The sequence below is a fragment of the Lepidothrix coronata genome, unplaced genomic scaffold (assembly GCF_001604755.1).
Source record: "Lepidothrix coronata isolate B3197 unplaced genomic scaffold, Lepidothrix_coronata-1.0 Scaffold154, whole genome shotgun sequence".
NCBI lineage: Eukaryota > Metazoa > Chordata > Aves > Passeriformes > Pipridae > Lepidothrix > Lepidothrix coronata.
The window spans coordinates 1,534,517-1,602,973 of record NW_016690334.1 but is presented as its reverse complement, the minus strand read 5'-3'; the positions used below and the strand labels follow the sequence as shown (position 1 = coordinate 1,602,973).

The following is a 68,457-nucleotide window of genomic DNA, read 5'->3' as shown; positions in this document are numbered from 1 at the left end:
CCTGAGGGCACAAGCCTGAGTTCCTTTAACAAACAGAAATCCTGTCTCTAATGATCAGTAAAAAAAAAGGCTTCTTGATATAAATGAAGTGTGAATAAATGAGGCAAATAAACCCAGGAAGCAAGGTCCCTTCTCCTTCACTTGCCATCTCAGAGGCCTTACCAGCCAGTCAGAAAGGCTGAGAATTCAGCTGGCTGCAAAGCTGAGTCTGACTGTGGTGTCATTTTGGGGAGAAACCCAGCACTGTTCCCCAAACTTTCTGACATATAATCAGCACCATGGTATGAAGCACGGGAAAAGCCACATTCCAGAAATCCACTGCTTCAAGCACCTCCCCATCACTCTGTTACCCAGATTACTGCAGCTGATACTCCTCAGATAAACCTTTGAGTTTCTCTCTAAAAATAATTATTTTAGCACAAGACAAACCAAAAGAAATAACTTTAAAGAGTACATGTGAAACTCAAACCCTTTACATCAGGAACAAAAACAACAAAGGCACCAGCCAGAAACTGGCCAGCTGAGTCACTCAGATTGACCAGCTCTGGAACACTGAAATTCCACTACATTAAACATTTGGAAAGACACATATTTGCAATGACCTCTGTTAAGGATCTGAGCAACAAAACTGTTTTTAGTGGTTTCTAAGTGTTTCAGAGTTTATTCTCCCTCTCTGCAATGTTTGAGGTACTAACATAATTGGATTTAGAGGAGACAGAAAGTGATGGAGGTAGAGGAAAATGGAAGGGAAATAACACCAAAAATACTTAAAAAACCCTCTATAATCCAGGCCAGAAGATTCTCTTGTTCACATTAAGCAATTGGTAACAAAGATGGAAGTGCTCTGGGGGTAGGGATGATATCTGGGGGTTAGGAAATCAGGATCCAGTTTCACAGAATGAAAGTGGCACCAAACATTCAATAAAAAAGGCAAAAACACGTGACAACTGTCAATAACCTCTCTAGTGGATACAGTGCCACCAGTGCTCTCTGATCCTGCACTGGGAATGCCATCTCAGTTCTGTGCTCTGGAACTGCCTCTCTCTTTTTTTTTTAATAAAAATGCTTAGGGAAAAAAAAAAAGGCAAAAGAAAAAAAAAAAAGTATCGCCCAAGCTGAATTCAGCTGGAATTTTCCATGGGCCTGCCTGCACTTACTTCAGCGTCTCGATCTTCCGGAGCCTCGTAGATCTTGGAACTGCTCTTTCCAAAAGAAGTTCTGTAGTGATTTTTGACATTTTTAACCTCCACCCCTCTCCCGGAATGAGTAATGAGTCAGCTGGAGGATCTCTTCTTGTAACCTTCCAGGAAAAATAAACAGGAATAAGAGGAAATGCTTTCAACTGACTCCAAAAGGGGACAAAAATAAACATTATGAGGTTATGTACTGATTTTGCTGCTGTGTTGGAAGTCGCCTTTTTTACTTATTAGGTTGGGCACAGGCTCCCAACACGCTGACCCAATCCATCTCCAAAACAACAGGGATACCTCCTGTGGCTGTTAGAGTGACAGACTTGCTGCAGGGGATGACCCTCAGGACCTTGACAGCCTCACAGTTACCTGTTTGTGCCTCTCCTGGGCTCTGCGCTCCAGGAATTCCAACAGGCTTTCAAACAAACAGCAACAGAAAGAATAAATATACCTGCTGTGAACCCCTTCCTCCCAAGAAAATGACAGTGCACTCACTGGCCTGGCCAGCTGGACAGACTGTTTGGCTGGCAACTCCAAAATCCCCTAAAATTTTGGAAAACTGAAGTAATTAGCAGAAACGTAAATACCCACCCATTAATAACATTATTTCCTCAGCAAGGAAGAAAAATATCAACAGCATTCTGTGTGTTGTTGGTAATTAACAGATGTTTCCATGCATTGCTGTGGATGGGATAGGACATGCACACACAGGGATACGCTGATATTTAGAATAACAACACTGACAAGTCCAAAGGAGCTTCATGAAATTACTGGTTCAGGGTTTACCACTCTTCCTGACACAGATTCCAAGGGAGGGAAATAAAAGCTAACAAAGCTCCAAGGCCAGGCTTGCTCCTGTCTTTCTGTGTTAAATCAGAGCTGCCTAAATGCCATTCCAGCACATCCTGGGGAACACAGGGGGCACTGAGCTGTCACAGGGGGCACTGAGCAGTCCTTGGGCTTCATTTCAGCACCACCACACACCTACAGCACCTGGAATGTTGTGTGATGGGCAACAAGGCACTGCTTTGTTAACACCTGTACGTAAGGACAGTCCTTCAGGTATGGAACATTTTATACCAGCACAAAAAGGCCGAACGGAAAAACAGTTTTGAACAGCAGATGTTTGGGATTTGATCCTTCAAGCGACAGAGCTGTCACCGAGAGCCAAACCACGGGGTGAGGCTGAACCTACCAAACCTCCCTAAGAGCTAAGGAAAATGTGACACCAGTGGCTGTGGTTGTCCCCATCGCCCTCTCTGTGACCACACCAACACCTCAGACACAGCTGTGACACCGCTGAGCCGCAGGGAAGGCCGGGCATGGCATGTCCCCATCCCCGCAGCACCACGGGGGATGCTGCGGAGGGGATGCTCGGCCACTCCGGGGGCTGACGGGGAACTGCCCCTCTTCCTGCCCCACAGCAGCGCTGGGGCCGGAGCCGCACGGCGGGGCATCCCCCTGAGCTCCATGTGCTTGGCTGTGCCCGCCCTGCCCGGCCCCGCGCCCCCGGGCGGGCCCGGCGCGGCCCCCGGGACACGATGCGTGCGATGCCCCGGGGACGGCGGGGCCGCGGGCGCCGGGCTGTGCGCCCTCCTTGGGGCGGCCTCCCGGCCGCGGGGCACCGGCTGCGAGCGCAGGCCGCGGCTCCGCCCGCGGGCAGGGCCGGGCCGGTGCGGCTCCAGCCCCGGGCCCACGGCCATACCCGCGGCCTGCGGTCACTGAGGGCCGCCCTGGGGCCGGCGCCGGCCGCGGCCTGAGGCGCCCCCGCGGGGCGTGCACCGCACGCTGTGACTACAATTCCCAGCGTCCCCCGCGGCGCGCCCGGGCCCCGCGCCGCTGCTGGGGGCCGCGGGGGCTGCTGGGAGCGCGAGTCCGCCCCGCGCCCCCCCCTCCCCACCGCCCACCACATCCATCCCGGCCGCGCGGCCTTCGCCCAACCCCCGCTGCCCTCACCTGGAAGCGGCCGGGCGGGAGGAAGAGGAGCCGGGGGAGGGAGGGAGGAAGGAAGGAAGGAAGGGCGGGAGGAGGAGGAGGAGGAGGAGCGGGGAGCGGGGCTGTGTGCTCGGCGCGGGCAGCGGGATGCGGGCGGCGGGCGGAGGGCCGGGCTGCGGCTGCAAGGGGATCCGCTCCTGCCTGCTCTGCGAGGGGCCCGCGCCGGCCGCTCCGCCCCCGCAGGTACCGGGGAGGGGGCGGGCGGCGGGGCGGGGCGGCGGGAGGAGCCGGGGGGCGGTGGGGGGCGCGGGCCGGGGCCCCTCGGGGCGGGGGGGGGGGGGGGGACCGCGACCCCCGTGCCCGGGGAGGGGCCGCGTCCCGGGGGCTGCGGGGCAGGTGGGGACAAGGCACAGCCCCCGTTCCCCCCAGGGGTACTGTGGATTCTTCACCCTCATAACGCCCCGGCTGCGCTCAGGAGCAGAGAGGGAGCTCACCTGAGCTCCACACATCACACTCATTTCCTACAGCTTAGCCTTGCGGCCCGGGCGATTTTTATCAACTTTCCTCATTCAACATTTATTGCTTATGACAAACCATATCTCTCCAGCCGGCCTGAGCGATGCCCACCATTAATCTCCTTGCACCTGTGGCCCCGAGGATCAACGGTTCTTCCTCTGTCTTTGTAGGATAAAGACATCACTAGTAAAGCAAAGTGGCTTCAAGCAAGCACCTCATGAAAACAAAACAAAACAGGGAATAGTTGTTCCCCAAAAGCAGCTGTAACATTTCTCATGTCTGCAAGAATCCCGTACGGTTTTCATGCTGCAATATCAAGGTTGCAGTGGTAAAAAAATAGAAATGCCTTTATTGCTTTTTTTCTTTTCCGTTGTTATTTCCACAGGGAGAAGATAATTTCACTTACTGTCCAGCAACAGGCCTAGCTAAAGGAAATGAGCACTCGGAATTTGCTGGCTGGGCATTCCCCTTTCCAGGGGTGTTCCTGGTGGAGGAGTTCATTAGTGAAGATGAAGAGTGTGAGATAGTGGAACTGATGGATCGAGATGACTGGAAACCATCACAGTCTGGCCGAAAGAAGCAGGTTGGATTTTAGAAGCACATTTGATCTTGGATGCCTCTGGAAAAGGAAAGATGTTTTCAGTCAACCCCCCAGATATTTAGATGTTTCGTTAAATGTCTTCCTTTGAAAGCTTTTCCTGAAATCAATGTCGAGAATTACCTGTCGTTAAAATCAACTTCTTGGAAAAACACATGATAGTCAAAACAAACAGTATTTGATGGTGCATGTCCAGGCATTAAAGTTCACACAATCTCCAAGGGAAAGAAGTGGGTGTGTGGGTTTGGTTTTACTTTACAAATCCAACTCCAGAGAGATTAACGTACATTCACCGAGTCCTTTTGGAACCTGGTGACCAGGAAGAGATGAGAACAGAATCCTGGTAGGGACCACAGCCTCTCCAAAAAGGCTTGTCCTAGATTTTCCCTTTACACTAGCTTTTTTCCCCTCCTTCTTCTTTTCCAACAGGACTATGGACCCAAAGTGAACTTCAAGAAGCAGAGGCTGAAAGCTGACGGCTTTACCGGTTTGCCAAGTTTCAGCAGGAAGATCGTGGCACAAATGAAGGCCTGCTCTGTGCTCAGTGGTTTCTTACCTGTTGAACAGTGTAACCTGGACTACACACCAGAGAGGGGTTCTGCCATAGACCCCCACTTTGATGACTGGTGGCTGTGGGGGGAGCGTCTGGTCAGCTTAAACTTGCTCTCCAAAACCGTGCTCTCCATGTCCTGTGACTCAGAGGACACCATCCAACTGTCCCCCACTTTCAGCAAAGGGGAATTAAGCCCCCCCGGGTCTCTCACACAAACATCAGCGTGCAGAAATTCGGGCGAGGAGGGAGTCGAGGGCGTTGTGCCGCCGAGGCTGGTTCCCAGTAAGGAGGTGACTGTTGCTGTTCACTTGCCCCGGAGGGCGCTGGTGGTGCTGCAGGGGGACGCGCGGTACAAGTGGAAGCACGGGATCCACCGCAAGCACATCGAGAACCGCCGGGTCTGTGTCACGTTCAGGGAGCTCTCTGCAGAGTTCAGCGCCGGGGGAAGGCACGAGGAACTGGGCAAAGAACTGCTGGAAATAGCTCTTTCATTCCAAGGGAGGCCGGTGTGATCAAGGGGAAGGCCGAGTTGCACTTTGTTAGGAAATTTGTAAAACGAGGTGCGGAATTTGTATGACCCGGTTTATTTGTGTGTGTGAGGAACCGGGTGTGTGCAGAGAGAAGCTCAATAAAGTGGAAATTTGACAAACAGAAATAAGGGACTGCAAGGAAGGAGTGGGCTTCAAAGGCTATGCTGGGCAATGGGAGCTTTTAGGCCAAAGTCAGAAATGAGCTGTTGTATCCATTAGCTGCGTTTTAACAAAAAAGCAAACAGCCAGTTTCTAAACACTGAAGTGCTTAGAGGAAAGTAAGTTAGAATCATTAAACTGAGCTGAAAATCAAACAGCCCTTGACACAGTTTTAGCCCAAGCCCTGCCACATATTTTAACCTTTCCTGGCCCACACTTGATACTGTCAGACGGTTTTGAGTGTTCCACCTCGCCCTGGGGGCACAACTATCTTTTCACCCTCCTCAGAACCTTCAGAGACCAGCTCCCAGGGGAGGAAGGTAAGCAAGTATCTCTCCACAGCTAGTACAACACACTGAGAACTAATTAAAGTAATTATCCTTTGCTGAAGATTCAGGCTCTTAACAATGAGGATTAATCATAAATTCCGTGTGTGACCTGTATCTTCTGGGATCTAAGAGCAGCATTTGCAGAGGGCTGATGCCACTCTTCAAGCTTGGACAGGGATCAGACCAAAGGCCTGCACAGGCTGTGTTATTTTCTGATCATTTGTCATCTCTGAACCCCGCTGTCAGCTCTCAGTAGCAAGAGTCTGATTTTGGGAATAAGCTGGGCAACAGACTGCAACACTGGCAGCTATCATTTATTTTCCTGGCACCTCCAGCAGTCAGGTTTGAATCATGCCTCGTACCTAAGATTCAAGTAGTCATTTGCAGCAGAAGCTGATTTGAGGCCATCTGTCTGCTCTGAACAAACTTCTGTGCTCTTGAAAATGAAGTTGTGCCACGGAAGAAGTGTGATCCTTTAATAAACACAGTTGTGCCATGAAAACCATTCAGCACAGTCACACCTACAGCACTAAAACACCACGTTACAGTGCTGCCTGGCTTTGGTTGGTAAGGAAAGGGGACAGACATATTTACAAACAGGATCTCAGCATCCCTGCACTGCTGTGTTCTGCCCTAGAAGTACTTCCCTGGCACAATGCACAGGATTTACTGTACAGTAATGCACTAATGCCACAGGCACTGCCCTCTGCTTTAGGGACTGCAGGGGAGGGAGCTCTTTACCCAAAACCCTTACTAGAAATCAGTTGGGTCAATCAGGATATTTCTTATCAGTTAAGCCAGCAGATACAGCTACAGCCCTTTGTGCAGTGAACCAGGTTCAGTTTAGCCCTGTATTTAAACAGCTGTGGACATTGGCTACGTGTTAATTCCTGCAGAGATCCACAAGTAGGGCTGCCATGAGCAGTCCCAAACCCCAAACCTCCATCCAGGCGGGCTGAGGAGTGTCACTGAGGTGCTCCAGGAGTGATTCCAGCAGTCACAGCACGGCCTCTCTGATGGAAACCTGTCACTGCAAACATGAACAGGCACAGAGAGCTCTATCCCAGGAAATTCCTCATAGGCTGCAACTGGAAGAGGGTAGATCTACATTAGGTATTAGGAAGAAATTCTTCCCTGTGAGGGTGGTGAGGCACTGGCACAGAGAAGCTGTGGCTGCCCCTTCCCTGGAAGTGTCCAAGGCCAGGTTGGAGGGGGCTTGGAGCAACCTGGGATAGGGGAAGGTTCCCTGCCCATGGCAGGGGGTGGAACTGGATGATCAGTAAGGACCCTTCCAACCCAGCCCATTCTGTGATTCTCCAGCTCACTCCCAAAAGCAGGGGGTACTCTCAAAACAGCAGTTCCTCACCTTTTCAGCAGTTCCTCACCTTTTCTGCAGCCTGGTGTGATCAGCACTGTGTGGGTGGAATCCACAGGCCTTTGGGAGCATGATGTTCCCAGGACAGCACATGGAGCTGCCTTTGGAGCAGAGGAGCTTCGTCCACACAGGAGGAGGAGGCTGTCGGCCTGGGGGAGCCCAGCACAGACACACAGAGGAAACCCAGGGCAGGTTCTCACAGAGCAGTCACTGCACTCATATCCTCATCACTCTTCCAGTTCTGAGCCTCTCCATCGATCCACTCCAACTGCAGCAATCAAGTATTGCCATTAATGTTTGGCCCTAACTTCCAACACTCCCTTTTAGATTTATATTGCACTCTCAGCCTGCTAAAACACTTTCCTTGTGTGTACCTGCTGTTCCATTCTCTCTGCACTGGAAGCAGATGATGGCTCCTGATGAATCAGATTGCCACAATAACACATACACAGTGTTAGTTCATTTTGTGCCCTGCATTTGTTAGCTGAGTTTTTCTGCCTCAATCAAACTATGCAGGAGCTGCTGCTCTTGCCAGAAAATTCCTGCTCTTCCTGGTTGGTATCTTAAATGTGAAAAAATGCAAATAATTAAATACTGAGCCAAAAACTGAGGGATTTGTCTCAATGGTTTTGAAGTCCAAAACTTAATCTAGTCACTACAGTAATTGCTGGGTCAGTCTTTTGACATTTTAAACAGCCTCTTGGGCATCATCCTTAGATCAAAATGCAATTACACCCATCTGTTCAGTATTACTTTACAAAACTTTATGTACATTCTCTCCTAAAAAGCCAGAAAACAAAACAAAGAAACAAAAAAAGAGCCAGAAAACCCTGTTTTGCAGAGTTACAAAGCATTAACAAATTGACTGTCAAGTACCATAGAAATCTGAGAAAAGTACAAAGAGGTTTTAGTCTTAATTAATGAGCTCTTAAAAGTAATTTTGTCCACTAAGCTGGTATTATTAACATAAGACAAATTTTAATGGTCTTCCTGATATAGAAGTTCCTGTCACAGCTGTTCATCTCCTTAACCATCTCCTTAACCTCCTTGTAAAGCACATGCCAAGACCCAGACCCTCATTAAAAGGAAGCACGTCTAGTTGTTATCTACTTGTGTATGTTAAAAGGAGAAGGATAATATCTGAGCAAGATTTTTTAAAAAAAACAAGGCAGAACCCAAGTTAACCCATAGAGGATGCTGGAGGACTTGAGCTGCCTTTCAAAAAATCAGTCTGAAATCAGTAGGAAGCGCAAAACTGAACAAATTTATCCAGTTTCTCTCACACAGCTGGACAATAACTGAGATACATTCGTTGCTCTACATTAAATATTGTTCGTGCAGAGATAAAACAAGAACAGGCAAAGCTAAAATACAGATTTTTTTTTTTTTTTTCCTCTTAGCACTCATCGCTGTCACAACCCTGGACAGAAGGCAAGCTCCCAGCTGGACACACAGGGATTCAAGGGAATGCTCTCCAAATCCAGACAGTCAAATTACTGAAACTGCTTTGAGTCGGGTGCAGAGAAAAGAGCCTGAGAGTTAATCAGAAAATAACCCCCCTGGCCCAGCCTCACCGGGAGCTGAATTTGAGATTGCAGCCTGGAGGGGGTGCTGAGGCAGCTATCTTAAAAGTAGATGCAATGAGATTTAGAAGATTAAGAAGCTGCAGCAGTGGGGAAAATCCAAAAAGCCTTTTGTTGTTTGTTTGAAGGCAGGGACAGGAGAGAAAGCACATTATGAAAGGCCAGAGGAGCACCTCCACCCCTCAGCCCAGCTCAGGTGTCCTCGAGGCAAGCTGGGCTTGCCCATCCCCACATCCCAGAGCCAGGGAAGAGGAAGGATGTTCTCTCTCTGCAGCTGAACCCACGCCGGAGCTCTCTATAAACACTCCCACATATCTGAGCGCTTACGGCAGCGCTCGCCCCACCCGGGGCTCTCGCACAGGATCGCTTTCATCCGTCACGTGGAAACCCAACACTGCTCCATCTCTCCTGGTCATAAAGTCCCTCTGAGAGTCACATACCCACTGAGACAACGGGAGCCAGGCCTGCCCTGGGGTGATGTTAAAAATAGGGAGCTCACAGAGTGAGAGCGGCCACTAAACACGGCGAAGGGAGAACCCGACACTGCTCGGGCTCCCGCAGCTCCCTCCGGCTCCCAGTCGTGCACTGCCTTTACTCCTGCTAACCAGGGAAGGAGGGAGAGGAGTTGCCTCCTAAATTACCAGGGCAGGTGCCTGGGAATGACACAAATTGGGCTGTACCCTTGTCTTTGACAGCTCCTTCCCTGCTGTAGGGTGGGCAGGCAAGGTCCCTGCAGCGCTGCAGTCTGCAGAGGCGTTTTTCTGCTGGGCAAAAGCTGTCCAAAAAAAATCTAGAGGAAGACTGAGGACTCTGGAGTGAGATCATGGCTGTCCCCTTGCTAAGCCGCAGAGCAAAAATTGGAGAAATGGCCCAAATAAGGTAATAACTGGTCCAGTGAGTCACAGCCCAAGGGGGCTGAGAATCAGGGCAACAGCCACCCCAGGGTGCAGCAGCCCAGGGCCCAAGGCTGGTACAGAAAGCCAACACACACGTCAGGGAGATCCTCAACACATGTCCCCAGCTGAGGGTGGAACCCTTGGGAGAAGCATCTCTGGGCAGGAGTTGCAGGAACGGAGCCACACAAAACCTGGGACACTCCAGGAATGACAAATGGACACCCCAGAAACGACAGAGAGGTGACAGCATGGGACAGACAAATCCAGACATGACACAGGCCTGCTGGGACAGCAGTGACAGTGTGGAAAAGCTGGAATCTTCATGCTTGACTGATGGGAACCCTGCTGACAGCCATGGGCAGCAGCAGGAGCAAGGATTTTCTAGTGCTGTAGCACAGAAACACCCACCTGGACAACTACAACATCCCTACTCCTTCCTTTATGGATGAACTGCTACGGCTGGTACCACAGGTAACCTGTCTGCAACACAAGTCTGGACCTGACAGAGGTGAAAATGTAAACAAGTTGAAGGAAGAGAGGCAGGAGCAAGAAAAGCAGATGCTGTTGCTGGGAAAGGAGAGGAGTTACAGCACGAAGGTGATCCCAGAGAGATCCCAGATGCCACAGTCACTGAGCAAAAATACTCTCAAGGGCTTCTCATGGAAGGGAGAACTCGGTGCCCAGAGAGACACAAGACACAGAGCTGCAAGCAAAGATGGGAAAGCATGTTATTATTCTGCTTTAAGTACATTTACCCCCGGGGACACCATCCCAAACCATACCTCAGACTCCCCCTGGAGTAAGGCGATCCCACTCCAGTCACAGATGCTCTGCCTTGAGACTGATCTTGAATCCAATCCCACCAAAGCCTCAACGAGTTATTCTACAAAAATCAAAGCACAGTTTCTGCTGCATTTCTCCATTTGCTGAAGTTCATTATACTTGCAAAAAATTAAATTAACAAATTGGCTGTTTCCAAACGAGCTGCATTGCTTTCACAGCACTGTGTGCACACGGGGAAGCTTTTCCTTTTAAATTGCAAAAATGGCTCAATGCTTTCCTCGACAACTTCCCGAGCTCTTCAGTACACAAGGGTATTATTAAAGGAGAGTGCAAAGTACAGATGAGAGACTTGTCCCATCTGGTCTGGCTCTGGCCTCACAACAGAAATTCTCCTGGGGGGAAGAGCCCACACGTGTAATACTAGGCAGAAAACTGAACTGATTTTGTTGTATAAACCTTTAATTTTTATTATGGTAAAAAGAGGAAGGGAGAGAGGGCGGATTCCTGGGGAGTTTGTATGAATTTCAGGACCACCCACTTCCTGGAGGACACACTCCTCATTTTTTTGCATATGCACATGAGTACAGATTAGTCATTTAGCACACAAAGCCTATTTTTCTTTGCTGCACATCAGCCAATATGGTACATGCCAACTGCAGCAAGAACAGCAGATGAAAGCCACAGACACAGTGCTAAGCAACTTGTTCAGCAACGCTCACATTCGCATGTAAACCAGAGAGATGAGAGTTGGTTTCCCAAGGCCCTCACCAGAGAGGAATATTGGGATAGTCTCACCCTGCTGCCCTGGGGTTTGCGTGTACTCTCCGTTCTGGGAAGCTGACATGTAATAATACACTGCCATTAAGTTTCTCAAATCCCAGTGGAATAAGGGACCAGGGTTAAACAGAACATTACAAACATCCTTAATCATTTCAGAAACCTATAAGGCCTCGGAGACTCTGAAACTGCAGTTTTTGAGTGCAGAGGAGGAAATCAGCACAGGATCAGGGCCAAGAAAATGTGCTTATGCTTCTTGCAGCCCTGTGTGGCAGAAAGCCTTACTTTCCCTTCAAAGAGCTCATGATTGCAAAACACTCTTTTCCCTCCACAAAGTTACCAAAAATCATAAAATTGGGTTTTTTTTCAGAAGTTTTTCACCCACAAGGATGCTACAGAATTTACAGGCTTCCCTTGCTAAGCACAACACAGACATGCAAGTGTCACTGTCTCAGCTGCTGAAAAAAGAAATGAGCTCAAGGGAAATGGATAGCTCTTTAATGGCACACAGCATTCCTGCCGGATCCAGCTCCATCGGGCTCGCCAGCACAAGCTCCAGGTTCCACCAGAGGAGCTGCCTGCTTTGGTGGAGGGAGAAGGAAGCATTCATTTCTGACAGAAAAATGCTACAGCCAATTGAAAAAAGCTAAATGATGGGATACACGGGACTGGGCTTGTTCTCTCCAGCAAAACAGGCAAAAGGCATCGCAGCAACATGTGAATGAAGAAGACACAGCAACAGATTCGTCCGATATCTGCTGTCACTCCTTACCTCCTTGAAACTCGCTTTGCTAGTCCTTCAAAGTTTTGTCTCATTAAATTCCCCGGCACTGTTCTGTTTTAAGAATGTCCTTGTTAAAACTAAAACACCTGTAAGCCTTCCCTGGGCACTCTTGCCTCTTCTTGGGAAAAAACACATGATCTTGGCACTCATTCGATCTAAAGTGACAGACGCTGCTGAAGAAAGTACGAGAGAACTTCCCAGCCTCCTGCAATTCAAAGTTCTACATCCCCAGCCGTAAAAACATAGTAAAGAATAGCAAGAAAAGAACAAAAAAAGCTAAGGCTGATTTCTTTCTGGTTATGTATTTATGGAATACTTGCTTTGGAACAATGGTGATCAACACTTTCAGTTTCTGTTGTGCTTTCCTGGATGTCCTTGAGTCAGCTGCAGGTACCCACGTTAACCAGCTCTGCTCTAGAAATGAGCAGCCAGTTAATCGTGGCTGCACTGACAGCCAGGGAGTTCTGACATGTAAGACAGGTCCTACACACACACACACACACTGGCTGTTTGGAAGCTGATGCAGTTTTACTTTTGGCAACAGAATATTGCATTTGTAAAAAATACAGATTTTTGGCTATCTGAACCAATGTTAAGGTAAAGTTTTGACCTTGAACTCCACGGCAGTGTCAACTCAAGTACCAAGTGTGTAGGACCAGAATCAGGCCAGAGACCCCAGCATGTGAAACAGCATTAGAACCCACAGCTAGAAATGGCAGGCAATTAGCATTTACATATTGAAGCCTCAAGACAATCCATCACTGGTGCGTCCCACCAAGTAGCAAACCGGGTGTTTTGCCCTCAGCCCCAGCTGAGGCGGCGTGCAGGCTCTGTCACACCACCTGCATGCCTCTGTCATGCCCATCTAACTGCACTTTGAGTTTGTGGAGCTCCTCGATCTCCCGGTTGTGCCGCTCCGTTTTGTGCCGCACCAAGGAGCGGTAGAAGTGAATGGTGAAGACGACAAAAATCAGACCCACGGGGACCATGATGATGGTGGAGACCAGTGCTGATTGCCACCCCGCGTGGCTGCTGGGCTTCTCCACGTTGGTGGTCTCGTTCTTCAGGATGGAGCCCACAGGCAGGAATTTTATCCAGCACAGCAGCACGACCTCCGCGAGGAACAGGAGGATTCCCAGGACGGTGGAGAAGCCCCAGGCCAGCTCGATGTAGGGGTGCATGCGCTCGTGGGGGGACTCGCTGATGGAGTTCAGGTTGTGGATGTTGCTCACTGCCTCCACGTTGGGCAGAATGCAGGTGCTGATGAGCAGGGCGAAGAGATGAACCGCCACGAGCACCGTCGTGCAGGCACTGAAGGCGATCAGCAGCATCTGGGGGTACTTGTACTGCACCTCCAGCTGCACCTCCACCATGGCAACCTGGAACCAAGGAACAGAGAGCTCGTCAACAGCTGCTGGCTTTCCCTCTTTTCAAGGCTTCCATCCAGGAAAGCATCTTTATTCAGGAAGAACACCTAAGGTCAAGTACACGCTCAAGCGCTTTCTGGAATGGCAGCCGGGATGGATCACTGCCGTTCCTCACACAGCCTGTGCCTTGGCCTTTGTGAGCCTCGGGAACACGTTTCTGCGCCGTCGGTTTCTAACATAACACGTCTCTCCTCGCAGCCACGAGCCATACGAGCTGCATCAACCCCAACACACAACAGAAGGAACTCATTAGACGGCACGTGGGGCGGGGAGGCAGCCGACAGCCTGCCAGCCCCCCCGCCCCTCACACCTTCTCCTTCCGCCCCTCACTGGCGGCGGCAGCGCAGGAAGTTTCGACTCCGGGTGTGTAAAGAAAAGCAAAACCAAGCAGCTCCTCTGGCCAGTGGCCAGCCAGGTTTCACTGTCCCCCCTCCATGGGAAGCACGCAAGCTACTTTATAGGTTAAGTCAGCCCGTAGTTAAAATAGCTGCCTTCTATTCTCAGAACAGTTTACGTTTGGTTTTATTACAAATATGCCCAGATACAAGTTATTTATATCCTCAAATTTCTCCCTTGAGGGCTAATAACTTACTGATACACTCAGCAGAAGTGGACAGCTACTGGCTTATGGGTGTGCTCAGCAACTCAGAGAGGAGTCTCCTTCCCAAAACAAGAGTAGGTCTCTAAGGCTATTTTTTCTTTAATCAAATAAAGCTTAAGAAGCAGAATATGTGCAACAGAGCAGGAGGCTCTTCTGAGATCAGAACTAGAGTCTAGTACAGGCCTGTTAACTGGTTTAGCATAAGAATTTGTACAATTACTTAACCTACCTGTGAAGTAAACCAGTACTTCTCTGTGACAGCATCCCTGAAAGGACTGCACAAACCTTTTTCACTAAGAGAAGCCACAAAAGCAGTGAACAAGACTATCAAACAGTCCTCTCTAGCAGCTGGCTTGGATCTGCAGCTGCACTTCATGATTTGCAGAGATATTAACTCTCCTGGCAGCAGGCAAAACGTCTGGTGATCCCAGGGGACCTGCTGCTCCAGCACGGCACAGCTACATGGAAAGAAGCCACGCTTGGGTTCCTGACTCAGGGCAGCGCCTCTCAAGACCATCATGACAAGGCAAAGTCTGAACAAGCAGCTCAATTCTTGGACACTGAAGCATTTTGCAGAACTGACTCATGATTACTTTATCCAGACTTCACATGAGACACCCCCCGAGCAGCCATTTCGGGCTCTGTATAATCACCTGCACCGCTCACTCTGGCATTACTTGTTAATAATATTATTTAGGCACTGGAAGATTAGGGGTCTGCTCATGTTCTCCCTGTGGGAAGCCCTGAAAAGGATTAAAGGGGATGGAAGCCAGTTGGCATTACTGCTGCCTTACCTGCATTTACTCTGAAATCATCAGCAGCCTGAATGAGGGGATCACAGTCAAGTCTGAACACATTTAGAGTCATAGAATCAGCCAGGTTGGAAGGAACCTCTGAGATCATCAAGTCCAACCCTTAGTAGCAACCAAGATATAATATGTGGCAAATGGTCTACAAGCCCAGATTTATACTTTCAGAAACTATTTAGGATTTTGGAGACATGAAAAATATTGTGGTGGTTCTTGGATATTCCCAGCCCCTTGTCCTGATTATGAACATGTGGAGAGTTTACTTTGTTTGTTTGTTTGTTTTATAGGTTCCTGTTTGCAGTTTACAGTAGTTCCTGTTGTACAGCAAAGAAAATATTAACACAGGATTGGCCTTCTATCTATTGCAAGGTCAATTTAACTAAAACACATTTCGCATGGCCTTGTGCATGTTCTCTTTGCAATTCCCCTTATATTGATTTGAGAGGGAGGAGATCAGACTTATTCTCTACGTACAATGAATTTGTACAGCGCTGTGGTTGCCAGTCACACCCCATCAGCCAGGAAAAGCTGCAGGTATATTGTTCATTAGTGGGTGCTGCAATAACCAGGGACGTGGTATTCAGCCAGCTGAATGGGAATTGTACCTGCATGTTCAATTTATAGCTTTATATTAAAGCTGAAAGCCTGGCTGATGTCAACATATCAATTTCTGCTTGTTATCCTTCACATGAGCAGCACTTTTCAGCTAATTGGATGTTTCCTCCCAGACTAACCTATTCCCTAGGGCTGGCTTCAGCTGTGCGATGTGATGAATTTTTAACACTGACTGATGGCTCAGTAAGAGGTATTTCAGGGGAAAACATCAACAATCCAGATAGTGCAGCAAGGCAGAAAACCAGTTCATTTAACCCAGACAAGTGCTGAAAAGGTGAGTGAGCTCTGATTGCTTTACCCTGCACAGACTGTCATGTCATTTCCTGACCGGGATAAGAGAAAGAGGACAAGCTGACATAACCCATTTAAAAATTATTAAATATGCTGCCTAGCCTGTAAAACTATTAATATGTCATGTTTGATACAATTATACTCTTTCATGCAACAGCCCCCTTATTTTAACCTCTTCTCAGAAGCCACTTTGCAAGGCTGAGCACTGTGCCAAGCCATGGAATATTTCAGCATAGGCTTAATTTTAAGCTTGAGAATCATCCTGTTGGACTCCAGGCTCCCAGGACCGAGCGCTCAGAACATTTTAGAATTAAACTGCAATTAAATTACATGCAATGATGGTGGGTTTTAGACCAGTACAGCCCCGATTATCCACAACAAAAATGATACTCATCTTGAGAAATTTAGACCAGGACAGATAATAACAGGCAAAAGGATGACAAATGGCTTAACATAAACCATGACACATTCACACAGATGGTTTGGCAGGCTGTAAAAATCACTCCAGTAGATCTGTTAGGGTTTTTGTTTTGTCTTTTTTTTTAATCAAATACATATCCTGTAGCGATTGGACAAGTATTGAGAAGATGGATTAGCAGTAACAGCTCTTATTTCCATCAGGAAAATTATTAAGGAAGTCTCCTAAGCTCCCTCTTAATTTCCTTTATCTGCAGCCTCCTCGGGGCGAATGCAGTCGCCCTACAACCCATCTCCAAGCAGACGTGGCACTGGAATGACCCACATCCTCCTGATCTGCCCAACTCTCTGCCAGAAATACCAGAGATGGTAACGAGGAAGGTTTGCATTATTCTACAGCCTGTCCAGAAGGAGCTGGATCAGAGCCATCGCCTGTTGATTAAATATCCATCAGCTCGCAATAATTTTCAGCCAATATGGAACTGGCTTGAATCAAACACACCGACAGGGAAGTAAATAAAGCAATAGCCAAGCCCTGAATGACATTTGTTTACATAGTTAAATGCACTCAAGGCTTCAGGGAAACTATTTCATAGAATCACAGAATCAGTTAGCTTGGAAAAGATGGTTAAGATCATCGAGTCCAACCTTTCCCCCAGCACTGCCAAGTCCACCACTAAACCATGTCCCTGAGTGCCACGTCTACACACATTTATCTCAAAATAACTTCTTTCATCAATAGCCAAATAGTTGCTCTCAATAGAGTAAACATCCGTGTACTAAATACCTACATGTCAAATTACCAGAGGAGAACCAACCCAATAGGAACAAATACCTCAGCTTTCAAAGGAAGGTCCAATTAGCTGGGAAAAAGCTTGCTAATAAAGAGAGATTTTGCAAGAGATTTTATGTCTTGCTGTTACTGATTTCAGGAGTACCTCTTATATGTTAGGCTGGTGGTCATAATTAACAGTATTTAGACCTGTGTGTTTATTGGACTTGCATTTTAAACAGTTTAGAGAGAAAACAAAACCAATGGTTAACTTTGTGTGTTTGCCAAGGGCTTCCAGCAACTTTGTGTTGTGTGAGCTGAGAAGGCATGCTTTGTTTTCAATGCCCTGCAGTGTGGGTGGGCTGCAAGCCCCCCGAGGCCCAGTGATGCCAGTGACAGCACAGCCCAGCACGGACACCTCGTGTGACCATGCTCGTAGATCAGTCCACAGGAACACAAAATGCTAATGTAATAACCATGTTAAAGAGAATGGTCACAAATGACTAACGTGGAACTCCAGAGGCCCACAGGGCAAGCACATGAGAGGCTTTCCAGAGTAAGGAAACTGAGTGAAAGGAGTCTACAGGAGAGCATCCAGCTTTCTCAAAAGAAGGGACCTTCTGCCCTTGCAGCACACAAGTTTGGTCATAAACCAACAAAGACTTTGTGAAAAGCTTTTATGAGCATCTCTTGCATACAGACAGAGAGCGGAGAGGACACAAAACCCCCCCAAGCACCCTCTCCCCCTCCAGTCTGCTCCCACTGAACCCCCCACCTGCAGCTTGACAGCTTCCCTTTGGGTGACCAACTTTGTCATCCCAGACTGCTGAAATGTTATGGATGATTCATGGTCTGGGGGACTGGGGGAGGAAAAAGCAGCGGAAAAAGCTAAAATAAAACAAGAAAGGCTATCTGGAAAGATCTGTCTTCCCCTCACAACTTCTGAGCTGCAGGATGCAACATCCTCACATCGTGTCCCACGCACCAGGCACTGCCCTCTGCCCCCCTGCTGACAGACCTCAGGAACAACCAGACCTGCCTATTTCCTGAGCAGAAAACCTCCCCCAAACTGGTTTCAATTCTCACTCCCAGTAAGTAAGAAGCAGAGGGGAGGTGAAGGGGCTCACACTGACACAGCAGAGCCGTGTTTTGTTAACACCACAGCTCGAACAAGCCTGAGCACTGGACCAGACTGTCTCTGTCTTGTTTATTTGCTTACTCCTGACACGGTTTTGACCTATGCAAATAGCTTCCAGATAACACCCGAATGCAGCACAGCAGAAAGCAAGCACCAGGGATTACTTCTAATAGGCAGCACTGACAAAAATATACCAGGTTTGGCTCCCTTCAGGCTACAGAGCCCTCTGACAAGAGGCTCAGGGCCTTTTCTCACACCTCAGTGTATAACACGATCTCCCTGATCACGCTACGCAAACTTCACTTTGGCAGACTGCGACCCAACCTCCACCTTATTTTAGACACCATGACCTGAGAAAACACACACAGAAATTAAAATAACGTTCAGGACCACAGCAACCACAGGGGCCTGGAGGAACTCCACGCCCATGAGCAACCTCACCCATGGGCAACCTCACATGTAAAGGCAGCAAGGGATGACCAGCCTCAAGGCTAAAAGAGAGCTCAGGTGCTGGATTGTTTAGCACTGCTGGTGGAACACTTGCAGGTAGGGGATTAGTATTTTTAAAGAGCTGACTTGGGAGTGTGTGGGTTGTCTTAGCTCATGTATCAGTGCTGCCTTGAGAGAGCCAGCCTCAAACTTTCCAGCAGCAGCTGAGACAGATGCCTCCTGCCTCTTCAGGAAACAACAGTATGTCCTGATTCTTCCCAGGAGGAAAACGCAGATTAATAGATGATTTTAGAGAGCCAAAACCTTCACGATTCAGAAAGCTATAAAACACACATACCATGGCAAATCCAGAGAGCAGAGCAGAGGTTCTGCTGGAAGCTTTCAGTTTGGCTCGGCTCAGGTACAATTTTCTCCAGGAAAGGGCTTGAACAGAGTGGTGGTTTGACGTGACCAATTCCAGGTAGCTGCGCCGGACCCAGTCCCGGTAATCCATGCCCTTCGTGCCAGGCTCAGAGCAGCAAGCAGGGGTGGAGGGATCCACTGGGACGTTTAATTCAGAACTCATGGTGAGACAAACGCTGAGGGAATAAAACAGTCACGTTCAGGCAGACAGGACGAGCATCAACTACTGGAAAAGCTAGGGTGGAACAAAGTTCCCCTTGGTCGGTGGGAAATGATGGACCAAATGCCATCACACTTGCAAGGTACAGAACTGAAAAAGGACAGTCCCTAATTGCCAAAAATGACCATAGGAACTAGGAAAGATTACACAGGTAAACCACTCCATCAGGAATTCAGGAAGGCTGTGCAGCATCAGGCTTTTCATTTCAGAGCTGGCACCTCGACTTTGCCCTCTAATTCCTCCTTGCTAATAAAAGAATTGTTTTACAGATGACACTTTGGCAATAGGACCCCATCTTATCATTTTGTTTTGAGATGACAGTTCTCTTCCTAGTGCATCATGGACTGGCTCCAAATGCACCTCCTAAGAGAACCAAAGTAACACCGATTCAGGGAGTCACTTCTTGCTCGTTCTTTGGAAACAGTTTTTTTCAGTTAAACCATTGCTCTTCATGGTTCATTTTAGATGGGCACAATTGTTCTTCCCCAAACTCCTCCAAAAGGCACACAGCTGATCGCTGTGTAGGATTAACAAGTGAACTTCCCAAGCTTTTGCAGTGGGAAGTTCAATTTCCTGGACTGCTCACACTCCATTTATCAGCCACGTCTGACTAAGAATCCTGTTCCCTTAATTCTACCAGTGGCTCTGAGCACGGGGAAAGGAAAAGACAATTCCAAGGGGAAAATGGAGCTGCTTCCAGGAAATTTCATCATCTTCAGATTCAGGAGATTACACTGAGAGATGTATGAAAGCAGCAACACTATTTCAGGTGGTGATTGCCACAGAGCCAAGTGCGGGGTCCAAACCACCCTCCTTACACCACCACATCACCAGGCTGCTGCCAAATGGCTCTGGTGATCTCTGTGCCATCCATAGACACAAGATCCAAGGAATGTTTTGAGCAAAAAATTCTCAGCTCTGGCAAACATCTGAAACTAGATGTTTAACTCAGCCTTCCAAAGAATGGAAACTACGATTTTCCAGTTAATCCCCTCACTCACAACTCCGCCATTGACACTAGAACTGCATGTTCTGGCCATAAAATACTCACCAGGTCCTAGCAGGAGGAGATGCCTGCCCAGAATCACACCTGGTGTGGTACTAATTAGTCCCAGCACCACACCTCAAGGTCACAGGCACCTTGCTACTCAAACCCACACCCCCCCCCCAGGTCTCCACATGCAGGGGACACATGGGGACAGCTAATAAAGCCATGGCTGCTGTGAGATTTGAAGAAGTGGCAAAGATCAACTGCCCAAAACTCTGAATGCTGTCACTAAAAGGGAACAAAGCTGCTTCAGGCACAATAACAAAGATTACACTGCAGCAGCAAACGAAGCATTGCAGGTCGCAAGACTGTCCCCCCTGAACACGGGGGGCTTTCAGGTACCAGCCCCCTCAGACATAATAAGGCTGGCAGCAAGAGCACAAGATCATTCCTGGGCAGTTTTTTACAAGGCCACCATTACATGGAGAACTCCAGGATGGCTCCTGACCTGCTCAGGAGTTTTCGAAATATTAAAAGAAAAAAAGGAAAGGCATGAAATAATATTCACACAACAATATAAGCAAAAGAGATTAAGAGGGACAAACCTTCCTGCTTGCTCTGTGTTTTCAGAAAAGGCAAGAATCACCTATTTTACAGAAAAAGAAAAAAGCCTCCTGGGAGGACTGGAGGCAGAAAACAGTCTGTGAGCAGCAAAATCATGAAGCTGTTTCCTGTGACAACATCCTGTGTGGATTCTGCAATGTGTAGCGTGGAGGGAATTAAGAGACTTTGTCCCCAGCTGATACAGTGATGGCCTCTAGTCTGCCATTTATTTTCACAAAATACGTAGGAACTTTTTATGTAGGAAGCTTTGACCCCTGGGACAAATTCCATTGAAAAGACAAATAAATGCAGAGGTTACAGAGAGAGGGCAAGAGTACCCAATCACATTTGCTTCTTTCATTAGAAAAATAAGCTAAAAATACCACAAGGATGAATTTTCACTCTGGAGCAGCTCAAGAGATGTTCTCAAATAAGTAAACAACTTCAGAATAAAATCCATAAACACAAACGTAGCCCAAACAAGCAGTACCAGGATGGCAAACTCACCTTGCTAGCTGTGGACATGGAGGGAGTGGGTGGAGGGCTCCAGGGGCTGAAACAGAACAAAAGAAGCATTTTGCATGCACTCTATCTGAAGCAGTTTTACTCTGGAAATACTTCTCAGATAGTTATCTGCATCCGGGGAGGGTTATTCTGAAGATTTCACACTCCTGCCTTGCAAAGTTAAAGGTTCAGCACACTTGCTCTTACAGAAATAACTGTCCTACAGGGTTTTACTGCACATGGAGTTTTGGATGGAGAATGAGGACTTCCCCAGGAGACCTCTTCCTCTGCCAGCTCTGGCAAAGTCCATCCCAGCTGCGTCTTCACTCGCTTCCATTGCACCATCAACGCATCTGACCCCACTTCATCTCACACTGGTAAGACAGAAACCTCTCTCTAATTGCCCCCTCACACTGATCTTGTTACCCTGCCCCAGGGAAAGCTTCTGCCATGCCTCACATCTCCGTGCCCTGCTGCAAGCACACAAGCAGGGATTTCTCCACAGCAGGGAATGAAGACAATGCCACAGGGTGAGATATGTAGATCTGTCTTTGCAGCACTGGCAGCTTCCCTGCCTGGTTTTGGGATGCTGGTCCCCTCCTCAGACCCAGATTTCTACCTCACACCCCCAGACTGGTCAGTGGGTTTGTACCAGTGCCTTTCTTCCTGGTATAACATCATCCAACCCCCTGCAGGCCGTGGCTAAGCCAAACCCCAGGTCCTGCTACTGCTCTTCCATGAGCTCAGGCCCCCTTTGCTATGGGGAACCCCTTTCTATGTCCCCTTCTGGCTCGGGGCCCCCCAGAAGCACCCCTGGGGTGTCACAGCACCCAGGCAGGGTGTGAACACCCCACAGCTGTGACCTCCCTTAAGGCAGCAGGGGATGTGATCCCTCACCCCCATCACCACAGCTGGGATCCTACTCACAGGGCACTGCCCGAGCAGAGGATTTCTCATTCTCCTTCCCAGCTACCCTTAGCACACCCTGGGCAGGATGTACGGGAGGATCTCCCCTCCAACAGCACCCTCGGACAGGGGATCCCCCAGGCCAGGATAAGACCCACTCACAGGCAGAACCTTCCCCTCCAACGGCAACCTGGACACATCCTCCCTAGGCAGGATGAGACCTCCTACCACTGGATCCCTACCCGGCATCCCAAGGCTCCCCCACATCTCCTCATGCAGGACGGGACCCAGTTGCTCGATCCCCTTTTCCAACAGCACCCTGGGTCATCGGCTTCCCCAGGCTTCTCCCCAGGCTGGACGTGTCTCCCCACAGCACCCCCGGCGAGAGGATCCCTGTCCGGACACATCCCCCGGGAGCCGGCCTGCCCTCTGCATCCCAAGGGACCCCCAAAGCACCGCCGGGCAGGACGGGACTCCCCTCCCTCTCAGCCCCACCGCCCTGGGCAGGGGACAGCCCCCAGCGAGGCAGGGTGAGGCGCGTACCCCCCCACCATCCCGGACGCGGGATTCTCCCTGCGCGGGCAGGATGAGGGCGTACCCCCCCCACCATCCCGGGCAAGGGAATCCCCATCCAGGCAGGATCAGACCAAGTCCCCCGGGCAAGATGAGACCTCCTCCTCCCGGTGGGCAGGAGACGCTCCCACCTCCGCACCCCAAACACGGAGGGGATGCCCCCGCTACCCCAGAGCGCGGGGCCCGCTGGGGGAGAGCCCCTACCCCGGGGCGGGATGCGGGGCCGCGGGGGCGGGCCGTGGCTCACCGCGCTGCTGTCCGGGGGCCGGGCCGGGAGCCCCGGGATTGCGGGCGGGAGCGGGAGAGCCGGAGCTGGAGCCGGAGCCGGGATCGGGAGCCGGAGCTGGAGCCGGAGCCGCCTCCGCCGCTGCCACGGCAACGCCGGGCACGGGCCACGTGACCCGCAGGAAACGGGGGGTGCGCCGCCACGCCCCCGCACGTGACCGCGCTCTGATTGGGCCGCGGGGCAGCCAGGTCACGCCCCCTCGGCGGCGGGGGCGGGGCCTGGGGAGGAGACCCCCGCCCGCCCCCCCTTCCCCTGCGGAGCCGGGGCCGCGTTCACCCCCCGCACCCCGGGGGTTTTGGGGGTCCTCGACACTGGGGATGTGCTCAGCGGTCACAGAGGAGGGGCAGCCCCCAGTACCCGCAGCCGGGTGGGATGCCGGGGGTCGCAGCTCGTCAACGCGCATCTGGCAGGGCAAAAAAAAAAAAATCAGCTCTGCGGATCCCTGAAGTCACGGTCGGGCTGAAAAACCCCCACTGGAGAAGGTGTTGGTGGGTCTGGGGCTGGCGTTATCTCTAAGTCTTGGCACAGAGAAGGTATTGGTGCAATGGGATGCAAATGTGCTTTTATTACAGTTGTTAATTACACAGCAAAAAGTCTCCACTTACATAAGTCAAAAGGCAGCGCTGCTCTGCCTCCGCCGGGCTGCAACCTCCTCTGGCTCCCTGGAATCCCGGCTGCTATCTCCCTGCACTCCTCCTCTATTGACTCAGCAGGAAATCCTGTATAAACCCATCAAAAGGACAGGGACAGCCTTATGGGAAAGAGAGGGAGTTCCTTCCCTGGAAATGAGATAAAGAAAATGCTGAAAGGCAGCACAATGGGTCAGCTTTATCACAGGGTAATCCCATCATCCTGAATTCCTTTCTGCCCGGGGGGGAAGGAAGAGACAGGAAGACACTCCCCAAAAACCTAATAAAGAGAAAGATACATTTTTTTATCCCGAGTGTGTTTTTCACCTCTGAGATCAGGAACACCTCTGCTCCGTTTCAGCACTAACACTGCTGTCTCTCAGGGTCCCATGTTTAGAAATGGAACGGAGCAAACTTTAATCCCTGAAGATTAGTCTCCATCAGGGAAAAGAGAGGGACTCCTCTAGAAAAGCATCCAGAAAAAGAATTTAACATAAGCAGGTCAAACTCCCGGGCAGTTTTAAGCCTTTAAATTATTAGTGCTTTGTCAGGGCCTATAGGAAGCAGTTGTAGAGTTATTCCTCATTTTACTACACACGGGAGCACTTCCTTTTTTCTACTCCATGGATGACGTTTTCCCAGTTTTGAGGTCACAGAGTACCTGCATTTTGTCTTAACAAAGAAACATCCCTCTGAACCCCCCTTTGAAGTGCTTTGTATTCTCAACCAGCTCGTACTGCCGGGAACAACCACAACACACGGCAGAGTATTTTTTGGAATTCACAGCAACACCTACCAAATACAGCTCCTACTGCTACACTGAGCCACCCCAGCGAGACAGACCGTGAGGCAGATCCCACCTTCACCAACATGTTCTCTTAGCTGTTTGTGGATTTCACCTACAAACTCGGCATTCCTGCAAAATGGAGAGCATGAATAATTCAGCACGGGTGAGGATGGCATCTTAAGGAGGCAGGATGAGGCCACACAACCTGAATTTGTTCAATCACCAACATCTGCTCTACTTAATGCAGAACAGGACTTAGCTCAAAGGCCTGACAAGCTCAGAGGCAGAACATCTTTATTTGTGAGGCTCTCAGTTCTTCTCTGTCCATAAAAACCACCCTATTTTTATGGCTCATCGCACAGTATCCACAGGGTTTGCCTGTCCTAAGGGGGCTTCACGTGAAGCAATGCTCATAACTCATCTCTCCACAGGGAAAATGCCAGGTGCAGAACATCCATCCTGCATCTGAAGTGCTCAGGAATGAAACACTGCCACAACCTGCCTCTGTGGAGACTGAGCAGAAAACAGTTCCATGCAGATCTCTAACCTGGGAGGGGGAACAGCTGGGATATGGACCTTGCAGGTTAGAAGTTATCCAGCTCTAAAGTCTTTGGGTATGTACAGGGGAACTAAACACAAACATTACTTGCACTTGATCACATCTGCTTCTCAGCCGCCACGGTAACACCACTGAGAAGCCATTACATAAAGCCAGCTCAGACAAAATGCAGGATTTCTGGCAGCACTGCTCAACAAAGGATAAATCTAAAAAGAGATTCTCCCTTTTTTACTGTTTTTGCTTAAAATAATTTGGCATTAACCAAGGCTTGAGAAGAAGTAGCACCACATTCTGGATGCAAGGCTCTGGGATGAGCATGTCTGAAAGCCAGCAGGCACTTCTAATTAAAGATACACTGAAAAGACAACAATCAAAGTTACAAGTAAAACCACCACTGCATATGCTTTTCATTTAAGCACCGGTAAGTAAATGCATATATAGATGTTATCATTCCTCCTGGGGAATCCAAAGTGCAAAGCAGAGAGCTCAAGCAGAGAGAAAGGCAGGTGTCATTACATGAAGCTGTAACACAAGCAGAATGATTCCATTCCAAGCCTTTCTGCCACAGCATTTGGAGGCTTTACAGACATAATCTTTGGGAAAATACATTGTTCCAATCCAAAAGCAAAAAGTAAGTGACATGCAGCTAACACCTTTTCCATATTTTCATGTGTGCCAAATCACTTGATCTTTTTGTCCTTTCCTGCAGCCCTGCAAGCATCTCTTTATTCTACTGAAATCCTCTTAAAAAATAAAATAGAAGACAGAACAATCCAACACATCCCTTTTATTAATTTAAAAAACATGGAAGAAAAGCAATAGGGAAAAGTTTTAGCAATAAAAAAGGGATCCCGATTAAAAATCTATAGAACTTGTCTAGCAACATAAACTGATTTCTTTGGGTTAGAGATGACCCCATACAAAACCCCAAATTCAGAACACTCACAGTGCAGGAGAGTCTGGCTACAGACCACTTTTCTACTTCAGGTTGAACTCTTCCCTTAGATTCATGTATCCCACTGCTACCAGCTCCGCCATAAGTAGAATACGTAGCCTTCACAGTAATATTTCCCTTAAATGGTAATGGATATGTTTTAGCTTTCAGACAGAAAAACACTCTGGGCCATGTTAGAAAGAACTCCAGGGTCACAGAGACTTATGGCTGACTCTTTAGAGCAAACTTAGAGCAGACTGCACAGCAGTTATACAGGCAATTAAGAAAAAAATCTCTTATTTGGCATTTCTCTATCATTATCTCTCGGGCCTGCGACGTGAAGGCCATGCCCCGTTAAGCAGATGTAACGTACGGCCAATGGGTTCTGCTTGGCTGAGATGAAAGGCTTTCATGCTCCTGGATATAAAGCAATGAACAGTGCTTCCAGCTGTCCCTGAAAGGCCTCATCCTCTTCCCATCACAAAACTTGGCTCTTCAGCGTCATCTTCCTTCTCTTCCTCCTCCCTGCTGTCCTCTTCGTCATCCTCGCTGCTGCCTCGCTCTTGGGATTGATCTGGCTCTACAAACACAAACAGGGTGAATCCATAAGGTGTTCCCACCTGTCTTCCTTCCTTTTGTTTCACAACAAAACAGTCCCAGGTGCAAAGGAAACACGTATTATTAGGTCATGCTAATTAGCACGGGTGGATAACATATTCCCCTGTGTCCTCCTTGTTAAGTATCTCACAACTAAGTAGTCCCAGATAGTCAGGAAACATGTATCAGATTATATTCATTCTACCGAGAGACAGGGAGCTCAGAATATCAAATTCCCCCTTGGAGAAGTATTCCCTTACCTCCAATGTTACCAAGTCCACCTCCTATAGAACATTATTTCTTCAAACAGAGGTAGTCAAACACCAGGGATGATGGATTATCTCATTCCCAACCTCTGCAGGTTGGCATTAACTTTCAAGGATCACAGAGTACTGTTACAGAGCGCTGGGAAACCATGGACAAGACTGAGTATATTCCTACACCTATCCTAAGTCACAGAAACTCCACGGGGTGCCATAAACTTTTACAGACTGTTTGCTATACTGCAAGCACAGGAACCCATTAAGATACGCCTAAGGTTAACAAGGGTCGCAGAAAACTCGTGAGGCCTGCTGAAAGACCAGAAAACACTTACTAGAAATTAAATAACCAATCATGAAAATGATCAAGTGGGACCTGAATCTGACTTTTTCTGCTCTTTACTGTTGCTCAGGCCCAGTCAAGCTCATGTCCTGACCAGTTACACGTAGGATTTAGGCTCAGTGGTCTGATGCCACCGCGTGGTGAAGTTCTGAACTTTCATTTTGTCTTAGGGGTTTGTACAATAACGTAACTTTAACAGCTGACCTGATTCGCTGCCAACCCTTATTGTGAATGTATTTACTACAACAAAGGTGAAAGGTGGCAATTCGGAGGTTTTATTCATTCATTCAAAACGGAAGATAAATGCTTGCCTACTACATACAACAAATGCACTTCAATTAATTTGGGAAAATTCAGATCTCAACCAGGGCACACAAAACTAGAAAAAGAAAAGACTGTTCTCAGTAGACTAGAGATGGCTATCAGGGGCTTCTGTCTCTACTGGTATTATTATCATTGTTATTACTACTACTATTATTATTATTTTACATAGAGAACCACAAACTGTAAAGAGTTAAAAATGTAATGAAGACAGGGGAGTTTGGATTCTTTCAGGAACTTGTGCCAAACAAAACCACTCCAGCCCCACAACTGGTACACGGCAGTGCCAGTCCCTGATCCAGCTCTCCTCTCTCCCAGCCACTCCCTAAAGGGATGGGTATTCTGTTTTGTTCACTCAAAATGAACAAAAGTATGTTGACTCACACTTAAATCCTCCTCCTAGTTACAAGTCATAAATGACTAGCTTAAAAAAAAAAAAAAAAAAACCAGAACAAAACCAAAACACCCAAAAAACCTACTCTGCTACATCCACTTGCTGTCACAAGTAAAATTAACCTAACAAGTAATTTGTCCTCCCGTGTTTACATGGGAGGCTGGCAATGGTTCAGCTGAAACAGATCCAATTCTGAAAAGCAAAGCAGAATTAAGGTAGAACTGTCAGACAAGTCACTGTTCCAGCAGAATTACCAGCAACTGCTGTAACTTTAAGAATGACTGCAGTTAGTGAGCTAATTCACAAAGGACAACTATTTGAAGGAGTAAGCTAAAATAAACTCACTGAAAAGAAGCAACAATGTGCAAAAGTTTGAGCAAACAGTTACACTGATGTTTGCTGAACATTAATTTCAACACTGCAGGAGGACAGAGGCAGTCAGGTTTTCCATGTTTATTTCTATGCAAATAAAATAGTCATGTGGAACAGATGGCACCAAGGTGGCTCGATTTCTTACGCACACAATCATAACTCAGTTTCTTGCTGCCCAAGCTGTGCATTTTTTTCCACCTGTTTTCTCCATAAGCGTTCAAAATATACATAAGAGAAAAGCACAGCCTTGAACAATACTGCCTTTCTGAGCAGATGATGTTCTAAATCTGCAGTTTGTCGGAATAGCTGGGGCAAAACATCCACAAACAACCAAATCGGATTCCAATGTTTGCTGTCCAAAATTTCCCCTAATAAAGGGAAAATATTCACAAACGGCCAAGTTATTTGTAAGATTAAATCTCAACATAGATGGCTTTCAAAGAGGATTTTGAAACATTAGCTAAAATAACAAGCTTAAGGCTCAAGCTTCAATCCATGTATTGAGAATGCTTGAGGTGGGGGGGTGGAAAAAACCCTTCTAGGCTTCAATTAGGGAACAGAATTGAGTCTTGAGGAAAGAAAACTAAATTTCACTGACCTTTTTCCTGCTTCTTTTGTTCAAGTTTATTTTTCTTAGCTTGCAGCTTCTTCTCTTTTAACTTCTGGCTATAAAGCAAAGGAAAAAAAAAACCTGTGACAAATCCTACATTTGTAAAGCTTCTGAACATTCATACACTGATAAACGACATATTGGAAAACCTGATTTCAGAAGAGAAGTTCAATTTAAATTTGGCCTTAACTGAAAATTCAGCAAGAGCAAACTTATCACACGATCAACAGAAACTTTTCTATGTTGTTTTTAGTCTAATGGATCTTTTAAAAGTCTTCCATGATGCCACTGCAACCCAAACTATATGATACACAATAATCTCCAAGAACACAGAAGGAACAAAAATGAAACTGCTCCTATATTTTAGCTACCTAGGCTAATGAACAAAAAGAGAAAATGGTGTCAAAACCTAGACTGCTGGTATTGAACACTGGGGAAAAAATATCACCAGTAACATATACTTTAATTGAAAAAAAAATTTTTAAAAAAATAGTGCAGTATGCTTTGACCTTCCTCTTTGGCTGTACTTCCTCGGGATATTGGGTCCTTGGAACAACACTAGGAGTAAGAGGGAAAGTCTGTTCATAGAACCCAGTTTTGTTTGCCCAGAAAAGGCAATCAGGCAAGTTAATGACAGACACAGGCAGAGCAGCCTGGGATTCATGTTCCTCTCTCACCACCATAAGTGAATTCTCTTGAAACAGAGAGCCAGGACAGAAGAGAAGGGTGGTGAGGGAAATTCAGAGGGGCTCCTACAGGGCAAAGCCACTTGGGTCCTGCACCATTAGACCGTAGAAGGGGGACAAGGAGGTGTTAGTGTTTAGGCAGCATCTGCTGTTGGAACAGTTGTTCTCCCTCTCAGCCAGGGAAGAGGCAGCAGGCCAGATCTGACTTGGTGGCCATCTGTTGGACCACATTAAATTAAACTAAGATGGCAACAGTGTTTGTGTTGAGCACTTTTGTGCTAATATGGCAGTGAGTCACTTTGCACAGGCCTTTCCACAGCAGCTCTCAGCCACAGGATGCAAAGCAGCAAGGGAGAGGCTGCTCAGGGTCAGACAGTGTGAAAGAGCCGGGCCATGATACCCTGCTGTTTCTGAAATGTGTGGTGGATAAAGACAGTGGGATTTAAATTCCTGTATCAATGCACTACGATGTTCAGGCTACTTCTTGAGAGCATCAATCTTGTAACTGTTTCACTGTGTCTAGAATTTAAGAGCAAGATGGATTTAATATTTTTTAATATTTTCATTTAACCTACTAGACTTGACCTGCAGGCAGAAGTGGCCTATCCACTAAGCAGCACACAGCTTTGCACTGAAGCTGCTTGGTATCAAGTGATTCAGATGTTCATTTAAGCCAGATATAAACACAAACCTTTCCTGACACTGTTACAACAAATATGCAGTAAGGCACGTTGCAGTCAAGACCACAGAGTCAGCAAAAGCTGCTCAACCAGTCCCGAGTTATCCTGCCAGTGATGACATGGAGAAGAAACCACGCCAGCAAAGCCTGTCAGGTTTACAGCTACCTTTAAAAACCAAACAATGACACTGACAAATTTAATTTCCACAGCCAGACTTCCCAGCTGATAGATGCAGACACAGAATGACAGTGTTTATCCAAAGCATGCAGCTACAGATGAGGCACAGGGTGTGAGGGTTTCCATGTCAAGCCTCCTGGGAAAAATCTGCCCTTACCGCTTCCTTCTGCGTTTTGCTGTTTGCTCTTCTGCAACCATCTTATTCCTCTCCAGTTTCTTCTGGAATTCCTCATCTAGTCTTTGCTGTAATTGATCACATGTCATACTTTGGTCACAATCTAAATTAAAATACTTCTTTTAAAAGTCATGTCCTTTTAGGGAGAAATCTTTTAGCAAAATACAGAAGGGAGCTCTGCCAGATTTTGCCTGGCTTCTTTATACAAAGCCATGTCCTAGGGATGACTGCTTTACAGACAGCACTTTTAACCTGTACCTTGAGCCAAACATTGAAACCTTCTGAGGGAGGAATCCTCACCAGAACAGGTGAGGAAGGTTGGGCTTTTGCCCTAATGAATGTTTCAGTAAAAACAAGTGAATAATTGGAGACATAAACATTAACATATGGATCAAAGGACTCGGCCAAGAGACAGTATAACAATAATGTTGTCTGAAAGAGAGGCCATTCTACTTGATCAAGCCTTAAAAGAAACATCTGAACTCTGTTCACAGGCACTTGCCTTGATTCTCTCTAGGCAAGACAGTGATAATATAAGGGATTTCTAGTTTTAAAGCATTTTCAAGCCAACCTGAGAAAACACACACTCTCACGTGTCTTACTGTGTGCTAGGACCCCAGGGAACACAGGAGATGGAGCATGTCTGACACAAAGCACCAAATGTTTCAGTACCGACACAGACGCCACGTATCACACACTCCTACAGACTCCTCTGACAAGGGGTGGCTCAGAATGGGATTATTTGTACATGACTTTCAAAGAAAACACAGATTTGCAGCGAACATGGAATATTCGGGGGTGAGGGAACTATAAAGAGTTGTGCTGACCTTCTCAGCCATGGCATCCATGAAATCTTGCCTCTGGTACTCTCGCCGCCGGAGATGCCGGTACACGTGGAACTCCCCGCTCCCGGCTCCAGCACTGGAACCTGCAGCAAAGAAGAGGTAAATCTGCTAGGAAAGAATGTGTATAGATTCTCACAAATAACCACAGCTAGAGACGAGCTAAAACATCCTATTGAAGCTGCTTCTGACTGACTTTCAGCATATCTCACACAAAAAACAAAGGTCAACAGAAAGGAGATAAACCCCATCGTATTGTACTCTCCCACACAAGACAGATACCACTGACAGTTTCTGACTGTTTCTTCACAAATGAAATGCCCACAGCTCTCTCTTCCTGGCATCAGCCTGCATGTTGAAGCCTCACAGGAGCTTTCAACATCACTCTCCATTCTCTCCCTCTGTCTGCTGAGCCATTTCTCGAGGCAAAGCACAGGAATACAAGCCTCAAAGAAGACACCTAATTAAAACACAGCAGCTGGGGCTGCAACACGGGTGCTCTTGATACCAGCAGAATCCCAGCATGTCAGGTGCTCCCAGAAAAACAAGACAGTTTGACTCAAGCACACGGAAAAGCTATTTGAAAAAGCCATGAGGGAATTCCAATAGGCAGAAGAGTTTATCCCAAAGCATATAAAAACTTCAGTCCAAGATCAATTATTCTGAGATAAGAACAAGTCAACCTCTAGGAAGGATGAAGGTCCCAAAGAAAGACAGAACTTCTACATGCAGACACAGTTTATACCACAACTACTATATTCAATCCCTGCAGGCAAAAGTAAAGTATAAGCAGAGTATTTAGGTCAGGTTCCTTGCACAGCTGCCAGCTCCCTGCCTGACCACACAAAACCATACCTGCTGCACGTGCCTGAGATCCAGGCTCAAAGCAGCCACAAGAAGGGCTTCATAACTGTAAGCTTCCAGAGCACTCTCAGATCAGTGGGAAAGACAGATTTACTTATCATCATTTACTTGTCATCACCGGAGCAGCAGCTTATTAAACTGCAGGCAGCCCACGTGCTGCAGTGCCACGGGCTTTGTTCACTTTGCATCCTGACTACCGGCAGAAAAGCGGGACCCAAGAACCAAATAAAACTCGAAAAAGCAACTCTCGAAGCACATTTCACACCTCTTTCCTCCAGCAAAACGAGCAAACTGAAAAACCATCTCTGTCCTCCCCTGTTAAACACTTTTCTGAGTTAAATGTGGCTGACCCCGGAGATAGCTGAAGAACAGAATCTTTACCCATCACGTCTCTAACGAACTCCGGGGGAGGTCGCGGTGCCCATTCGTTCAGTTTTTCAGGGATTGGTACAGTCTTTTCCTGCAAGAACAAACCAACCAGCCATCAGTATCTTCTAGGAGCAAAGTCTGCAATTTTAACACATTGTTGAAAGGCGGGACATGTCTGACAACAGCCTCTTCCATCAGCTGACAGATCTCAGAAGGAGCACAGCTGCAGCCATTTCTTCATGCACAGGGACCAGGAGCAGGCAGAAGAGGAGAATCAGAAGGGATCCTCTCTGTCCCTCACATTCAGGCCTGCAGGTCAACAAACCCCGGGAGGATTAGGAATGTCTGTGCTTCTTTTCAGTATGGAAACCAGGTGGAAGCATGTCAGCACCTCCAAGCACTCGCAGGAGCTGAGTCTACTCCCACTACCAGTAGTCTGGGAAGTGATGAAAGGCATTTGTGCACCTTCCATGCCAGATCTAGAGGACAGGAAAGAGCAGGGGAGGGAGAACACATGGTGCAAGGTCAGAGGAAGAACACGGTGCAGGGACATCTCAGCTGCTCCAGCACACACAGGGCACGGGTGAGAGTCTCCTCCTGGCAAACACCTCCTCGGGAAAGGATCGAAACACCCAGTTAGAGGAACTGGGGTCATTAAAAGCAGTGGGCAGAGGAAAGGCCAGCGGGCAGAGCACTGAGGGGCCAGTCCTCCCCCTGGGTCCCCAGAGAAGGGTCTCTCCCCTCGCAGCACCCCAGAAAAGTCCCTCTCCCATCATGGCAAGCCGTTGTGTGGGGCAAGTGTCGGTCCCTCTCCCCTCGAGGACCAACGGAGGAGAAAGGGGCGGGGGGTGTCACTCTGTCTCCTCTCATGGAACCGGGAAGAAGGAAGGGGAGGTCGGCCTCTCTCTCCTCACAGACCCCGGGGCGGCCGTGCCGGCCCCTCTCCCCTCACGGACCCTGCAGGTGCAATGGGGGGGGTCTCGGTGTCCCTCTCCCCTCACGGACCCTGGGTGTGGGGGGGTCTCGTTGTCCCTCCTCCCCCCTCCCGGCCCCGCCGCCCTCACCGGGTTCCTCATGAGGCGCTCGAGGCGGAGGCGCTGCTCCTCGGCCGCGCTCCGGGGGATGACGAGCGGCTGCGGCTCCTTGCGGGGCCGGGGCGGCCGCGGGGCCGAGGGCGCCGCCATGTTCCGGACCTGGCCGCGCCCCGCCCCCCGTGACGTCACGGCGCGCGACGCTCCCCCGCCCGTCATGGCGGGTCTGGCCGAGGGCCCGTGAGGGGACCCTGGGGGGGACGGGAAGGGCCTCGCGGGGCCCTCACCGCGAACAGTCGTAGAGTCACAGAATCACTGAATGAATTAAGTTGTAAAATACATGGAGTCCCACCTGTGACCGAACACCACCCTGCCAACAACACCAGAGCACCGAGTGCCACGTCCAGTCCTTTCCTTAAACACCACCAGGGCCGGTGACTCCGCCACCTCCCTGAGCAGCCCCATTCCAATGCCTGACAAACCCCTCTGTGAAGAAATTCCTCCTGATGTCCATGCCCTGCAGCCTGGGTGGGGGCCGAAGGCGCAGAATCACAGAACGATAATTCACAGAATCAAGGAATTGTATGGTTGGAAGGGGCCTCTGGAGATCATCCAGTTCAACCCCCTGCCAAGGCAGGGTCACCCAGAGCAGGTGACACAGGAACGTGTCCACGTGGGTTTGGGATGTCTCTGGAGAGGGAGACTCTACACCCTCCCTGGGCACCTGTTCCAGTGCTCTGCCACCCTCAACGTGGTTCTGTGAGGGCACAGAGTCACAGAAAGACGGTTTGGCTCAGAAGGGACCACTGGGGTCACCCATTCCAACCCCTGGCTCCAGCACCATCCCCTGAGCTTGGCACTCAGGGCTGTGTCCAGATGGCTTTTGAGGGAGACCCCACACCCTCGCTATGCAGTCTTTGCCAGTGCTCCATCACCCACACAGTGAAGAAGTTCTTCCTCATAGAATTGCACAGTGGTTTGGGTTGGAAGGAACGTTAAAGCTCATCTCGTTCCACCCCTCTGCCATGGGCAGGGACACCTTCCACTAGCCCAGGTTGCTCCAAGCCCCATTCAACCTGGTCTTGACTACTTCCAGGGATGGGGCAGCCATAGCTTGTCTGGGCAGCCTGTGCCAGTGCCTCACTACCTTCACAGGGAATAATTTCTTCTCAATATCCCATCTAACCCTGCCCTCTCAGTGTGAAGCCATTCCCCCTTGTCCTGTCACTACATGTCCTTGTGAAAAGTCCCTCTCTATCTTTCTTGTTGGCTCCCTTCAGGTACTGCAAGGCCACAGCTGAGTCACCCTGAAGCCTCTTTTCCAGGCTGAATAACTCCAATTCTCTCAGCCTTTCCTCACAGGAGAGGTGCTCCATCCCTCTACACATCTTGGTGGCCTCCCCTGGACTCACTCCAGCAGGTCCACATCTCATGTTCAGGTGGAACTGCTTGTGGTCCAGTCTCTGCTTGTGCTCTCATCCTACTGCTCCCCACCACTGAGAAATACGCTCGGAGATACGTTGTTCCCTGCGTCACTTCTCCCGTGTCCCAGCTGTAGCTGTGCTTCCCGCTCCCTGCAAAGCTGCCTTTGCTGAGCTCTGATTTCCTCTGTCCCCCCAAGCACGTTCTCCAGGCTGCAGCGAGTGCAGTCTGTCCCCAACAGGACCCATTAGCGAGGCAGCTCTGGCATCTGCCATGCTCCATCCAGGCTCCGGGCTCAGCTGAGCCCTGAGGAGGGTGAAAATTCAGTGTGTTTTTCACCGGCACCCTCAGCCCTGCCAAATCCTTTCCCCGTGACGGCGTAAGCGATATGGGACTTCCCAGTGCCTCGGTGGCAGGCTGCCTGCACCATCTGTTCGTGTCACTTTGGTAATTAACCAGCGCTGCCCGTGGGCTTTGTCTGCTGACAGTGATGAACGGCAGTGCCATTCCCCACGGCACGGCACGGCCTTGCTGGGCACTGGGAGATGCTGAGATGTGGGCAGGTAGAAGGCGGGGGATGCTGCACTGTCTGCATCCGTATTCACATCTGGGCTTTGCGGGAGCGGTGCTTGGACGAGCTGAGGGATTGTACACTCAAATCCATGCATGACTGACGGGGCTGCAGGAAGCCATGAGTGGGGAAGAGGAGCCGGAGCTGGCTGCGATCAGGTTCCTCTGCAAGCCAAATTTCTTTTCAAGTCGCTGTGGCCCTACAGAAATGGCATGGCATGTGCTCGGGCTGTGCGTGCGTCAGAGAATTAGCTACTAAAGGTCAGCTGCAATGGAAGAGGGGCATAAACCTTTGTGTAGTTTATGGAGATAAGCTGGAGCCGAGAAGTTGGGCTCTGGGTTTCAGACAGCTTCGTGCTGTGCATGTGGAGAGGGTGACAGAAAGGGGAATGGAGAGGTTGGGAATGGCTCCTTCTGAGATTTATAGTTCATTTATATGACCTGAATTTATTAAGCCCCCATTCTCTTCCCCCTTCAGTGGAGAAAACCGGAGCTGATCCTCAGGTTCAGCCCTATGTTTACAAAAGACTTTTCAACCCTCACTGAGGTTGCTATGGAAATCACACTAGTTTGTGCCTCGTGTTTGTCTTACCAACCTGATTTGTAAAAGAATGGTGTGAATTTAGTGCTGGCTGAGTTCCCAGCTGGCCGCTGGTCCTGGAAGGCATCCTTGCAGTCTCAGCCCTGGCTGGAGCAATGCAAACAGCTTCCCCCATGCTGTCTGCCAGCTCCTCAGCTCCTGTGCCTACGGCTCTCCCAGCCTTGGGTCCTCTTCAGCACACCAGGACAGAAACCTTACAGTGCCAGGCTGGACTCAGCCTCGCCAAGGAAACACCAGTGCCGTTGCAGAGGCGGGGGCAGGTACGTGCCCCTGGTCCCTGCTCAGTCACTGCAGAATGTTTTTTAGAAGCAGAAATGTAGATTGATTGAGTTTCCTCTCTGTTTAGTCCTGAGCAGAGCACAGGAAGGTTTAGCTTCCTAACCCCTAAATTGTCATGGGTGTGAGTAATGAGCTGCCTTCTACTCCCCACGGGCTGCAAGGGAGCAGCTGGGCAGCTGGATTCACTTGCCCAAAGCCTGGCTTGTGCCAGTGACAGCTCATAGCCCTGGGAAACAAACAGGCAGCTGCCTGTCATCCAACAGAGCCCACGCAAACCATGGGGAAAGAGACCTGGGAGCATCTCACTCTGAACCTACGTGTCTAGGGAATTGGTGCAGACTCTTGATGTGTTAACGCATGTATTACTTTTAAAATATATCTATCCAAGGAGGGGGCCCAAGCCTGTTACTGGGTCATTCAAAAATAGAAAGTATTTCATCAAAATACAAAGCCCGCGAAATCAGAGTGCTGGGCTGGAATCTGGGCAGAACTGGGCTTACTGGGGTCACGGGATTTGCATTAGAACAGGGAAGTGTTTTCATAGGTCAGTGCAAACCAAACAACAAAACCCAGCTCCCTGATCTGTATCAAAGCTCGACTGTGTTTCTGAGGAGTTTTCCTACCAAAGGGATCTTTCTGGAAGCACTGCAAGCCTTTGCTGAGACAGACCCTGCACGTCAGGCAGGAGCAGCTGTGGAGCTCCAACACCCACGTGAAACGTGGGCGGCTGCGCTGCTGAAATCCCTTTGCATTTTTGTCCTGTTCACAGTCTCTGCCGGGCACAGCTCAGAGCCAGCATCCCACAGATCACTTCAACATCCCTGCAGACTAGTCCAGCGTCCCTGCAGACCAGTCCTGTTCCAGCCCTGGGCAGAGGGCACTGCTGGCATGGAATCCAGCCCAGCCCACACACTGAGGTTGCCTTCCCCTCGTTTCACTACCAGATCTCTGTCTTGGATGCAAAAGGCTGTTGCATCCTGCCCCTGCCTCCCAGGAATCCTATGAAAGGAAAGGAAGGGATGTTTTCCAGCAAGACTGATGCTGTAGTTAGTCAATTTGCTAATAAGCTGAGGTGTGAATGGTTTAGGTTTAGGCAGGAAGAGCAGCTGTCCCACCGGCACATCTCTCAGTGCCAGCCTTGAGGGCAAGAGTCATCCATAAGGAGAGGCTGTCACCTCCCCAGCTGCCCAGCTCCTGATGGATGAGCTCTCCAGGAGCAGTGAACAGGCTCTGGAGCCTTTCGGGGGAGGGAATATTTTTGTGAATGGATCATGACACAACCGAGGCCTGATTCCTGAGCTGAGCAGCTCCCTCCACCCCCCCAAAAGCCATGTGTTAGCTGCGTCTGTCACGCTGCTTAGCTGTGACAGAACAGTCTGGGACAATGCCCCAGTTTTCCCAGGGGATTCTCAGCAGAAAAGAGCACACTAGAAAGACATACAACGTCAGAACACGAGGCACTGCCTCCCAGGAGAGACGAAGGCATGGGAGGGGGAAAGACAGGCTGTGGGGAATGGCTGCTGGGAGATACTCTCACAGGCCTTTGGCAAGGGAGGTCCATCTTCACACCCCAGGGCTGCTCATTCCCTATTATCCACACTGCTCTGGGGAGGGAGGAATTTCAACCTGCACCAGTGACAAACCAGACAAAGAAAAAAAGAGACTGGAAGGAGATAAAACCCTGTCCCGTGCAGCCTGGACCCATCCTCCTCCTCCTCCTCCTCCCTCTGCTCAGCAGTGAGAAAAATACCCCTCTCTCCCTCCTCAGTGCACTCCATCAGGCAGAGACAGACCGAGCCCAGCCCCAACTGCCTCGAGATAGCAACGAGGTCTACACACATGTGACATGACAGCACCCTCCCTCCCTTTTTTCCTTTCTTCATGTAGCAAATGCAGCAAAACTCCAAGCTCATGCTCACGTGCCATCCTTTTTGCAAGTGATTTTATTTTAAAACCGAAACTCGAGTTCTCCATTTGTTTATGAAGTCCCCCTCCCCCTTTTTTTTTTAAATAAAATTAATTTATTCTACACAACAGTAAACTCTTCCAGACTCTTCCCTATTTACAAATTAACATTTTTTGCTTGCAGATCATTGCTTCCCCCTCCTTTTCCTATCCTGTGACACAAAAAGTGAGAAACCAGCCAGTATCTGAAGGTCTGTAAGGCAGTGCTCCCATCCAGCCCCTTGGGACCTCAATGAGGAACCAGAGTGATGATGTCTGTCCCATATCCAAAATCACCAATAATATCCAAAATTCACTCTGTGTGTGAAGGAAGCATGTCCAGGTTAAACCCATCAACCCATCAGCCTTTCCCTGCTGCATGGGCTCCTCCAAGCTGGGTTTTAGCTGAGCTGAGGAAGGAGAAATACCCTCAAAAGAGCAAACTGCTCCTGCTGCTCTCTGAAGGGCTGTGTGTTTGGGGAGAAGGTGGCATTTCCTGCAGGAATGAGATCCACCAGCTCTCATCTCACACACCCATGGGCCAGAAAGACAGCTCTCACATCACAGAAGGAGCCTTGGAGACACCTTCCCTGCCCTCTGGAAGCACAAATGACTCAAGTGCTGGGGACATGCTTTGCTAGCTCAGGAAAGAAGGCACCTAAAAAATAAAAATTTGGCCCAACCCAATTCCAGGCAAATTCAAGGGGTTTTTTTGAGTTAGGTTGTAGCTTGTCTTGTACCTCTCTTTGCACTAAGTGGTAACTTCTAGCTGCTATGGTGGGGTCTGCTCTACCTGGAAACCTGTCCAGGCACTCCAAAGCCACTTGGCTCAGGTCCTGTAAGCACTGTCACCCAGACCTGGCAGCCACACAAGGAACCAGGAGCCCTGCTGCTGGGTAAGACAAGCTGTGGGAGGCAAACCAAGAGGGACACGCAAGCACTTTGTCTGCAAGCAAAGCTGCCCTTCCAGAGGGTCTCCCACCCCACACAAGGCACACAGACTCTGGCCTGTAAAACCATCCTAAGGGCTTCCATGCCCTGTAGGGAAAGCATCAACGTAGTGCACATCTGGCCACAGCAGGTTTCTGCTCTACACTCTCCTCCAGGGCTCACCTCCATCAGGGACCCCCTCCTCCAGGTGCACGTAGCTGCACTGCTCTGTCAAAAAGCCACCAAGCAGCAGTGACAACGGCATGCCTGGTCCCTCCTGGCAGCAGTGCTGCTCCAGCCCTCACTGGCAGGGTTTTACAGCTGCTGGGGAGGGACATCAACCACTGGCAAGGGCAATCCTGCCCATCAGCCTGGCCTGTCCCCCTGTGCTGGCTGGCTGCTCACCCACCTGGCACCAGCCCCACTCCTTTTGCTCTTCCTGGGCATTTCTATTTATCTAAGAAAAAAACAGTAACTTTTGATAGCAGTTACTGAAGATGTGTAGTGTTTTCATTCCTGGGAGCCCAGCTGAACACCTGCAGGGCAAGGTTGTCCCTCACCTCCAGACACAGCCCCTGGCCTCTGCCTGACCCCCCTGGACATCCCGAATGACCAACAACTGATGCAAAGCAGGGGTGTTGTCATATTTTCCAAGGTTTGCCTTGAGCAATGGAAAACATCACCCAGCTGTGGCAGAGAGCAGTCAGAAGGCTGAGCTGTTGCCCTTGCAGAGAGCTTAGGTTTTGAGAAAGCAAGGAAGAGATGGAGGAAGAAAGGGATTATCCAGGGATTCTCTGTAGGTACAGCAAGGAGAGAAAGGAAACAAAGGAACACAAAAGGCAGGACAGCAGGAAAACCCTTTCTTGAATGCAATTCATTAAGCTTTGGAAAAAAAACCTCCTGGCAGAGGGTTGGAAACACATGCCTCAGAGGGAGCCCAAAAGCCAGCCTGGATAAACCCTCAGTGGTGCCCTCTCAGTGATCCACGTATTTGAGCAAGTCTCTGCATGTAGATCTGCCATTTCCATGGTCATCCCAAAATGCCAGAGTCCCTCGGCAGCTGGTTTGCAGGGCGATGGTGCCAGAAGGATGTTGGCCATGCTGGGCTCTCGCCCCAGAATGGATGTGCCAAGGCTCTTTGGCTGGGGAATGGAGCCTGTCACAGCTCCAGGCTGCCATCCCACGATGGTCATACCCGGGAGGAGATGCAGGGAGCTCGGCTCGGCCCTCGGAGAGCTCTTGGTCCGGAGGGAAAAAGAAGAGGCTGCAAGCTCCAAAATGGCACTGACTCTTTCAGCCTCCCAAACCTCCAGCACTGCCCCAACCTTGGGGCTGGTGCAAGGTCCAGCTGGGACATCGCCTGCTGCTGACACAGCTCCCAAAAGCAGCAGGGAGCGAGAAGGACGTCCCGGTTTGGTTGCTGGTGGCGGCAGGAGGAGGTGGCGAGGCTGGTGGAGCGGTGAGGGGCACGGCTGCCCCGCTTCCCCCCACCATCCAGCCCCCAGGCGTGGGGGGCTCAGTAGAAGGAGTACTGGTTTTCCACGGCCCGGGTCCGGCTCCGGGCGCTGTCAGCCTCGTGGTAGTCCTCGGCACTGGCGGTGGGGGGCTCCGGCCGGCGCTCGGTGCTGTCGCTGCGGCTCCGGGGGCCCAGGGCACCCTCCAGGCGGTGGTAGGGTGCAGGGACAGTGACAGGGGGGGCCACGGCCACCCCCTCAGCAGGTGGTGGGGCCGGCGGGCCGGTGGGTGCTGTGCTGCAGAAGTAGTGTGGAGGTGGCAGGTCGACCCGGCAGCCCGGGGGCTGTGGCACAAGGGGTGGTGGGGGGCCGGCATCTGCAAGGGAGACAAGAGCTTGACCTCTCCACTGCTCCCTCGCTGGCACCATCCCATGCCCATCTTCTCCATCCTTGACCTTGTCATTCCCCAACCCCCCTTGCCCACAGTCCCCCAGCACAGCAGGATGCTCTGAGCCCTGCAGACCCCTCTGCTCCTCTCCTGCTCGAGCCAGGGGACTGACACCCATGGCCAGGGGACACGGGGGTCACACCAGCACAGTCCTGCTGCTGCATGGTGCTCCCTGCCTGCTTTCTATGGGATAACACCCACCTTGGCACATCTCCAGAGCCACGTGCATCAGCACAGGCACAGCTGTAGGGAGGGAATCCCAGGGATCACTCCCTTTTAGTTCCACACAAGGTACCACCCAAACCTCACACCCTACCCTCCACATGCAGCCCTGCCCCTGCCCGGCCCCAGCACCTACCGGGCTGTGGGCTCTGGGCCACCACGTAGCTGCGGAGGGTGATGTCGGCTGCTCCGCCCGACTCCAGGGGGATGGGATGGGTGTGGAAGTGGCGCAGCATGTCGAAGATGGTCTGGAACCAGAGGTGCTGCACGTGGCACTGCCCGCTCTCGTTCAGTGACAGGCGGAGGTGCTGCAAGCACAGGGGTCAGCGGGTGAGCTGGGGACTGTGAGGGCGAGACCACCCTTGCAATCAGCAGCAGGAGCCACCTCCATCAGCCAAGGGTGGTTTGCTCCTACCTCAGGATTGTCATTTTTAACCTGCTGCAGGGTGTTTCCTGCAAAACCCTACTCGCTGCAGCCCCAGGAGAAGTTTGGCCCCTCCTAGGGATGAACACCATAAAGGAACACCCAGACAAGGGAGCCTGGGTGCAGCCAGGGGGGCTGAAGCTCTAATCCCAGTGTCACAGACAGCCTTGGGGAAGACTCTAGCCCACCTGAACTACTTCTTGCAGGACAAGTGACAAGAACAGGCAGCTATATCCCAACCCCTGACAGCATGTGCCCTCTGCTAGAAAGTCAGCAGAAAACTCCATGTGAGTTGGTTCTTCATAGTGCATTCGTGTACTTTGGGGCACAGAATGAAAAAGGAGAGGGCGGGGGATGATGTGCCAGGCTAGGCTGGGCTTCCATGCATATTACTTAATAATATTTAACCTTATGCTGGCATGGCAGGCACTGATCCAGTTAGGAAAGCATAGAAGGGGCTGAGTAGGATGCAGAGGGCTCTTGGAGGGACAAGGGCAGGCGGTCCTGGGGCTGCCCTGCCAGAGCTGCTGTGTTTGGGGTCACTGCATGGCACCTGCTTGCTTGCAGAGCAGGAAGGAACCAGGGTGCTGGGCAGGGCTGATGCTGATATTCACAGAGAAGCAGAGGACACCCACCTTGGCTTTCCCCTGGAAGTTGAAGGTCAGCACATACTCCCCCGGCCGCGTTTCGCTCTGCCGGATGACAAACAATCCGTGGCTCCGGGCGCCCCCGAAGAGCACCAGCTGAGCTGCCTTGATCCGAGAGAGAGTCCCGTGGAACCAGGGGAAGTCAGAGAGGTTGATCTCCGCCTCCGCCTCGCTGTCCTCCCCTGCCCGCAGGGACAGCAGGTTTTTAGGGAGCACCCAGACATCACCCCCTCCCGCCCCCTCATCCTCTCCCTCAAGAACGAGATGCTGGGGCCGCATCCTGCATCCCGGTACCTGTGAGATGTGCAGTGGGGGAGGACTCCAGGGTCTGCAGGAAGTTCTCCAGTGGGACGTGGGTGAGGAGCTCCCCCAGGGAGTCCCTGCTCCGGCCGTGGGGCACGGGGACGGCGGTGGCTGTGGTGGTGTTGTGAGCGCTGGGCAGGGCACATCTGTCTGGTGGCCTGGGCACATCTGGAAAGGAATTTGCAGAGGGATGGGCTCATGGCTCAGCATCACCCACCACCACTGGACAAAGCTGGGGGCTGTCCTGCTCTGAAGGCAACCACGTTGGATACCCTTGGCTCTCAGAGACATCTGAGAGCTATGTTATGGCTTTGAGGGACTCCCAGACTTTCCCAGATGTAGGTCCTTACCGTCAGCCAGGAACTCGCAGCTGGAGGAGGTTGTCCTGCCTGGCAGACAGGCTCCCTGTGCACAGGACACCAGCTCAATATCATCCCCGCTGTCCCTAAGGGAGAGCACAGAGCACATGGTCACATGCTGAGTGCCACGCTACAGACACACGCATGTGTGGCACCTCCGCTCACTGGCACAGAATGGAGACTCAGCCAAACAAAATTCCAGCTGTGATCCGGGAGCACATCCCAATGCTCCTTGCTTTCTCCTGAGGAGCTGCCATGAATAGAAGCACCAACACCACAGAGAGGCAGAGCAGCCACCAAACAACATGGCTTTTTGGGGGTGAGAAACCAGCGTGAGAGGGATTAAACCCCTGAAAGCCCATTGTATAGAGTCATGCTGGTCAGTCCCAGCTGCAGGATTTTGCTGCAACCTTGTTGGTTTGGATGGAAATTTGTCACCTTGACCCTCAGCCCTTTGCTTCGCAAGACATTGGTGCACCTACATACAATCCCACCACCAACTTCCCCCCTTTCACTTTCACCCTCTGCAAAGGGAATTACCAACCCGTAGGAATTACAACCCTAAAAGACATAAAAAAAAACCAAGCCAGGAAGCCTGGAGCAAGCCAGCGAGTGGGAACAGACCAAGGCAGGGGGGGCAGCCCCCGCAGAGCATCCCTGCTGCCAACCCTCCCCGTGCACTTCAGCATCCTTCTTGCACAAGCATCCGACTTGCTCCACAGCCTATTTTTATCCTGGCTGTCAGAAAGAGCCTGGCACTGCCAGAGCTGCCGGCAGCACTGGGCTGCTCTTGCTTAACAACGGCCACGTGGGCACAGGCAGCGAGGAAGCGTCTGCGTCGGTGGTAACGGCTCCCTCGTGAGCTGCTGAATTATTTAGTGGCCAGTACGTGAATCAGCCACTGGGAGTCATTCAGCTGCAGCCGGCTAAAAACAAGAAGGGAGGAAGGAAACCAAAACCAACAGCGCGTTGCAGAAAAGCCGTCGCCGGGCGCTCACGCGGCGGCTCCAGCACGCAGCCCTTGGCAAAAGTATCGGGAGCTGACTGGAAATTCGTTCTTGGCAGCGAGCGCGTGTGTCGGTGTATTAAACAGCTCATTATTATTTGCTCTGGAGTTCATTATTATTTGCTTTACAGTCACGTCCGGAGGCCAGAGCGGGACGGCGCTGGGTGCTAAGCAAACAGAGAAGGCTGGGAGGCTGCCAGAGGGGCTGGCGCGGGGATGCCGGCGGCTCCCGCGGTGGCTTGAGGGGAGCACGGCCGTGGTGCTCGGCTCCGGCTGGAAAACTGGCGCTGAAACATGCAGTGGGAAAAAAAGGGCCTTTTCCCAGCCTTGCCTCCCTCAGCAGCCCAGCCTCTGCACTGCTTTTTGAATTACGGGACTTAAAGCTCATCTCGTTCCACACCCCTGCCATGGGCAGGGACACCTTCCACTAGCCCAGGTTGCTCCAAACCCCATCCAACCTGGCCTTGGACACTTTAAGGGATGGGGCATCTGCAGCTTCTCTGGGCAACCTGTGCCAATGAATTATATATTTCAAAAAACAGGAAAAGGAGATGGAGGAGTAAAAATCTGGAGCGCATCAGTGCATCCTCCCCACTAGATGCAGCCTCCACAGTAACCAGCCCTGTAAACCACCTCTCTCCAGCAGAAGGGGGCAAAGGCAGCCTGGAGGCAGCGGGAGACTCTCCAAGGCCCTGTTCCAGGTTTGCTTGAGGTTTTCAACTCTGCAAGCATGGGCACCTTGTTTTTCCAAAACTGTGCCAAGAAGGTCAGTGCCAGGGTTTCCCCAGAGGTTGGGCTTGTCTGAGCCAGCTGAAGGGCAGCAGCATTGGGCACAAAACCTCCCTAATACGTAACCTGCTGCATGGGCTGATGAAACAGCAGATGGGAGGTTCTGGCTGAGTTGTGACTCCAATGACAGTATTGATGCCACTGTGATAGAAAGGTAAATAAATCGATTTAACCAGCAGAATCTTAAATATACCATGGATGCTAGACTGGAAAAAACCATGGAGAATAGCTCAAATACAGTATAAAAGCTTCAGAAGGTGGGTGTGAGAAGGTTCCCATGTTGAGGCTGAGTTTCCAGGTCACCTGCCTCTGCCAGGCTGAGGTGACATGGAGAAGGGAAGGGTGAACAGGCAGCCAGTGCTCTGCAAACACAGGCTGCTAACTCCACTTTCAGACTGCTCTGAGCTGGGGACTTCTGTAACAACCTGAGTAGCAAAAACTGCATTGGGGTAACAACCCGTGCTCAGGGGTGAGGGCAGCACAGCAGCGCCCAGCTCAGCCCCACATGGCCCCTTCCCCCAGCAATCCTTACCCAGGGTCAATGCAGTCCTGGATATCCGCCACCCAGGAGTGCTTCTGCAGGGAGTCGATGGTCTCCAGGATGTACTCGGCCCCGTTCTCCACCTGCAGGCAATGTGGGATGGTGTCAGCAGTGCTGGGGTCCTGCCACCCAGCCCCCATAACCCAGCTGGACCCCTACAAAACCTGCTGCTATTAAACAGCACTTCGCTGAGCAGGAGAGGATCAGTGTCCTGCCTCATCCCAGCACAGGGGTGCCGAGGGGTGACCCACAGAGATGTCCTGCTGTGCCCAAGGGTGTGGGCCCCACCAAAGATGGGGCTCAGAGGAAGACTCCCACCCCTCTGTTATTAGCACATATATCACAAGGCTTTTTACAAGGTTGTTACAGCCTCTGTGGCAAAACCACACCTGGCTGGCAGCATTGGGGGTACCTGGCATGATGCACCAACATAGTGATGTTGGTGATGCACCATCACCTCAGTGCCCCCAAAAAACTACCTCTGCACAGGTAGAGCAGAAGCTACGCTGCTCTCTGCCCCCAGACCCTGCCACACCCCAAAGCCAGGAGTTTAAACCTCCCCTCTGTTATCTTTCCTGCCTGCTGGTCCATGAGGCTTTGATTTCTGATTGCAGCGGGGTGGGAAAGCAGCTCACTTTCACGGGGAAAAAAAACATTAAGTAAAAATCAGGATGCAAAAGAGCATCCAAAATGGCAAACCCAAAGCAGCTGTGCCTTTCTGGGGACAGGGAGAACTCAGAAGCCCCACATCAGTGGCCGCAGATGCCACGAGATGCTGTGTGCCTCTGGCAGGTTTCCCTGCATCCTTCACGGAGCTTTATACATCGCGTTCCTGAGCTGGCAAAGCAATCCGGACTCCAGGAGGGTATCACATTGCCAGCTGAGACAACCTCCAAGCAAATTAAATTAATCACAAACAACTGAATCACTGTCCTGAAAATAAGCAGGGAGGGCAGGGAGCAGAGCCCTGGCTGAGGCTGAGCAGTGACCTCGTCCCTGCTGCAGCTTGGGCTGTGCCTGAGTGATCCTGCCCCTGGCAGAGGTGTAGAGGAGCAGCAAAGACCCCCCCCCTTAATTTGTTTAACCAGAGCAAAGGAGCTTCTCTGGCTTTCTGAGGACAACACACAAAGCTGCTGTGAGAGACGGGACTGCTCACTCATGCAGAGCATGACAGCAAGTGAAGCACGTGCAGGGTTTGGGTATTTTGCAAGCACCTGCTTGTGCAATGGAAAAAATTGCGTGTGCCTGGTGTCTGATGGGAGCTGGGGACATGCTGCCTGCTCATTTTTAGGCAATTTGGCAGAAACTATTCTAGTGTGGCCTCCCTAAACAAGGCAGGGGCTTTTCCACCCGTCATAACCTGTATGTTGTGTGTGAAGGTTGAGATTGGGGTCCACATCACACAGGAAGGCAGCAGGGAAACCACAGCACTCAGCTCCCTCTCTCACCCATCTAACCTTCACCCCAGCACCTGTGAGTGTTTCACCCCCTTTGCAAGTCCAACCAGCAAAAGGAGAATGGGAGAACAGCCAGAAGATGACCCAGCAAGAAGGGCCCAGACAGAAAATGACCCACAAATGATAATGGATGTGAGAATAGGGGAACAGCATTCTGTGCCCACAGCAGGGAGGGGAGGGCAAAGGCTGGCTGGAAGCAGTGGAAGAGGGGCTCAATGCTGTGCTTGCTGCCTCTGCTCACTCAAAGGATCGATTCCAGTCAATTCCCCCTGTGGCAGGGAAAGCACCCCGGCCAGGACAGGGCAGGAGCAAGAGGTACCTGATAAATCAAGCATTTTTTGACTGGTGGGGTTTGGAGCATCCCCCAGGTAAATTAAAGAAATGGCTTGAAGTAGTCACTGATCTGTTAGTGGTGAGGATGGATAAAGCATTTCTGGCTCCAGAAGATGGGAAGAGGACAAGCCCAGAGTTCTCCTCCAGCAGCCAAAGAAACTGACCCTTATGGACACCCAGAAAGCACCCCCAGAGCTGAATCCCCCCCAGCAGGGATTTGTCATGACCAAACCCAGTCATCTGCTCATGCTTGTGACAGCCCCTGGGATGGAAGAAGCAGTGGCACATCCTCGGACTCGCCACGCTTCAGACACTGATGCAACACAGTTGAGGTGGGATTTGTAAGGAGATCTAGAAAACATGACTGAAGGTAGCTGATGAGCAGTATTCCAAGAGCAGTGATCAATGGCTAAGAGGCTATTGATGGCCGATGGTCAAAGCTGAGGGATATGCTCATCAAAGGCTCTCCGTGCATGCTGCTCCTCAGTAACGATTAGGGCAAAGGGAAGCGAGGATGCCTGATCAATTCATGGGTGACACCACTCTGCAAGCGTGTTGAAGGATGAGGCAAGAACTGAAATGCTCTTGTCAAAGCTGAGAAATGCTTAGTGGAAGAAAATGCCTCCAGCTCAAGGACAAGGGCAAGCTCTGGGCTCACACAGATTGCTGGGGGTGTCTGGGCTGGGGAACCACAACTCTGAAGCAGTTCTGCAGAAACCATTGAGGGGTTACACCAGCCCACAAGCTGCGTGTGAGTCAACATCATCATCATTGGGGTATGAAGAAAACAACTAGATCAGCTTGGGCTGGATAAAGAGGAAGAAGAAAGGAGAAGCAATCAAAGGAGAAGCAATCCTTCCTATCTGCTCTGGGACATGGCCCCATGTACACTTTGGGGAATTCTCTCTTCAGAGCCTGCAAGGAAAGCAAGGAGGACCTTGAGCTGGTCAGTCTGGATGGCAGAAGACTCCTGAGGTTGGTCTTTGAGACACAGAAGAGAGCTGAATGACCCTTCATGGCCATGGTGGACACAGAGCACAACAGAGGCTGAGGCTGAAGAGCAAGAAGCCCTTGGGGCAGGGAGGATGCCCCGAAGGAGGTACCAGGAGAAGGTGTGGGACCTTGACAAGGAGCTGGGTTTGGTGGAAAATGATTTCCCATGGGAATGTGTGCTGGGGCCAGCAGGCTACCAGGTGCAAGGGTTTTCACAAAGCCAGGTTTTATTTTTCCCCTCCTCTGCTTTCACAGTTTTCTAAGCATTCAAGCAGGTTCATTCAGCCGGGAAGCCCGGCCCCTCCGCTCTGCTTTGCCACACACTCTTAGGGGAGAAGCTCTTAGGGAGAGAAGTGTTTTTTGAGCAGAGGTAGGACACAGAAATGCTCGAAGTGCTGGTGTCCTCCATGTACATGTGCTGCCTCCCAGCTGGGCACATCCCACAGCTCTGATGGAGAGTGCGAGTCCACACAAGTGGGAAAGTACAACCCCATTAGCCGGAGAGAAACACCACGTCCAACAACACATCCATCATCATGATGGCCAGGACCCTGCAAAATTCAGCCCTGATCTGCCATGACAGGCTGCTGCCTTCCAGCAGAGCAGGAGGCAGCATTAAGCTAATTAAATGCATGATACGGAAAAGTCTTTTTTGGAGAGACTTTCTGCTCGTACCCACAGACTCATGTGGGGTAGTTGATCCCCAGGGTCTCAGTGGCCCCGCACTGCTGTTCCCATAGAATCATTAAGGTTGGAAAAGACCTCCAAGATCATGGAGTCCAATCTTTAACCGAACACCACCTTGTCAACTAGACCAGAGCCCTGAGTGCCACTGCCCCGTGTCAATGAAACAGCCACCATGTGCCACCAATCCAGGGCCATGGCAGCCACAAAACCACAAGCAGCTGCACCAAGGAGTATCTTCCCTTGCAGGTTGTCCCTGGACACTAATTTAACCTGTCTCCTGGTGACACAGAGAAGCCAAGCTCCACAGTGAAAGCCAGGCAAACAGCTCGATCCCAGGTGTCAGGTGGAGGAGGCAGGGATCCCATGGGGGGCATTAGTGCTGTTGGCATCTCAGCTCCGAAAGCCAAGGCAACGATCCCCTCAGGAACTGAGCATCCCTGCAGCAGGGGCTGGATGCAGGTGCAGATGGGGTTCCTGTAGGGATACACACCCTGCTCTCACCTTTAGGACAAAGGTGTTGTCTTTGTCGGGCATCTCCAGTGGCATTGTGGTGCGGACCTCGATGATGGCCGACAGCGGGATGCTCACCTTGGGTTTGGAAGCCTGGGAAAAGAGGGGGAAAAAAAAACCCCAAAGAAAATAAATTAAAAGAAATCAATGAATAAAAAAAGTCACTCAATTGAATCAAACTGTCCCTGGGGACGACGCAGTGGAGCTCTCAGAGGCGAGATCAGCTCAGCCTGTGTGGTTATTACAGCGGGGGAATAAACAGCATTGATTTCCCTCCCGTTCTGATAACTCCGAGCTCTTTGAATTAAACCAAGAGGAGGCCCAGTGGAAGGCAGGGAGGTGCATTTAAGTGCCAAACCTCCTCCCTGCTCCAGCACAGGCTGAAGTGCCAGCTCTGCCAACACCACTTACTCCTCTCCATTTTAAACCCTCTCCCGATGGAGATCCGCCGGGAGAGAACTGTGCTATCTGATGGGGGACGCTTCCCATGTGGAAAAGCAGCTCCCTTTATCCAGCACAGGAGCAGCATTTCAACCGAGAAGCTCCGACACAGCAGCCTCAGCCATGCAGGGAATTTTAATTACATTAAAATAAAGAAAAATGAATTTCCCCCAGGGCCCCTGGCACCCGCCGGAGCCTTGATGGGGGGGCAGGACCTGGTGCCTCCCACTCCAAGTGTTTGCTGAGCAACAAATTCCCCAGATATTTGTTTTAATTATAACAAATCCCCCCCAAAGGAGCCTGCAGAGCTGCTCTCCAGGGCTCTGGGATTCGGAGCATCATGGATGTGAGAAGTGGAGATGCAATTTAGTCACTGAAACCTGCGCCTGGTGCCTTGGGTGCAGGGAGTAGGATGAGGCCAGGGAGCAGCTCCTGGCTGCAGGTTACCAATAACGGGCTCAGTTCCCAGTTTTATTGGGAAATGAAAATAAATACATCCAAGACAGAACAGAAACTGCTTTTTCCCTTCCAGGATGTTTCCGTTTCTGCCAGCCCTGGAGCCCCAGCGCTGCCTCCAGACACGTCTCAACCGTGCAAGGCTCTGCCCATCCCCAGGGAATTTTTCCATCCTGCTGTTTGCACAGGAGAAGGTCAGAAAGGAGGCGGCAGCTGCTTCGAAAGGAAAGGAAACAAGGTGATAATTCACCGCTGAGCCAGAGAAAGGGCTTAGAATCACAGAATGGTTTGTGTTGGGAGGGACCTTAAAGATCATCTCATTCCAACCCCCTCTTCTCCGGGAAGGCTCTTCCTTTTAAAGATTTAAGGACATGACCATAGTTTTTGTAGGGTCTGTGCAAAAACAAAGATGTGGCTGCCACAGAAAAAAGCTGTTTTCTTCCAGCTGTGCCAGACTGGTGCCACTTTTACAGCTGAATCGTTTGCCAGATGGAAAGCAAGATGGGATGAGGGGAGAAAGCTGTAAACTAGAGCAGGGTGTGATTATAACAGAGGAGCAGACAATGTTCATAAAAGTTGCTGTAAAATAATTTCAAAATTGATTTTTAGAGACAAATCAAGATACACTAAAAAAAAAAATCCCTCTATGAGCTCTCTCTAAAATGTTTTAAGAGCAGCAGTTGTTCCATTTTAACCCAAGTTTATTACCCCTTAGGTGCAGCTGATGAGCCAGCGCTGCTCCATGCAGCCCACACCCACCAGATCCTCTGTGCATAAAATCAAGGAATGGTTGGGTTTGGAAGGGACACTAAATATCATCTCGTTCCAACCCCCTGCCACGGGCAGGGACACTTTCTACTAGACAAGTTGCTCCAAGCCCCGTCCAACCTGGCCTTGAACACTTCCAGGGATGGGGCAGCCACAGCTTCTCTAGGCAATCTGTGCCAGGGCCTCACCACCCTCACAGCCAAGAATTTCTTCATAATGTACAACCTAAACCCACTCTCTTTCAGTTTGAAGCCATTCCCTCTTGTCCTGTCACTCCATGCCCTTTCCAAAAGTCCCTCTCCAGGTCTCTTGAAGGCTCCCTTGTCCATGCCATGGACATGGGGTTGTCTCCTTCCAACCAGGTCCTGTGCAGTCCCTGGGCTGTGGAAGCTCCCAGTCCAGCTCCCAGTGATGCACACTATCCATACCGGTGCTGAGCCTCTCTCCAGAGAGATGCACTTTAAATGCACGTTTTGTATTTTATCAGAAGGACGGATGTTTCAGTGAGAGGCACAGACCAACACTCACAGAGCCAAGGTTCACTCTGGCCTGCAGGTTGGATAGGTTTCAACCACATTTTCCCATCCATTCGCACCTCAGCCACACAGCACCAGACCTCCCTCTGGACCAGAGCTGCATTTCATCCCAGCTCAGCAGTGGAAACAAGAAAAGCCTCAAGCAAAGCCCAACTGCTGCTTGAACTGCTCATAAAAACAACAGTGGAGAAAAACCAGGACTTACCTTTGGAGGGACATAAAACTCAAGGAGGAACCTCTCTCCTTCCACCTTCACCGCTTTCCGGAGCAGGAGGCGGCACTTCTGCCACTGTGAGCTCCCCACACAGTTCGTGTCATCGGCCACCATGTAGCGCAGCGTCCCCTCCCTCTGGATGTCCACCAGCTCCACCTTGGAGGAGGGCACCTTGGACAGGCGCAGCTTGTGGGTCCATTTCTCCCGGGGGTCCCCAGGCTCCTTGCCCCCGGCCGGCCACAGCTCCCTCTCGGCCCTCCGGCCGCCCGGGGCAGCCTCGGCGCCCGGCTCCGGAGAGGACTTGCGATGCCACATCTCCTTCATGCCATCCACCACGCACAAGCTCATGTTCCTCAAGGAGAAGCCTTTCTTGAACTTGGGCTTGGCGGCGGCGTGGATGGAGACGTCCTCCGAGCTGCGGGACTGGCCATAGGAGGACACCTTGCGTGCCTGCACCTGCTGCGCCGGGGTCAGGTACCGGCTGGCACCCAGCGGGGTGTCCATGCTGTCCAGGGACTCAGTGGACGTCTCCTCCTTCCTCGGGGTGACCTCCCGCCCGTAGGGGACGTGGCAGTTCTGCAGCCCCACAAAGGGCACGATGTTGTACTTGGTGGGCGAGTCGGACACGAACACCCGGCTGACCTCCAGGCTGAAGATGTCCAGGAAGTTGGCAGTGAAATGGTGGGAGAAGGAGGTCTCTGCCCCGGGGGTGTCGTAGTGAGGGTTCTCCTTCAGGAACTGGCAGAACTTCTGGGCGAAGTCGACGGCGGCCGCCTGGGCGTGCAGCTTGCAGAACTCCCTCCAGTCGGGGAGCGGGGAGGAGGGCTCCTGGCACAGGGCATCGCCGTTCATGGCTGCCCCATTCCACCTGCCGGCAGGCTGTGGGGGCAAAGGCACAGCGTGAGCCTGGGCACGGACATGGGCAACCCACCTTGCCCCCCCCACCCCGACACGGGGGTCTCCAGGAGCCAGTCTGCAGCTCCTGTGCAAAGGGAAACGCTGTGGGCAGTTGTCTGTGTGTCGCTCTCTCTCCACCTCATACACTAGAAAAAAATCTTGGCCCCGGCAGCAGCCATAAATTGTACTTATTTTATGATTATGACCATGCAAAAGCGTTATTGATTTATCATAAAACCGCTAAGGAGTCCCCGACCGGAGGAGCTCGGGGGGATTCGCCTTCAGGATTTCTCTCGCTGTGTGTCTGCCTGGGCATGGCACAGCTCTCCATAGGGTGAGGGAGTATCAGGAGTCCTGGCAGTGCCCTCCCCTCTGCACCCAGCAGCTGGTCCTTCTCTTTCTCCATTCTCTACTTCTGCCCTGATCCTTTGCCACATGAATTTTGGTATTTCACCCTCCTCACTGGAGCACTGTGGGGTAATGGATAACCTGGGACAGGTCCTTGACAGAGGCCAAGGAGTAGATGGGGTACAGGGGGAAAAGAAAACAGAAGCCAGACCCAGGAGCACACCAAAGCTTAATGGGAGCTGCAGACCAGACCCATGTGCCCATGGGAGAAGCATCACTTTGCCCAGTCTCCACACTGGTCCCTCTCCCAGCAGCCATGGGCCTGCCAGGGCACGTGTGCAGTCCAGCTTGGTGCTTATGCTGCACTTCCCAAACATCTACCAGGCTTTGGGTAGTGTGAACGGCTTCCCCAGGGAGACCCTGGCAGCAAACACATCTTAAAAATCATCTCCCAGTGGTGAGACTGCTTGTGGTCTACTGGTGACAGCGAGCCTTGGCCAGTGAGCAAGTGGAGCACTGCTCAGCCCATGTCCCCAAACACAAGGTCCACACGTTCAGACACCCTTCCTTCCCCACCCCGAGGGCAGCAGTTTGGCAAACCCACCTCAGCCGGCTCAAATACAGAGCCCAGGGGTGCCTGCAGCTGCCGTGCTCCAGGCAGGAACTGTGCCTGGGCGATCCAGTTCTGGAAGGACACGACAGTCCCCCCGGGTTTTGCTGTTCTCCATTCACAGAGCAGCTCTTTCCCTGGATTTTGCTGTTCTCCATTCACAGAGCAGCTCTTTTGCTGGCGAGGGATTACTCCTGCTAATAAATCACGCGCAGGATCCCGCCAGCAGCTTACACGGCCAATAATTAATTACTGCTCGGATGAACTGCACAAGCCACGGGATCAGGGCAGGCACTGGGGACTGGGATAACCCGCTCCTTGTCCTCCAGACCCCAACCACGTCAGTCACCAGACACAGGCAGGACCAAGCCCCAAAGGCTGAGATACAGAGCAGAAGCTGTGGCCAGGAACCGGTTGCCATTTCCCCAGTACATCCCTACGGAGATTAGGCACCACCTCACCTACCAGCACAAAACATCTGAGCTCTCCAGGAGCACCTCCATCCCAGGAAGTGGCTCTCCACCCCCCTCAAACAAGGAGAAACCCACACAGGCAACAAAAATCTCAATAGAAACACGATGCATGTAGCATCTTCCCACCTTTAAGACAGGGATGCTGCTTGGTGCCCCGGTTGTGCCAGGGAGGCAGTGAGGACCTGCACTAGCCCCTCACATCCCACAACACCATCACCAGTCTGCAGCAGAGCCCCAGCCCCTGCAGAAATCCCTGGCAAGGCTCTCCCCAGCATCACAGGGCTTTCCTGGAGACCTGAGCAGGGAGCCGTGCCAGCTGGGAAAAAACCCATCCCTGCAGTTTAGGAGCAGTGTCTGAATTTCCCCAAGAGACAACAGGAAAGTAACAGAAAATGCAAAGCTGTTTGTTACCCGCCCAGCAAATGAAATTCCTAATTATCCATCCATCACCAAGCAGAGGATTTAAAGACTCGGCTTGTGGCAGCAGTTACTGCCCTTTGAATTGAAAATTCACAGCCCCAGCTCTGCCACGGCCCCGGGAGCTGCCCTTGCACCAAGCCACAGGCCAGGAGTATTTGGGCTCAGGGAGAAAAGGGAGATGAAAAGGAGTCTCCTGCTGCCAGTCCAAGCAGTCACAGCAAGATCAACGAAGGGGGAAAGGATGAAGAGGGAAAAGAGGAGAAACGGGCTTGGGAGGAGGAGAGAAAGCCCCACAGTGACGGGTTTAACTGCATCTGCCCTGGGTATCAACCCTTTGCTGGTTTACCCCCCCCAGATGGGGCAAGAACACTTCTCCCTATCCCTCTCTCCAGGAGGTGCTCAGAAGGAGGCCTGCCTGCCCAAAATCAAGATACATTGATACAACAGACTCTTGAGATGTTAAGGGGAAAAAAAAAAAAGAAGAAAAAAAAGAAAGGCACTTCAAAAAAGATAAAGCCCCAAACAAAAAGCCTCGAGATCCAGGCACTGCAGCCGGGCTCAGGCTCAGAGACACGCACGCAGAGGCATCACAGCATCTTCCTTTCATCTGCATGGGGATGACAGACTTTAAAAGGCCAATTTATAAAAATGAAGGCTAGAGGAGAGACATCTGGCAGGTCTGAGGAGGCGGGGATTACTAACCCTGTGCCATGTATCCAGCCCCTCCTGCCCGGAGCTGGTCCATGAGCCCCCCCCTGCCAGGGCCCAACAGGGGCTGGGAGTGGGTGGGGTGGCTGAAGGCAGCCCCCCGGGGCCACAGAGCCATCCCCCTGGGGCCACAGAGCCATCCCCACCCCTGTTTCATTGTTTACCTGGTTTCTGCGGGAAGCAGGCTCCCAATTATCTGTGTAGATTTACCTTTAATCTGGGTGCCTTCACTCCCCTCCATACCAACAGCTCTGCCCCACTTCTTGAAATAACTTATCATGCCACAGACAGCATCCCCGGGCAGAGCGGTGGAAGCGGAGACGAAAATAAGCTCAAGATGAAAATAAGTAGGAAAACTGCAATTGCTTTTCGGAGGGGAAGGGCCATCCACTGCCAGCCCGGCTTACCAAGGGCTGCAGGGTGCTCTGGGCACTTTGCTAAGGAGCCAGATCCCTTGGGAGGTGCCATCAGCCCACTCCAGAACTGGCCCAGGGGCCACAGCCTCGAGTCCCTGGCCTGGGTGACACAAAACACATGGATATATAAAATGAGGTGGTTTGTTGTGAAAGGGAAGCCACAGAGTGGCAACCATGGCATCAGGCTGGTGATGGGCTCCTAACCCACCTGCATGAGTCCCCAAACTCCTCCCAGGGCAGTGCTGTGTCTGCTGTCACTGTCACTTGGGAAAGTGAGTAAAGGTTTAAAAAAAGAAGGAAAAAAGAAGGAATTTCTGGAATTGGCCAAATGGAAACCCAGGTTGGGATGGCAGGTGAGAGCCAGCCCCTGGCAGTGATGTTAGGACAGTCTCTCCCAACAAGGTGTGCTGAGGCATCCCCTGCTCTGGGGGGTGCACACAGAATGATCTGAAAGTCGAAGTAAAGCTACTGACCTCAAGAAGAAATGAAATTTAAACTGTCAGCAGAAGCGCAGGAGACCGTAAAAAAACAACTCCCCGGTGAAGCAGGAGTCAGGGAGCAACAACAAAGCCACTGGGATTTGCTGAACCAGAGGCGTGGGGAGGAACCAACATCTAATGAGGTGTTAATAACCCGAATGCGCAACACCGGTCATGGGATGGGCAGCACAGCCAGCCCAGCACTGGCTCTGATGGCTTTATTTAAGGAAACATCCCTAATAAAGAGATGTTTCCCTTCCGGCCAGTGCAGCCAGGCTGGGACAAAGTGATCCTCGGTGGGCAAAAACACTGTCTGGTGGAGGTTGTGGGTGGCAAGTCTGAATCCCTCCATCCCTGCTGCATCCCTCCACCTCCACCTGTGTGGGAGAGCTCCCGGGGCAAAGCCAGGGAAGGACGGGAGAGGAAGGAAAAGCCTGCAGGGGAGGGTGTGCAGCAAATCCCTGGCTCCTGGGGAAGGTGGTCCCCAGCCCAGTCCCGGCTGCCTTGGTCCAGAAAGCTGCTTGGCTTCCAGCAAGATCGGTTTCCAGCAAGATCGATGCCACTCAAAGCCCCAGCTGGTGATCCTGATCCCTCGGGAATGACATGAGGAAACCCAGGCACCTGCTCCCCCAAGCAAAGCGCCTGACCTAAGCGTGCCATGCCAGAGGAGATCCCCGAGTCACGAGCAGGTCGGAGAGCAAGGCGATACGTCCCGGCCCGGCCCCCCCCCGGTGCGAAGTGATCCTGGCAGGCAGGCAGCTCCCAACACACAGGCGGAGGCAGCCCCTCTGGCAGCTCAGGAGGGAGCCTGGAGCCTGCCTGCACGGCTCCAAGGCACTGCCTGCCCCAGGCACGCAGGAAAACAGCTAAAACCGGGATGGGGACTGACTGCCCTTAGGACAGTGGGGCAGAGTGAGCATCACACAGAGCCGGTGGCAGGAAGGAAGCAAGGGCATCGTCCCTGCTCTTACTGTGCAAGCACAACGGGATGAGGGATGCATTGGCCACAGAGATGATGTCCCCCCATTCCACAGCAGACCTGAACCATGCAAAGACCAAGCAACCTCCTCCCAGGGTGTTTCTTTGCCACCTCGAGGGCCATCCCCAGCCCCTCAAGACCCATCAGAGCTTTAAGGGCATGCAGAGGCTGAGCTGAGGAAGAGAAAGCCATAAAGCAGCAGAAGCAGAAGTTACCTGCCCTCATTTCACATCCCCCAGACCCCTGACCATCCCCACCACAGCCTCAGCGTGGGAGAAGCTGATTTCTCTCCATACTCCTCATTGCTCCAAGCACTATTTATACTGTTTTGATCTTAAATCAGACTGGCTGCCTGAATCGGATAGAAATGGAAACAATCTTTGTTCCTCTCATTTACTGTCCATTCCACTGAAATATTAATCAACCAGCATTTCAGCCTCAAATTTTACGGTCAAACCACCTTCCTTGAACCAATTCCTTGGTAAGTGCATGCTTTGACTCCCTCCACTCCAGATGCACTTCAGGGTCCACCTGACACTTGCAGCCTAGAAAATATTTTTCCAGAGTGAAAAGGTTTCAGGCCTTTTTCTGCTTCCCAATGAGGGATCTCTCTGGTTGCAGCATCAGCCAGACCAGCCCTCAAAACAGATGCACCAAAGCACCCAGGAGTGCTGGATGGCCAGGGCAGGGTTTTGAGGTGCAGGTGCTGAAGGGACACATCTTCCAAAGAGAAAACAGGCAAGAAATGACCCTTCTTCCTGCTCTTGCACACATGGTGGTCTCCCCACAGCGCTGTGTGATATCTCCCAGTTCTGCATCCCGATGTCACCCCCAACACTCCTGCCAATAAGCAAATGGGCCCATGACAGTTCCTCCAGTAAAACCTGAGATTTTCTCCATTTCTCACTATTCTGACCATATCACAGGGTTGTTCCTATCCCTCCCCTCCAAAATCCCCCCCCCCAGTGTACGTTATACCTCCCGTGCTGACAGCTGCTGGAAAATAAAGACGAGTCAACAGATAAGATCCACTGGATCTTAGATAATCTCTTCCCTGAGTAATTCCATCCAGCTTGCAGGGAACCACGCTTGCCAGCCCATGCACAGCGCTGGAGCACCACCCAAGCCACTCAGCCCACTGGGTACACTGGTGTGGGACCCGAGGGACACGTCAGCCACGGGGAGGGGGTCCCCAGGGTGCAGTGACATGATGCTGAGCAAAACTTTGGTACAGCTGGGCATCATGGATGAAGCTTGGGCCTTGGAGGCAGCTGTGTCTAGGAATAAAGCAAAGACCTCCCCTCAATGGCCCAAAAGAAAAGATATTAAAAGAAAATAAAAACAGAGCTTTAGGTAAAGGAGTCAGAAGCTGTTGTCCATTCCCTCTCATTTGGATGCCACCTCACATGCCTATCTCTGGCAGGAGAGACTTCCCACAGAAAACTAACCAGTCCAAAGTCTATTTTTAACTACCACAATAGCAGAGCCTCCCCCAAGGAGTGGCCGAAGCCCTGTCCCCAACCAAGCGATCTCACATTTCCCTCACTAAGCCTCGATTTCCTTCCGCCTCTCAGCCCACAACAAAACCCTCCTCCTCCTCCTCCTCTCGCCTTCCCATCCTTGGAAAATTATTTGCACATCCACCCACCTCCAGGCTGTGGGTGCACAGTGTCCTGTGCACCTGTTACATATTAACCACTGACCTGGTACCCGGGGGCAGACCCTTCCTGGACTCAGAAATGCCAAACAACAGGAGATTTATCTGCTCGCTCCCCACCGCTGGATGCACCTGAAACTCAGGGGATTTAAAGAAAAAGCCCCACAACATCAACCCAACTGCACTTCACAAAACAGATGCCAACTCTTTAAAGAGATTCCTCCTGCCCTGTGGACCGTTATGCCATGGAGGGGCTCCTTGGGTGTTTTTGAGGGGAGAGCTGTGTGAGTCAGTGGTGCAGGAAAACCAGGAAAGTACATCCTGATGGATACAGCACAGCCATCACTGGGGATCCCCCACTGTTATGGCAGAGAACCCCCTAAGATTGTTTTTCAATTAAGGCACATAATAAACATCAGATAAAGTTACCCAGTTCTGTAGAAAATTTCCTTATTATGTTTTTGTGTGTTGCAGATCTAATTCCCCACACGCATCACTGTCTCATACCCGCCTGCAAACAGCCTTAAACTGCTGCCTAATGGTATCTGAGCTTGGGAAATTCAATTCTTCCCAGCGCCTCACCCAGGACTGCTACAATCACTGCTAATTGCTTAAGTGGTGTATTAAGCAAAATAAAAATTCCAGTGGGCTTTGAACCCCCCCCTCAACCAGATGATGCCAAAACACCCTGTTACGGCTGCCAACCCTGGCTGGAGATCCAACCTCAAAGATCTCTTTTCCTTTTGCTGTGCAGGGATGCTCCTGGGCAGGCAGACCTTTGTATCCATCATGGCCACAACCACGTCAGAGGGACTCACAGGCTGTGTCCAACTTCTCCACCATCCCTTTTCCCAGGGTTCTGCGATGCCATCGCAGCCCATCTCCTGCCCCAGGGTCTTGGCTGCCAAATGCTGCCAGGACCCAGTGGAGCAGGGCATAAACCATCTCCCATCATCCTGATGGGACCCTGGAAGTGGATGCACACTGGGTCCCATGCCTGTCCCCCCAGCTCCAAAGCATGGCACAACCTGTGCGAGTTGAGTCTCATCCCAGACCCAGACCCTGCACCAGCAGTGCGGGCGCTCCCACAGCAAAGGGATTCTCCAAGCCCTTCTGGCTTTCTCTTTAACAAAAGTCGGATATGGGCTGCAGTTTTCCCTTTAGGGATGACCTCTCCTCCTCTCCGCTGCAACGGAACCAGCTGGGATTCAAATCTGCAATTCCTGGGAGCGTACCACGTGCTCCCCGCAGTCCCCAGGTTCCCTTTGCCAGCCTCCACGGGGAAGTGGAGCACCGAGCCAGGCACAAGTCTCCAACCCTTATCCCACCACCTCACTGGCATCCCCGGGCAGGGAAAGCAGCCGAGGTCAGGCGAGGGCACCCACGGGCGGGTGCTCCGGGAAGGGAGCGCTGCCAGGAGCGGCTCCGCTGGCCTGGGGCTGGGAGCACGGCCCCGGGGCACCCCGGCCAGCCTGAGTCAGCAGGGCCAGCAGATGTGCAACCATCATCTGGTTTCTGGGAAGAAGAAGAGGAGGAGGAGGAGGAAGAGGAAAGGCATTACCAGCAACATCCTCATCTCAAAGAGATGGGTGATTTCCCTCCAAGGAGGAAGGACAAGAGGAGGTTGGACAAGACCACCCAGCCACGAGGGTGTATGAGATGTGCTCACGGTCCAGGAGAAGAGGGAACAGACCTGATGGCTCAGCCAAAAGAGGCAGCCCTGCAGTCAAGCAGCCACTGCAGCCCTGACCCAACTGAGGGTCTCACACTTGAGGAAGGTGGTGATTTTAACCCCAAAGCTGCACCCAGAGCAGGACAGCGGAGCTCCATCCTGCAGCCCCCAGGGCTGACTCATCCCCCTCTATGGCACAGAACAATGGTCACCTTGTGCTGGGTGAGACACCAGACAGGGCAGGCAATCCCATGCCCTTCCCAAGGACGTGTCAACAGGCTGGAGCATCTCCACGAGAATTATCCAACTTTTTTAGAAATCAGTTATTCAGCGGTGGCCCTGGGCTGCACCGAAGCATCACAATGATGGTGAGAGACTGGGAAACACCACTGAACGACACAGAGGGAAGGTCCAAGAGCACTTGCTATCCCATCTAAGCAGATCCCCTGGCAGCACACACCCACCTGTCTGTACAAACACGATGGCCAAGGGCCTCAGGGAAAGGGGGCTGAGAATTTTGGAAGAGCCTGTGGAGTTTAGGAGCATGATCCCTATTTAGAAAGGCATCCCCAGATGCCTTTCTAAAAATCCCTGTGGAGGGGAGTTCTGAGTAATCATAGAATTGTTTAGGTTGGAAGAGACATCCAAGATCATCAAGTCCAACTGTTCCTCCAGCACTGCAAAGGCCACCACTAAATCATGTCCCCAAGTGCCACATCTACATGTCTGTTAAATCCCTCCAGCGATGCTGAGTCTGCCGCTGCCCTGGACAGCCTGTTCCAGTGTCTGACAACTCTATCAGTGGAGACATTTCCCTTAATATCCAATATCCCCTTAATATCTGTGCCCTGGCACAGCTTGAGGCCATTTCCTTGCCTGTTACCTGGGAGAAGAGACCGACCCCACCTGGCTCCACCCTCCTGTAAGGGGGTTGTAGAGGGCGAGCAGGTCCCCCCAAGAGTCTCCTTTTCTCCAGGCTGAGCCCCCCCAGCTCCCTCAGCCGCTCCTCATCCACTCAAAGACAAATCAACAGGGCCTCCCAGGGATTTTGGGCAGAATGCTGGGTGGACAGAGCTGTTTTACCTCCTCTCCCGTTCCAGTTCACAGGGTCCCCAAAGCGTCAGCAGCCTGGCTCTTCCAGGTCAAATGCATAACTTCAACTCATCGATTTCCACGCTGGAATGAGGGACCAGACCCACTCAGAGGGACCTGGAAGGCAAAGGATTGGGCTGTCAGGCCCTGGAGTGAAAGCAGTATCCTCGGGCACATCTCACCCCTGAGCCACAGCCTTGTTGGGCTCCAGCCTGACTCCACCAAAACCAGAAATAAGCAGAAGGGCCAGAGAGAAAGTCCCTCCGCTTCCCAAGGGCCTCCCCGTGGTGCTACCCAGGCTCAGCAGAGCGGGGCTGGAGGAAGCTCGGGAGCCACAGCGGCCCCACGGGGGTCCCCGGGGCCCCGCGGGGATGGGAGGTACCGGCTGCCGGAGGGTCCGGGAGGACCAGGTGGGGACCCCCCCAGAGCTGCCTGCACCCCTCACGCAAACCCAGGCAGACAATAATGATTGAAAATCACGGAGCATCCACGCCGGGTGCTGCGCGCTGCCTGCGCCCCCAGCTCCGGGGCTGCCGCCCCCCCAGGGCTGCCCCTCATCCCTCCGGGGCAGCCCCCATGGCCGGGGGGAGCCCATCCCCGCGGTGCAGCCCCCCATCCCGGGGGCAGAACCCCCTCCCGTGGGGCAGCCCCGTCACCGGGGAGCCCAACCCCTTGGTGCAGCCCCGCATGCCCGGGGCAGCCTCCCCTCTTCCTGTGCAGCCCCCATCCCCGGGTCAGACCCCATTCCCGGGGCAGCCCTTCTTTTCCCTGTGCAGCCCCCCATTCCCGGGGCAGCCCCCCATCCCTGTGCAGCCCCCCATCCCTGGGGCAGCCCCCCATCCCCGGGCGCACCGGGCCGAGCCGGGCACCGCCGGGTCTGCCCCATCACCGCCCCCCGCCGTCCCTCCCGCCCCCGCCGGGCCCGATGCTCACCGGGAGGGGGGGATGACCCAGCCGCGGGTGGTGGGAGGCGGCGGCAGCCCCCGGCCCGGCGGCGGCGAGGGGAGGGGGCGGCTCGGGGACCCTCCCGGCTCCACCGCGCCGCAGCGGCGGGGGGGGGGGGGGGGCGGGACCCTCTCCCGGGTGGAGGGGTCCGCTCCCGAACGGGGGCGGGGGGGGAAAAACCGGGAAAACAAGAGCCCTCCTCCCTCCTCCGCCCCTCCGCCGCCGCCCCCCGGTGCCGGTACCGGAGGATGCGCTCACCCGGCCCCGCTCGCTGCTCCGGCGCGGCTCGGCTCGGCTCAGCTCGGCTTAGCGCGGCTCGGCTCTGCCCGGCCCGGCCGCCCCCCGCCCCGCCGGCAGCACCGCCCCCCGCACCGCCCACCCCCGCCCCCGCCGCCTTAAAGGGCCCCGCCCGGTCCCGCCGCCCCCCCTCGATTCGCAGCGCACCGGGCTGGGGACCCCCGGGGGCGGCACCCGGCGGGGTGGGCACCCACCCCCGCCGAGCACGTGGGCTGGGATGGGGGCCGCGCCACAGAGGGCGCCCCAAATGTCGGTGGCACCGCAAATCCTCGGATGCCTCCCCAGATCCTCGCACGGGCACCCCAAGTCCTCGGGTGGTGCCCCAAACCGCAGATCTTCAGTGGGGGCCCTAAATCCTCGGACGGGCACCCAACCCCCGCCAGGGACACCTGAAATCCTTGGGCGCCACCCCAAATGCTTGGGGGAAGCTTCAGATCCTCAGATCATCAAACCTTCAGGGGGCACCCCAAGACTCGCAAATCCTGGCAGGGCACCCCCGTGCCTTGAAAAGGGGGTACAACCTTTTCTCACCCCATCTACCAGCCCAATATTCATTGTTAGACTGCACAGGAGAGGGGATTTGGGGTGACCCCCCACACCCCCACATTCCCAGGGGTCACAAGGCAGCACAGTGTGACTGGAGTGGGCTCCAGGGACAGGTTTGGGATCCAGTCCCAGAGCCCACCTTTCCTGTGCTGCTGGTGGATTTTGGGGGCTCATCTCTGAGCACCTTCCCCTGCCAGGGGATTCAGGACAGAGGGAACCCCAGGACAGGGGAGCTGAACCCCAGAGAGGTTTAAGGGATGTAGTGAGGGGTCACACAGCCTCCCAGACCTTTCACAGCCCCCCCCCCAGCCTCTCCCCGTGGTGTGTCCACGGGTGGATAAGGATGAGTCACCAAAAAAAAAAAAAAAAGAAAAAAAAAGGAAAAAGAAAAAAAAGGATTTGCAGAAGGAACAAATCCTTTTTACTTCTGCAAAGCACCTGTAGGATTAAGACAACACTGGTTATGTAAGGGGTGGAGAGGGGGGTAGATTTTTTCATTATTATTATTATTATTATTAATTATGCTTCCTTGCCATTCCCTTACTCTGCCAGGTGTAATCTGGGGAGATTTGGGGAGAGGCTGCTTTGGGAGAGCTCAGAGGGGGTGGGAAGGAGGGAGGTTGATTGTAGGGATGGTGCACAGTGATGCCCTGTCTGCTTGTTCTTCCCCCAAAGCAGCATCTTCCAAACCCACTTTTTTTTGTTTGGCTGTGTTTTTGGCAGCAGTGTGAAACATGGGCCAAGGGAGGGGTTGCAAAAGCATTGCCAAGGAGGCACGACCAAGGCACGGACTCTTGCTTTCTTTCCATCATGGCTGGTTTTGTGATGATTTTGGGTGGATGCTCACGTTTTCAAGCCCAGGTTGGGGGCTCGAAGTGGCAAAGGGTATTGAAATGAGATGATCTTTAAGGTCTCTTCCAACTCAAACCATTAAATGTTTCCACAATTCTATGATTCCCTTCCCGGGGGTGTTCTGGGGACGAATTGATGGTCACAGAGGGGCTGGATCCCACTGCTCAGTGCAGGTGACCCTGGATCACCCACCTCCCACGGCGGCTGACAACGTGTTTCCACCCCCCCCTCTCTCCCCGGCCTCTGCTCCAAAAAGCCTCTCTCCCATTCATATACATTTTTAAAGAAAACACACAATCAATAGTCTCTTAGGCTGGAATTTCATTAAGGGTTTCATTGCACTCGCTATCGATTGGCAGCAGGGCTGGGAGCTGCATGGAGTGGGTCCGGCATTCCCGGCTCATGCCGTGCCCAGCCCGTGCCACGGGACCACCCAGACCACCCTCCAAGGGCAAAGGCCAGGCAGATGATCCTGCTGCTCCCATACAAGCAGCAGAAAGCCCGGCATCCCAGCTTTTACTAAACTCCCAGATTTTACTAAACAGTGCAAAACATACCAGGAGCCCAGGGAAGGGCTGGGATGCTGGGATTCCTTCCATGAAGCAGGATAAATGCTTTGTGATTCCAAAGGCTTTGGTACATAACAGGCTCTCTCCTGCCCTCCCTCCGTGGGATGCTGCTTGTTTCAGGACGTGTAAAACAAGGCTGGGAGGCCTGGCCTTGCTTCCATCAAGCACCGGGGCTGCAATTAAAAAACGCCCCAGGGCTCTGAGTGTGGAAGGGCACAGTTTGCTCTGCTGCTGGTTGGTCACTTGGAAAAATCAAGGGAAAAATCCCAACCTTTAAAAGGGCTCGTGGGCTAATTTTAGGTCTGGGCCTTGACCAAGGAGATTTACAATAATTGCCGGGGTGAAAGTTTAACTTCTCCCGCGACTTTTCTCAGCAATCCCCAAGGAACCCTCCTCTGCCGCGCAAAGAGCATCCCCGGGCCAGCTCCCCAAATTGCCTTTTTAAGGCTTTATTTTTAAGCCGAAGCCACAGGCTGCCTTTGGTGGGACAAAAATTCTTCACGAGCCCCGGTCTGCAGCCTGTGTGAGCTCCTGTGGACGGGGATGAGCTCCGGCTCAAATCCTGGTCCCCAGTTTCTGGCCCCGCTCGTCCCTGTCCCATCCGGGAGGCGGAGCAGAGCGGCACCACTCCCCCCGCGGACACCCCTGTCCCCGTTCACCACTAACCCCTTTTAATAGGAACCACGATGCGAGCAAAGCAGAACAACACATTGCTTGTAGAACCACGGCCTTTCCGCTCTTTTAAATGATTTAAAACCGGTGGTGAATAAACCTAATATCTGCTCGCTCCTGCCAATTCTCGTTACTCCGGGACTCCCTCGGAGCTATTAGCTGCCTTTAAAAAAAAAAAAAAAAAATCGCTGGAAGGAGTCAAGCGAGTGGCTCAGCCAGTGCTGGGGAGGGCTGCTGGCAGCCGCCCGGCTGGAGCGTGACGTGCCCTTGAAATCCTGTGCCCGGAGGCATCCGGCATCCGAGCGGTGCCAGCTCCGGCAGCGCCCTCCGCCACCCGCGCCTCCCGGCAGAGCCGGTTATTTTTGATTTCATCGCCTCCAACCTCGCCGCGGCCCGGGGCAGGCGGGGGGTTATCCGGGGAGTGCAGCCCACGATGCTCTTGCTGATTTTCATGCAAAATTCTAGTGCTGTGGGTTTGCAAAGCCACAGCGGGGAGAGAGGAGGAAAGTGTGTTAGGGGGGAGGAAAGCAGGGGCGGGAGGTGAAGGGGTTTGTTCAGCATCCCAGGAAAAGCCTGGAAAGGAAGTTTGGAGACGGCCGTGGCCGGGGCAGCCCAGCCGTGAAACCATTCCGTGGCGCAGGCACAGCAAAATCCGGGTGCCTATGTGAGCTGTCAGCCAGGCAGACAGGCCCCAGGCGTCTCCAGGGCTGTCACAGCTGCAAATTGTCCAGGAGCAGCCTCTAATGAGATGTAAGGGAAGGATTTACTGGAGGAAGATGTCACAGGGATGAAAGGGGAAAAGAGAAGGAACCAGGAGAAATAGCGGTTTGGGTTTGTATTTATTTGTGCAGGAGAAATTGCTTTAAAATGTCCTTTGGTGTGTTGGAGGAGGCAAACAGGCAGTGACAGCCGGGCCTCAGGGCTGGAGGAGCCTTCACTGATGGGAAGACCTTGATGTGCAAATTCCCTTCTCCTCCTCACACCGGGACTCAGGACTTACCTTCAAGAGGGAGCAAAGCCCTTTCATTTCAACACAAAGACTGTGGCTAAAATTTCCTCTGCAACCTGAGCTTTTCCTTCCTGGGGGTTTCTGTGCAGCCCTGGTCGAATGATGCTCTCCCAGGATGACCACAGAGATGGACAAGCCCAACTGCAGACCAGAGCAAAGCCAGACCAGCTGAAATTCCCTGGGAGAGGATGTACAAACAGGAAGATATACAAACAGGAGGATATACAAACAGGAGGATATATAAACAGGATATACAAACAGAAAGGTATACAAAAACAGGACCAAAACCCATCCTCATCTTCCCGCGGGATAACTGATGGAGTTTGGATGGAGCTGGAGGGCACCAGCTGAGCACAGGAGCCATGCCAGAGAGTGGTCAGCCAGCTCTCAGCATCAGCAGTTCATCCCACATCCTTCTTGTGTGCACAGTCTGTCCCTCACCACATCACGGCTCTTCTGCACTTCAAACATCTGTTCAGGGTTGTGTTCAGTGGCCTCTCGGTGTCCGACCCAGATGGAAAGGAGTAATTTGGGCTTGATGAGTGGGGAGGGACAGCAATCTTCCGATCACACTGTCAGGTGGAGAATTGGTTCAGGGCTCGATCCTTCTGCATCCCCTATGGTTCTCGAAAAAGAATTAGGAGCACAAAGGGGGTGTCCAGCTCGATATCAGCAGACACAATTCAAGATTTCCCATCTTAAAGTGTTGTGTTCTGCCTGGTCTCAATGCCTCCAAGAAGTACAAGTATTTCCTGCTGCATCCTGCTGGGATGGAGCTCACCGGGCCCCTCGGGACACCCCGCCCCGCCCCAGCAGGATCTATTTGTGCTCGCTCTAAGTCTCCAGGGGGTACATTGGAATAGAAACAGGCGCATTCAGAAACACAATAACACCTACGAGGACACCTCCCTCCCTCGAGCCACCGCGGGGAAGCCACCGGAGCCTGGCGCTGGTGGTGCTGCTGCTCTTCTTCCTCCTGCTGATGCAAATGAAAAGCGATGCTGTTCCTGTGCTCCAACCCCCCTCGGCGCCCGCTGGCAGAGCACAGGTGGGGAGCTCGCCAAGCGTGGAAGTGCTGTGAGCAGGGGCAGAGCCCCGTGTCGGGACGGGCACACAGACCAGTCCTTGTGCTGTGTTCACACCTGGGACCACTGAAAAAAACAAAACCAAAACCCCAGCGTGTTTGCTCCTGCCTCCTCTCACCACAGGGCTCTGTTCCCCAGGGCTGTGCCTGCCCTGCTGGCGTGACCAGGTCTGTGTCTCTCCCAGGGGGACTGGCACCTTCTGCACCTTCTCTTCCAAACCACATCCCGTTTCTGCTGGAGAAGGTCAGAGGTTCTCAGCTGCTCGCAGGTTGTCTCTCAAGTGTCCCTTTTCTTTGTGCTGTTCTGCTCTGCTGGGGCTGTGCTTGAGAAATGGTGTAAGAGGCTTTGTTTTGCCTGTCCAGAGACCGTGTAGGAACCAGCCATGGAGGAAAAGGCTTAAAAAAGCCTTCCTGCACACCCTCCGTGGCTGTGCTGGCCTGAGCAGGGGCTTTTACAGGAGCATCACCCTTCAGTCACCTCCTGCAGCTGCATCTGTTTTGTGGTGTGTGCCTGGGGAGGGGCTTGGGGCCCCCACTTTGCCGGTCCTGACACACCTGAGGATGATGGAGCTGTTCACCTCGAGGACCATGACACATCCTCTCCTGCAGGGTCTGTCCAGGTTGGATCCTTCCCCCTTGCTCTCCCTGGGCATCACACAGCCATGGGCTCCCTCGATACTGCTGCTCCAGGCTCTTGTTATCCCAGAGGTCCTTCTGCCCTCTGCAGCCTTCAGCCAGTGGGAGCCAAACCCCTTGAG

General features: G+C 51.9%; 5 protein-coding genes across 11 annotated transcripts in view; 1 reads left to right on the top strand and 4 right to left on the bottom strand.

Annotated features, from left to right (window-relative positions):
* The window catches only part of LRWD1 (leucine rich repeats and WD repeat domain containing 1), a 16,361-nt gene extending 12,556 nt beyond the window's left edge, over nt 1-3,805 (bottom strand). Inside the window, exons 1-2 of one of the 4 annotated variants that reach the window (XM_017828956.1) lie at nt 3,720-3,805; nt 1,158-1,300 (exon numbers count right to left, since the gene is read on the bottom strand). In XM_017828956.1, the coding sequence (XP_017684445.1) occupies nt 1,158-1,300; nt 3,720-3,755 (179 nt within the window). In that variant the 5' untranslated portion in view covers nt 3,756-3,805. Of the gene's footprint in view, nt 1-1,157; nt 1,301-1,781; nt 2,360-2,895; nt 2,951-3,146; nt 3,252-3,719 lie in introns of those variants that run through there. The other 3 variants (XM_017828959.1, XM_017828957.1, XM_017828958.1) reach the window with 3 other exon arrangements.
* On the top strand, nt 3,247-5,870 carry ALKBH4 (alkB homolog 4, lysine demethylase). Its single transcript, XM_017828960.1, has 3 exons — nt 3,247-3,368; nt 4,027-4,224; nt 4,669-5,870. Exons 1-3 carry the CDS (start codon nt 3,273-3,275, stop codon nt 5,302-5,304), a joined length of 930 nt encoding a protein of 309 aa, XP_017684449.1. The 5' UTR covers nt 3,247-3,272; the 3' UTR covers nt 5,305-5,870.
* A 5,713-nt stretch (nt 5,871-11,583) lies between these two features.
* Nucleotides 11,584-24,531, bottom strand: ORAI2 (ORAI calcium release-activated calcium modulator 2). Of its 3 annotated transcripts, XM_017828925.1 has the most exons (5): nt 24,436-24,531; nt 23,616-23,789; nt 21,249-21,294; nt 18,866-19,106; nt 11,584-13,387 (listed from the first exon to the last, which is right to left on the bottom strand). In XM_017828925.1, the coding sequence occupies exons 4-5, from the start codon at nt 19,091-19,093 to the stop codon at nt 12,842-12,844; spliced, it is 774 nt and encodes a 257-aa protein (XP_017684414.1). In that variant the 5' UTR covers nt 19,094-19,106; nt 21,249-21,294; nt 23,616-23,789; nt 24,436-24,531; the 3' UTR covers nt 11,584-12,841. The 3 variants fall into 3 exon arrangements, with proteins under 3 accessions (XP_017684414.1, XP_017684413.1, XP_017684412.1); XM_017828924.1 differs by having other exon boundaries at nt 23,616-24,450; XM_017828923.1 differs by lacking the exons at nt 23,616-23,789; nt 24,436-24,531 and adding an exon at nt 22,972-23,058.
* An 830-nt stretch (nt 24,532-25,361) lies between these two features.
* PRKRIP1 (PRKR interacting protein 1 (IL11 inducible)) lies at nt 25,362-33,793 on the bottom strand. Its single transcript, XM_017828926.1, has 6 exons — nt 33,674-33,793; nt 32,622-32,700; nt 31,362-31,462; nt 30,517-30,602; nt 28,805-28,872; nt 25,362-26,499 (listed from the first exon to the last, which is right to left on the bottom strand). The coding sequence occupies exons 1-6, from the start codon at nt 33,791-33,793 to the stop codon at nt 26,384-26,386; spliced, it is 570 nt and encodes a 189-aa protein (XP_017684415.1). The 3' UTR covers nt 25,362-26,383.
* A 4,644-nt stretch (nt 33,794-38,437) lies between these two features.
* On the bottom strand, nt 38,438-63,375 carry SH2B2 (SH2B adaptor protein 2). 2 transcript variants are annotated; one of them, XM_017828922.1, is made up of 10 exons: nt 63,357-63,375; nt 61,717-61,842; nt 51,966-52,853; nt 49,551-49,652; nt 45,571-45,662; nt 43,235-43,329; nt 42,876-43,052; nt 42,570-42,763; nt 41,647-41,818; nt 38,438-41,216 (listed from the first exon to the last, which is right to left on the bottom strand). In XM_017828922.1, the coding sequence occupies exons 3-10, from the start codon at nt 52,824-52,826 to the stop codon at nt 40,903-40,905; spliced, it is 2,007 nt and encodes a 668-aa protein (XP_017684411.1). In that variant the 5' UTR covers nt 52,827-52,853; nt 61,717-61,842; nt 63,357-63,375; the 3' UTR covers nt 38,438-40,902. The 2 variants fall into 2 exon arrangements, with proteins under 2 accessions (XP_017684411.1, XP_017684410.1); XM_017828921.1 differs by lacking the exon at nt 63,357-63,375 and adding an exon at nt 62,929-62,985.
* Between the last annotated feature and the right edge of the window lie 5,082 nt (nt 63,376-68,457).

Excerpts from the sequence above, each read along its gene's own strand:
- SH2B2 (XM_017828922.1), bottom strand. The coding sequence starts at position 52,826 with ATGAACGGCGATGCCCTGTGCCAGGAGCCCTCCTCCCCGCTCCCCGAC. Across the intron at positions 45,663-49,550 it reads ACAACACCTTTGTCCTAAAG|GTGGAGAACGGGGCCGAGTA; the intron begins GTGAGAGCAGGG and ends CATTGCCTGCAG. Across the intron at positions 42,764-42,875 it reads CCCCACTGCACATCTCACAG|GGGAGGACAGCGAGGCGGAG; the intron begins GTACCGGGATGC and ends CCCTGCGGGCAG.
- PRKRIP1 (XM_017828926.1), bottom strand. The coding sequence starts at position 33,793 with ATGGCGGCGCCCTCGGCCCCGCGGCCGCCCCGGCCCCGCAAGGAGCCG. Across the intron at positions 30,603-31,361 it reads TGGATGCCATGGCTGAGAAG|CAAAGACTAGATGAGGAATT; the intron begins GTCAGCACAACT and ends GATCAATTACAG. Across the intron at positions 28,873-30,516 it reads GCAAAACGCAGAAGGAAGCG|CCAGAAGTTAAAAGAGAAGA; the intron begins GTAAGGGCAGAT and ends TTTGCTTTATAG.
- ALKBH4 (XM_017828960.1), top strand. The coding sequence starts at position 3,273 with ATGCGGGCGGCGGGCGGAGGGCCGGGCTGCGGCTGCAAGGGGATCCGC. Across the intron at positions 3,369-4,026 it reads CGGCCGCTCCGCCCCCGCAG|GGAGAAGATAATTTCACTTA; the intron begins GTACCGGGGAGG and ends TTATTTCCACAG. Across the intron at positions 4,225-4,668 it reads AGTCTGGCCGAAAGAAGCAG|GACTATGGACCCAAAGTGAA; the intron begins GTTGGATTTTAG and ends CTTTTCCAACAG.
- ORAI2 (XM_017828925.1), bottom strand. The coding sequence starts at position 19,093 with ATGAGTTCTGAATTAAACGTCCCAGTGGATCCCTCCACCCCTGCTTGC. Across the intron at positions 13,388-18,865 it reads TGCTCTCTGGATTTGCCATG|GTTGCCATGGTGGAGGTGCA; the intron begins GTATGTGTGTTT and ends CCTTGGTTCCAG.